The sequence below is a fragment of the Petromyzon marinus genome, chromosome 36 (assembly GCF_048934315.1).
Source record: "Petromyzon marinus isolate PM22_M1 ecotype Great Lakes invasive population chromosome 36, UKy_Petmar_22M1.pri1.0, whole genome shotgun sequence".
Taxonomy (NCBI): domain Eukaryota; kingdom Metazoa; phylum Chordata; class Hyperoartia; order Petromyzontiformes; family Petromyzontidae; genus Petromyzon; species Petromyzon marinus.
Genome location: NC_133702.1, coordinates 2,345,404 through 2,400,887, shown reverse-complemented (window position 1 = coordinate 2,400,887; position 55,484 = coordinate 2,345,404). Strand labels below are relative to the sequence as shown.

Genomic DNA, 55,484 nt, shown 5'->3' with positions numbered 1-55,484 from the left:
AGCCCCAATGTAATATCCGTGGATGGTGGAGATGTCATTTTCAACAGATGTTCAAAAATGCATCCTGTTCACAAGCAGTGATGTATTATCAGTCTCACGAAAACATTGACTTCTAAAGCACAGTCAAGCATTTCTCTTGTTTAAAGCAGTTTGCTCATTATTTCTGCCCAGTAATCTATTTGTGGATGGTGTAACTCTTATTTTACATCAAGGCTCACGTATCCAAACTTTTTACTCATCCGCATACACTACGGTCCCCTGTGAGTCGGTTATGCGCCGTTGTACTCAAGTTAAATCTGTAAAATAATCTACTCATTTCAATATTTAATTGTACGCTACTGTATGAAGTGTCTTAAAAAAATAGGTCTTACTTTAAGTCCGAAGAACGCTTTATACCACAGCCAACGTGGTTTAAGCAGAAAAAAATGACCACTGATTGGGCACCACCGCCTTCTCAGTGCCACAGTGAGAGAGGCAAAACACCAAAAAACGGGATTAACAATGCGCCTCTGTCTCTATGTTCAGCAGTTTACGCGAAACACGTCATTTCGAGTTCGTAATTGCAGCGCTTAATTAGTGGACAATGACCAAATTGATCATCGCTTCCCCGGGTTTCTCCACGGCATTGGTCATCCTGTGTGTCACGTGAGGAAGGAATACAACATCACTGGTTGACACCGAAGAGGTGCTGCACGCTAAAGTGTGAATGTTCCGTTAAAAGTGAATTATTTCCAAAATTTCACAATAGCTGAACTGCCATGTGTACATATGTAATGACAGGGTGACACCTGTCGGCGTGAAGGGGTAATTGCGGTTATGGGGGAATTGCGTAATGCCTTATTATAAGGGGGGCGTATCCGGGGTAAAGGCGGAGTTAGTCCAGAGGCTCCGGGAACCTGCTCGAAGGTTCTGGAAGTGGGCGTGGCCAGAGGCGGAGCTTGGCCGCGTCGGGGCGCATATAAGGGGGGGCAAAACCTGAGGTTCGGGTGCTGTTGCAGGCCTTGGCTGCGTCGCTGTTCGTCGTCATCTCTTCGACCACGTGGCTGATATTCTGCAAGAGCCTCTCCGTCGCTGCGCTAGTCGGACGGCTAGCGGAGCGTATGCCGGAGATGGACTATGTGTTAGGATCGCCTGTGTTGCTGCGTTACACAATGTATCGCCCCGTGCACTCTTAATAAACAAGAAGCCTTCTACTCGACGTGTCTCGGAAGACGCCCACTACATATACTTGTTGCTATATATATTTTTTACCTTCAAGTCTTACCAGAAGAATTTTAATGAAGACAAAATCCCCAGGGGAAGGGAGGGAGTACGGTCAGATGGGATTGGTTCAGGGAACGCGAGGGGTAAAGCATAATAACGGCGTAACACTAATAAGCTTTATTGTTTAATATTTTTATTATTTTATTGTTTCCCTTCTACGTGACTTTACCGAAATAACCAAGAATATGAATACTAACAAGCTGGTTAGGGTGCCGCACAGGGGGTGAAGGTTATAAATGGAAGGGACATAGTCGAGGCGTTGATGCTTTTGAGGATTTATAAGTGATTCGGCTCGTTGTCAGAATGGAGGAATGTTAAAATATGAAAATATGGAGACATCATTTAACCCAGATCGGGATCATATCAGTGGTTAACCACCCTTCCCGAATGGTAACTGTTTTAACTGGAAGAAATTGAGATCTGGTAATGAAATCAAATCTGTAGATAACTCATGCTGGCCAGAACACACTTCCAGCTTGGTTAAATGGGCAATCGCCTGTGGGAAGAAAACAAATTGACAATGAAGTGATGTGCTCTGCGAATACGCGATTTGAGTATAAAAGCATAGAGTTTAACTAGGAAAGTTATAACGCTTCGGAACACTGAAAGGCAAAATGTTTTGCAATTCGAGAATATGTAAATATATACGCAGCATTCCATCAAAGTAAGTCATTACTCTTTGTCAAGCCACACTTTTTACAATAACCAGTGACATGTTTCTGGCGCAGGGAGACAGTTGTGACACTTGTTTAGACTCGTACGTGTCCTCTTTCTGTAAACTGAAAAAATATGCAGTCTTACGTCTTATCACTTGTTCACACGTGTCATTTCTCCTTTGTCCTCGAAATGAGTGATGATTAACTCGTACGTAAAGGTGAACGCCGATGGCACAACAGAAACTTTTAAAGCTCATTCCAGTAATTAATTTTTACCGTATTAAAGTTATATGAAGCATCGTGTTTGCTGCAATGCCATGTTATCAAACTCGATTCCAAATGCAAATACCCCCACAAAGACGCTCCTGAACAATTACACACCTGTGAATGTATGTACTACTCTCACCTACAATTCCAGTTGCTTCATTGTAGTGCATTGTAGTTGAAGTAGACTTGTTTCGACACTTGTTTAATTTTAAGAACAGCAACGCCTAACCAGTTTTGTTATTTTGGTTAGAGCACTTTTCCAACTCATTCTGGCCAAGGCTACATAACTTACTCTTTGGTTCTTTCGGTAAAATCACGTAGGTAGAAATAAAATAAATCACGTTACGATCGCAACACAAACAATCGTCATCAGGTGAGACAGTTACAGCAGGAAAAACTGAAGCTGCAGCAGCTGAAGCTTCAGCAGCTGCTAAAACTGAAGCTTCAGCAGCTGAAGCTGCTCAAACTGCTGAAGCTGCTGAAGCTTCAGCAGCTGATGCTGCTAAAACTGCTGAAGCTTCAGCAGCTGAAGCTGATCAAACTGCTGAAGCTGCTAAAACTGCTGAAGCTGCTGAAGCTGCTAAAACTGCTGAAGCTGCTGAAGCTTCAGCAGCTGAAGCTGCTAAAACTGCTGAAGCTGCTAAAACTGAAGCTTCAGCAGCTGAAGCTGCTAAAACTGCTGAAGCTTCAGCAGCTGAAGCTGCTAAAACTGCTGAAGCTTCAGCTGCTGACGCTTCAGCAGCTGAAGCTGCTAAAACTGCTGACGCTTCAGCAGCTGAAGCAGTTTTTTCTGCTGTAACTGTCTCACTTGATGATTGCTTGTGTTGCGATCGAAACGTTGTGATTTCTTTTATTTCCACCTACGTGACTTTACCGAAAGAACCAAAGAGTATGGATTCCTGCAGTCACGAAAGCTACATAACTTGCTTGCAACAACACTCTTCCTGAAGCCTCAGTTATCTAAGTGTGACTCCTATGAGACGCGACCTAAATATGTCTTCTGTGATGCCTCCGGCTGTGGTCTTGACGCAAAAGTTAAAATATCACTGGCTGAGCCTCCATCACAGTGTGCAAAAGGTCAACAAACAATAATGTGGCGCTCAAGAGGAAAATAAACATGCCGTTTCATACATTTCACACACGCGCGCGCATAAACACATATACAGTGGAAAATATCCACAATTTGCGCTCGTTTGTAAGGGGTACGTGTTGTTAGTGAATATCTATCATAACCTATTGGTGAGTGGAGGATGCATCATCCATACCTGTTAACCCCTTATTAGTTAGTGCCCTATCTTATTACAGACCAATTCAGGCCTTATTGGTCTCCCCGTGCCCTTATAAATCTCCCAGTTCATCCTAATACATCTCATCACAAGGGAGAAACACTAACAAATAGACAAACAATTTCTTGCTTGTATTGAAACGGCTGTATGCCATATGGACCCGAAAAGAAATTTCCCTGTACAAGAATACGGGTACACCATATGGATTGACATCTATGTGTTTGTGAGCATCTATCATGGCCTATTGGGGAGTGGAGGATGCATCGTCGCAGTGATGCACCACTCCATTGTTCCTGTCGCAATTATCTCGCTCAACCGCCTCGAAAAGGGCGCCACAGTGGCGAGATGTTAACTACCTCGCCGGTATACAGGAGTTCGTGGGTTCGATTCCGACTCTGACGCCTGCTGTATACTCTTTGGTTCTATTTGGTAGTCACGTAGGTAAAAAATAAAACAAAAAATCACGACGTTTCGGCCACAACACAAGTGGCCTTCATCAGGTGAAGGGACCGTACTGTCCAGAGGACAGCGTTGGAGTGAAATGCAATGAGCCACGTGGACCAACACCACCTGACCAGTGAATTAAAACATGTACATCTGGCCCTCAAGAGGAACGGATACTCTGACCGCACCATCCGCCAAGCTGTTTCTCCCTCCATACAGAAACAACCACTTGATACTCCGATCAAAACCATCACACTACCATATATAGCAGGCGTTACTAAAAAGATCTCCAAAATTCTAAACACAAGATCCTGGTCCGGTTCAATACAGTACACAAAATCCGTGACCTGATCCCATCCGTGAAGGATGTCATTCCTGCCTTATAGTACCCCGGGGTACTATAAGGCAGGAATGCTGCACCTGTGGTGATTGCTATATCGGGGAGATGAAACGACATGTCTCTGACCGAATTCGCGAGCACAAATCAGACTTGAAACACGGCAGAACGCATTCTTCTGCCGTAGCTTATCACTGTTACAACGCTGTGGGTGATCACAATATAGTTTTCTCCGATACCAAGGTTCTCTGCAAACCCACGGGTTTTCATCAGAGATTTGTCCACGAGGAAATTCAGATTTACAAACACAGACACAATTTCAACCGAGATGGTTTCAAATTAAGCAATCATTGGAAAGATGTTCTAAATCATACCAAACATTAAACTAATTTTCAATGGTACAGTATATTTATTCAAGTAGTGGTATCCTAAACTTTCTCAGCAGCTTATTTCTCCCCCCCCCCCCGCGTGCCGGTCCTCTACAGCATTTTAATTCCTTTGTCAAGGCGTTTTTTATTTCCTCCCACACAGCTTAAAGGATGCGACCTGAGCTTGGCTGTCTTCACTCCAACGCTGTCCTCTGGACAGTACGGTCCCTTCACCTGATGAAGGCCACTTGTGTTGTGGCCAAAACGTCGTGATTTTTTGTTGTTTTATTTTTTACCTACGTGACTTTACCGAATACAACCAAAGCGTATGGATCCTTGCCGTCACGAAAGCTTCAAATCTAGCCTGCTGTATATTTGGAGCTTGCATGCACGCCCCATGGTCGCGTGGATTTTTCTCCAGGTCCTCTGGTTTCCCCCTACACATTTAGAATGAACATGTGTTTATAGTATTTGGTTGTTAAAAAGTTCCACATAAGCCACTTGACTGTGCTATCAATTGCGGCCAGGTTGCTTCTGAAAAATAGCTATATAGCTCAGTGGGCCTTACCTGGTGAAATACAAAATGTTTCGTAGTTTCGTGGCCAGTACCATAACCAGATTTCACGCAGCAGGATACAAACTCAAATTCGAGCTATGTAAAATCTAGAGAACAAAATCACCACAGGATATCTATAAATGGTGTATGAAATCAATACATCAGGAAACCAACCAGTACTGCAGATCAACTCAGTCCTGTGCCACACCTGTTACAACGCAAAAAACTCAAAGGGCACCGTCTGACCAACACAATGACCACTACGCACGCATGGTGCAGGTTCATACCAGGTCACTTTAAAGTGGTTCGGTATGGCCTACGAGTATCTCGTGTGACGATCTGACTTTTGAGAGCCTTGGTTCAATGAGCGTCTTCTTTCGGCATGTCTGGATTGTACGGACAAACTAAACTTCAATATCGAGGTTGTGAGCCGAGACGCAGCTGCTTCGTCGATGCGTTCGAGGTTTCCTGTGACACACCGCTTCACTGAGTCTCACCGGATGATGTGGCCCGGCGATTCACTCTCTCGTTTCCACTCGCCGTTCACTACTTGCGACTCTCTTCCTCTCGGCCTTCCTGCCCACGCCCTCGCTCCTCTCCATCGACAGATACAAAATGCCTCGTCCCGGATAAAAAAAAAATGTTTTACCTCCCCCCACAATTTACACACTTCTGCTCTCCTTCGCCAACTCCACTGGCTTCCCTATCTCCGTCTGTTTAAATGTCTCACCCGAGTTTAGAAATCCCTCCATGTATGTTGAACTTTTTTCGCACCGTACGTAGGCAACCGTGCTAATGTGAGGTGCAAGTTTTAGATTTACTCCAATACACCCATGCTTGGATGGGCAAAAGGCTAGTTTACTTATAACTTTCAAAGTCAAACATTTATTCTGACACACCATACATGATAATTGTTTTTTTACCATTTTATCTGGCAACAAAACTGACACCTTTTTTTTTACAAGGAGTCATGTTTACATTGACCACAATGTAAACATTCCGACTGCAGGTATTGTGGTCAATGTAAACATGACTCCTTGTAAAAAAAGGTGTCAGTTTTGTTGCCAGATAAAAGGGTAAAAAAACAATTATCATATTTTGTTACTGGCACACGAGGTTTCCAATGGTGTAAATGCTTACCCCGAGCTCTTATACTCTGATGGTGCATTGTCTTTGAGTTGTGCGCCTTTTGGCGTCTTCTGGTCCAACACCATGTGAGACGAGGCTCTAAAGAAAGCTGTCTCGGGTGTGGACCAATCAATTTCAAGGACAGTGCCAATACATTATCAGAGTTGTTGTTTTTTGTTTGCGTTCCAACCGCAGGTATTGTGGTCAATGCAAACATGACTCCTTGTAAAAAAAAAGGTGTCAGTTTTGTTGCCAGATAAAAGGGTAAAAAAACAATTATCATATTTTGTTACTGGCAAATGAGGTTTCCAATGGTGTACACACCATACATGTTTGAAACTAAAATAATGTATTTGTATGAATTAATCGCTGCATTATTACATGTCTAGCATATACACTAAATCCCTTTACACGAAAACATTCATCTATGGAGAACAAGATATGGTCAATTGGTGAAGATGTAATTTAATTAAATGGACAGGCATCGTTAAAATACCTACAAGCTGCAGGAAACCCCTTTGAATACAATGTGTTCACTATGCCTTACAAACTGAAGAGTAATGGGAAACGCGTGCACTAAACTCCAAGTGTAATTAAATCATCAACAAACGCTCACCGTTGTGTTTTACTATACACTAGCGGCCCAGCATATTCTTTGGACCTGCTTATCCCTACAGCCAGCCAGCAAAACTTGTTTTCTACTATAGTACGACCGTAGCATATTTAGCACAAATGGTGGAGCTCGATGAGCACGGACGAATCCGGTTTAACGCTGTGGGATGCAGGCAACGTTATCACGCAGCGAGGAATCCAGACACGAATCCAGCCAGCAAACTTTCTAATATAGTATGACACCTATCTTTTAATACTTTACAGCCAGCCATGTGAAAATTGTATATAACACCAGCGCATTGCAACAAATTGACAAAAATTTTTTACAAAGAAAAGCACAACCTTGGTTCCTTATGTACACGAGACTATTGCCACTCTTTTAATTTTATAAATGCTTGCTACGAGCATCGCACGCCGCGCATTATAATCTTCCAACAGCATGTCATGCGATAATCGTATATTGAAATTCATGAGAAGAAACTGAAGCGAGTAATTCATTTACGTTGCCACGTTCTGCTCTCCGAAACAAAGGTCACTTTTGGCTTCTTACGAGGACACTTTGTGCATCGCCACTGTAATGTCACTGTGCTTCATGATCAAGATGTTCCTGCGAAAAGAAAAAAAATACATTGTTTCAAATGCAGTGCAGCATGTGATTTCCCACAGCATAGCTAGGGGCATACAATACAAGCCCCCGGGTGAAGTATCGACTGCCGAGCCAGTGCCCCTTTAGTGCCACTCACCTTTTTGCAATAGTGAGCCAAAAAGCCACTCTTGCAATGTTGACGATAAAAGTGGCTAAGAATTAGTATCAAAGCCTATGACGAAATGGAAACTAACGACTTCGACATCAATTGCAACAGTTCACCATTATCAGTGTCAAAGCCAAAACCCCTAATGTGGACATCATAACTAGAAAATAATAATAAAGCTGCTTACTTTAATATGGATTAATCGGAGCTTTATTTTAAAGAGATAATACATCTCAATCAGCTACTAACCTGGTTATATGACACGCATTAAAATAAACAATTGTCGCAGCATACCTTGATCTCCACATTTTTGTTTACATGTAACAATATATCATTTCAACTTGTGATGCGTACAATATTCGTTCACCCCACTTTCTCAATTGGTAACAAAATGACGTACATAAAACGACGCAATGGAATATACCTAAGACTTGTCATAAAATATTGTATATTTATATCATATGCACTAGAATATGTTATGCACTGATAATTGTTTTTTTACCCTTTTATCTGGCAACAAAACTGACACCTTTTTTTTACAAGGAGTCATGTTTACATTGACCACAATACCTGCGGTCGGAACGCAAACAAAAAACAACAACTCTGATAATGTATGCACTGTCCTTGAAATTGATTGGTCCACACCCGAGACAGCTTTCTTTAGAGCCTCGTCTCACATGGTGTTGGACCAGAAGACGCCAAAAGGCGCACAACTCAAAGACAATGCACAATCAGAGTTCTCAGTAACAAGACAATGCACAATCAGAGTTCTCATACTCTGATTGTGCATTGTCTGCGAGTTGTGTGCCTTTTGGCGTCTTCTTGTCCAACGCCATGTGAGACGAGGCTCTAAAGAAAGCTGTCTCGGGTGTGGACCAATCAATTTCAAGGAGTGCCAATATATTATCAGAGTTGTTTTGTTGTTTGCGTTCCGACCGCAGGTATTGTGGTCAATGTAAACATGACTCCTTGTAAAAAAGGTGTCAGTTTTGTTGCCAGATAAAAGGGTAAAAAAAACAATTATCATATTTTGTTACTGGCAAATGAGGTTTCCAATGATGTTATGCACTGTAAGCCAAACGTGTTTTATGGTACAATATGTTCTTGGTGAGTAACAGGAGGGATAATAGGGGATGGGAGATGCCTGGTTAAGATTGGGGGATGCAATTTTCTGTACCAACTGATGGAAAATACTGTATTATGATACAGTACAAGTTAAAGGATACAGTAGACCAACACAGAATACAGTATTTCGTGTTTCGGTTCATAGAGTAAAACGCACTCAGCACAGACACTGATGCATTTAATACTTAATCACATGCATAAAGGGTTTTTGTTAACTAGCATTTTATTAGCTTTGTGGTTATCCAGAATTTTCAGCTTACCTGAGCAGGGCTCCGCTTATTAGGTCAGCTATCTGGGTTTTTATGGTATATACATTAGCCTCTATTCTAACCCTTGTCTCAAGACTACTCAAAATTACTGACTATATTTTGATGAGCAATACAAGTTTATACGGCATTTTTTTACATCTGATCCATCATCATAGAGCCAAGAGTTATGATAGTAAAAAAAAACATTCAAGACTTTAATTTGAAAAGGACACCGTTTGTAGAGTGGGTTGGCAGGTTTGTCAATTACCATAATAATATAGAACTATGTATGACTTTTATGAGACAAAAGGTTGCAGAAAATCGTTTAACAAAGGTGCGTAAATAACACGTAAAACATAAATGAGTGGCCATTAGACAAAACTGTGCAAAAGCAAACTTTCTAATAAAACATCTAATGTTAAATGTGATTAGTCAATACAATACTTGGACTTCCAATTGTGCTTTAAGCGTGTTAAGTAAATAGCAATAATACTCTTATAATACATGGCTGTTATCAGTAATCCACTATGCGCTGTAAAGTGCAGTGCTGACCCATTGTCCGACTCCAGACAAACCACGGGTACATCCATGGGGTCGGGTGACAGCTGAGTGGCCTGAGCCGCCAACACAGACACCACGCCAGCGTGCTTCTCTGTGAGGGTGCCTCGACCTGCAGGAATGCACAAGAGACAAAGATTCCCCACATAGCCTTTAATAGACTGTTGGGGCAAGTGCTGTTAGCCAGCACCAATGAGGGCCGGCACGGCACACGAGGGTGTAGGTGGCCAACACTACGCCCGGCCGCCTTTGTTTCCCCAGTGGCACCAGGTACTCATTATAGGCTGAGTCGACCCAGGGGAGGCCCCGGACCAGTTCAGATAATAATCACTGGTGTTGGCCGTGAGCAGGATTCGAAGCCGGGTTGCCAAGTTCGTAGCACGGCGCGCTAACCACGGCACTGCCGCACCGCGCACACACACAGCACCGTCACAGTAATGCGCAGGAAAACAAGAGTGACATCACATATCACGACCAGCAACTCGCATTCGAAAACTCGCGTCATGAATGCATTTTTTCTACACTTGGGCATTTCCACCAAGTTAGGCATCACATTCAAACCATTTCTAATATATCTGAAACAATTTTATGGATATAAATTTGACCATAAACGAGAAAATATTTTTTATCGGTGTGTTATGAAACTGCATGCACAACCACCATCCAAGCATGAGTGAAATGATTAGTTTGCGTACATCCAAAACCACTGTATCTTATGAGTATTTATCCCGCATCAAGAAATACACATTCATGTAATCTAAATTAATTCTAGATTTGAAGCTTTCATGACTGCAAGGATTCATACTCTTTGTTTTTTTCGGTAAAGTCACGTAGGTAAAATAAAATAAATGAAAACAACTAAATTAAATCACGACGTTTCGGAGGCAACACAAGCTTCCGCCTTCAGGTGGAAATGGTCACAGTATCCTCCCGGATACTACCAAAGATTTGTCCATGAAGCCATCCAGATATACAAACACAGACACAACTTCAACCAAGAGGATGGTTTTAAATTGTGCAATCATTGGAAAGATGTTATCAACCAAGTCAAACTTTAGCTGCCTTATAATTGTACAGCCATTTCCATTTCTTCCAGTTGGCTGCGCTCGATCACCGCTCGCTATCACCGCTCGCTATCGCCTCTCCGTCCCACTCACCCCCCTGCAGCATAACAAAAGGCGGCTTAACTTAGCACCCCCCCCGCCACAGCCCTTCCTGACTCCTCCCCCCACCCCCTTAACCTGTATATAATCTCGGGTATCTTAGAGCTCTCTTCACTTGATACAGCAATTTTGCTGTGACGGTTTCCACCTGAAGACGTAAGCTTGTGTTGCTTCCGAAACGTCGTGATTTTATTTAGTTGTTTTCATTTATTTTATTTTAATCTAAATTAGTCATTGTTGGTTGACTTACAATGCCCAAGTTGAAAGGTCCCATTATGATTATATTAATGATTCTCCTGAAATGCATGTGTACAATTGTGAAACTGCCCACATGCCAACCAAACGACCACATTTTAGGCACGGTAGTGCATGCCTGTAAACCAGAACTTTGGAGAACAGGTTGATCGTAGTGATCCTACTTCCAGCTTAACAGCTACAAGGTATCCTACTCAATAACGTAACTTTCTCATAGACGTATGTGGCTATTTTAGTGGTACCCATAATAAATAATCAATCGGCCAAACTTGTCATTGCACAACCCTCTCTAAAGTCAATTGTGAAACTCAATGAAGAATTTCTCAAAACCCATTTTTCTCAATTATTTAAAGTCTCCTAGTCTATTCTGCTCTTACTGCCCTTAAATTACCCGACCTATTGTTAAAACGAGCACATTGTACAAATGAGTGTAAGATCATGGTCACCAGCATTATTCATGTTAAGCGGCGACTATCATTTACACATGAATTGTATTGTGCAAGTGTCTGTGCAACTCATTATCCAGTGTTGCAAGTTTCTGGTTGACTTACTTCCTAGATTTAGGCCATGGCTGTCTGTACACAGCACACCCATCACACCGGGACTCTTCATCCTGCCAAAGAACAAACACCACACACATTCGACCACAGTGAGGGAAAAAAGTATTTGATCCTCTGCTGATTTTGTACGTTTACCCACTGACAAATAAATGATCAGTATATTATTTTAATGTTAGGTTTATTTGAACGGTGAGAGACATAATAACAAAATCCAGAAAAACGCATGTCAAAAGTTAGAAATTGATGTGCATTTTAATGAGGGAAATAAGTATTTGACCCCCTCTCAATCAGAAAGATTTCTGGCTCCCAGGTGTCTTTTATACAGGTAACGAGCTGCGATTAGGAGCACACTCTTAATCTCAGATTGTTACCTGTATAAAAGACACCTGTCCACAGAAGCAACGAATGAATCAGATTCCAAACTCGCCACCATGGCCAAAACCAAAGAGCTCTCCAAGGATGTCAGGGGCAAGATTGTAGACCTACACAAGGCTGGAATGGGCTACAAGACCATTGACAAGCAGCTTGGTGAGAAGGTGACAACAGTTGGTGCGATTATTCGCAAATGGAAGAAACACAAAATAACTGTCAATCTCCCTCGGCCTGGGGCTCCATGCAAGATCTCACCTCGTGGAGTTGCAATGATCATGAGAACGGTGAGGAATCAGCCCAGAACTACACGGGAGGATCTTGTCAATTATCTCAAGGCAGCTGGGACCATAGTCACCAAGAAAACAATTGGTAACACACTACGCCGTGAAGGACTGAAATCCTGCAGCGCCCGCAAGGTCCCCCTGCTCAAGAAAGCACATACACATGCCCGTCTGAAGTTTGCCAATGAACATCTGAATGATTCAGAGGACAACTGGGTGAAAGTGTTGTGGTCAGATGAGACCAAAATGGAGTTCTTTGGCATCAACTCAACTCGCCGTGTTTGGAGGAGGAATGCTGCCTATGACCCCAAGAACACCATCCCCACCGTCAAACATGGAGGTGGAAACATTATGCTATGGGGGTGTTTTTCTACTAAGGGGTCAGGACAACTTCACCGCATCAAAGGGACGATGGACGGGGCCATGTATCGGCAAATCTTGGGTGAGAACCTCCTTCCCTCAGCCAGGGCATTGAAAATGGGTCGTGGATGGGTATTCCAGCATGACAATGACCCAAAACACACGGCCAAGGCAACAAAGGTGTGACTCCAGAAGAAGCACATTAAGGTCCTGGAGTGGCCTAGCCAGTCTCCAGACTTTAATCCCATAGAAAATCTGTGGAGGGAGCTGAAGGTTCGAGTTGCCAAACGTCAGCCTCGAAACCTTAATGACTTGGAGAAGATCTGCAAAGAGGAGTGGGACAAAATCCCTCCTGAGATGTGTTCAAACCTGGTGGCCAACTACAAGAAACGTCTGACCTCTGTGTTTTGCAATAAGGGTTTTGCCACCAAGTACTAAGTCATGTTTTGCAGAGGGGTCAAATACTTATTTCCCTCATTAAAATGCCAATCAATTTATAACATTTTTGACATGCGTTTTTCTGGATTTTTTTTGTTATTGTCTCTCACTGTTCAAATAAACTTACCATTACAATTATAGACTGATAATTTGTCAGTGGGCAAACGTACAAAATCAGCAGGGGATCAAATACTTGTTTTCCCTCACTGTATATCCACATCCATTCAGTTTGAGACATTTCTGCCATCTTCAAATGCCAATACCAGCCATGATGTTAGCTCAATGCTGGATGAAGGCAATCCCAAAACCAGTCGCCATACCTTGCCACGACTTACTCCCAAGTTCTGTAATGTTACGATCCGCCGAGCACCAGCACACAACGTTGATCTATCTCATCGCTCCATCTCCCCAGTGGACGCCTCTCGGGCGCGTCCCCCTCGTTCTGCATTAACCACACGGCACTTGTGTGGCGAACATGCAAACAAACATGCCCTGGTAAATGTGGGCATTGTCTTTGAAACTGGCCTACACCAGAGGACAGCCTTCTTCACGGGCTTGTCTCACCGGTGAACGCCAAAAGGAAAGCAGTACACAAAGATCCCCCGTGTAGCCTTAACAGACTGTAGGGGCAAGTGCTGTTAGCGAGCACCTATGAAGGCCGGAACGGTACACGAAGGGGTGGGTGGTCAGCACCACGCCCGACCGCCTTTGTCTCCCTAGTGATGTTTACACACCGCACCAGGTACTCATTTGAGGCTGAGTCGACCTAGGGGAGGGCCCAGGACCGGTTCAGAGAATCTTCAATGGTGTTTGGCCGTGAGCGGGAATAGAACCCGGGTCGCCGGGTTCATAGCGCAGCGCGCTAACCGCTCCACCACCGCTCCCCACCAGACAATGCCACGCGCATCAGAGCATTTATAGGCTCGGGGTGAGCAACTACAACATCGGGACAGATTTTTGCTCGTTTCAAAGCTATTTAAAGGTGCTCTCGGGACGATGTCACCAGCCTTCGTCGAGTGTATTCAGACTCACGTGTCGTCCAAGTGCTTCTCCAAGACAGACTCCATCGTCTTAACGAGCCGAGTGTATAGTAAATCGCGACTGTTGTTGCGGATAAATAATTGTGATCAAAGATAGGGAAGCAATCGACTTGCCGCGCGCGCCCACAGCAATATGCAATCACGTGAGAATCGATTCCACTGCATCGATTTTCACATGTAGATTCTTAGGATCGTGAGGCCGAAGGCTAGGAGGCGTTTCCGGCCCCGGGGGAATCGAGTCGGCTCAAGAGCAATGAAATGGAATCGAGATTTTTAAATCGGCACCAATCGATCCGGGAAGCAAGGTAATCGGCAACTCGCTATGGAGGCCCATTGGGGTCGCGTGGCGAGTGAAATCGCGTTTTAAAATAACACGTGTGAATGAGACCTGATAAAGACCTCACACCTGATGACGATCGATTGTATATTGCGATCGAAACGTCGTGTGTTCAGATGATTTAGATGGTTTTGCTGCCATGCATTTCCACACGATGAGCCACTTCGCTGAGCTATAATTTGTGGCCAGGTCGCCGCGTCTGAAAAATAAGCTAATAGCTCAGTGAGCTTTACCTGATGAGATTAAAAACAATTGTTTAGTTTTACTTGCATATTTTTTAAAGGTGATTTGTTTACTTTTCCTATAAATTTCACTCCTATCGCGTTGTATTATTTGTTGCTGTAACGTTCTGACCTGCTCCCTACTGGACAAGAGCTTTATAGCTCATCGGATTCCTCCAGTATAAATAAAGATTCAGATTTCTGAGATATGCTCTGTCAAATTGTGATGTTATCTTCACATGGCGACGATCACCGCCGCATTCAGTTGACCTACAGCTGGCCGTGCCGGCCACGTGGCACGGGCCCTGCCACGTGACAAGGGCCCGTGCCACGTGACAAGGGCCCGGCCACGTGACAAGGGCCCAGCCACGTGACGAGAAGCAAACGGACCTCGGCTCTGCCGTTTATTTGCTACAGTTCGTATTTTGGCAGCTATAAACTATAATATAAACGTTTACATTTTGAATTTGAAGGTTTTGCGGATTTGAGATTATTTTAGTCAATTTTAAGCAACGTTTAAGATATGTTCTTTAGGAATTGTCTTTGAAAGTACCTGCACAGTTATTTAATTTTTGAAATAAAAAATGTTTGAGTATTATTATTTCGTGTTCAAATCGTAATGCAGTACTGTATATACATATAATTTATGGATTTTTTTAAATCAAATATAGGATTCAAATGTAGTGTTATGCTTTGAATTTGAACTGTTAGAATGTTTTGATATTCTCAAAAGTGTTTTTATATAAATGCGTTAAAGTTAATCCGATTGTTTTATTTTCAGCTAACTTTTAAGTTACGAGTACACTCCGAAATTATTTTGGAAATTAATTTCCAAATTCAAAACACTCCCAATGTGTCCACTGTCAAATTTGGCCAAAGCCAGAGCAATTACAATTCTTGCAATTGTATGCATCGTTAACACGGGTACGTTACACGTATACACAACGTAATGCTTAAATACACAACGCATGAAGTAGGTCGCATAAAGCAAAGTATTCCATTAGCACCTACAGTATTTCAATCCGAGTCATTTATGGGAGTTTTTAAACTTTGTTTATGTAGCTGGCCACTGAACCTGTTATCGTATTGAACAGTGTTAAAATCCTGATACAGGTCACATCACATCCATCCAGAGTTGCTAGAATAAACACCAATTTGTGTGTCAACTGTGCTCTTCCTGTAGAAAACCCATCGTGTGGAATTTTCATCACATGCTCAGTGCCACCAACATGGATGAGACTTTCCATGTTTGTATTATCAGGGAGACACTGAAAATAGACATTTGACTAGTGTGGGTTGCATAGACTTGAGAACATAACAGTGGAATACAACCAATTATATTTTGATTGAAAGCTTTCGTGACTGCAGTGATTCATATTCTTGGTTCTTTCGGTAAAGTCACGTTGAAGGGAAACAATAAAATAAGGGTTTTATCTATATTTTATTGTTTCCCTTCAACGTGACTTTACCGAAAGAACCAAGAATACAACCAATTATGTAAAAAATTGATTCTTACAGCTCATCGGATTCCTCCAGTGTACATATTCTGATTCTGATGTTGCTTCACGGCCCTCACCTGCCAACCATGTGGCCCTGCAGCCTGAACCAGGGCCGTAATGTCCAATAAGCAGTTGCCAACTGTGGGCCCACAAAAACTAAAGGGCCTACGAAAAAAAACGTGACCATGTTTGTATGATAAAACATGTAACCAAGATATATTCTTGAATAAATATATTTATATAGCAAGGATAGGCACAGTGTATATAGAAAGAGGCAGTCATGTCAATTATGTTTTCATAAGGTGAGAGAAATTAACGCAGGAGATGGGCTTTTCGCGATTTTTTTTCCGTGCAAAATTAGCGACATCTTCAAATGGTGTTTTTCTGACAATCTCATCCTTAATAGAGACTAGCGCAAAGGGATACAAGCGTCTGATGGTGATCGGAGATAAGCGAGTTACAGCGGCGATAGTAACATGGGCAGTAGCACTAACTGTTGTAAGTTACCACTGATGGCCTACAAGAACCTTAATCCGACCCTGGCCTGGACACATCGTTTATTGTGAATGGTGGTCACCCACACAAGCACGAGTGGACCTCGGCTCAAACCTGCTTAGCTTCAGAGATATGATGGCATTTGGGTACATTCCAGGCCATTTGGTTATTGACAATGACTAAACGCGATATATTTGACTGTACTTAGAGGAAGGTAGTACAGTAGAACTTACAAAATACACGTTTGTTTGGGTTAGATCGCGTAAATATATGAACGTTTCGTTAAAACCACCACCAACTGACAGCCAGGTTTGGCTGTCGCCTGTTGAAGCTGTCGCCTTATGATGCTAGTTGTAATTACTGGCGAAACGTCGTACTCAATGTGGCTTCGCTCTCCAACACACTGGTGTGCTGTACTAGTGTAGTGGTTCACACGACAGAGGCAGATACTTTTTGGAGGCAACACGTTTATTACAATACGCCCTAACCACGATGGGGTATAGCTGCCCCTTCACCAGCTACCCTAGGGAGGTATCTCCTCCGGGCTAGCTAACCCTCGCTCACACGGGGTGGCTATCTCGGACCGGACCCTGGCTCGGGTCCAGGTCCGGTAGTCGGGCAGGTCTTCTCCAGGTGACGGCTTCGGTCTTCAGTCTTGTCACAGCAGCAGCCCCTGGACCCGTTCAGGGGTCTGGTTCATGTTGCCAGTCCCGGGGCTTCCTCCGCCCCTGGCCACGCCTCCCTTCTCGAGCCTTCGAGAGGGACCTGGTCCTGGTCCCGTGGCCCCCCCGGCCCCCTCCTTGCCGTCACCTCTGGTCACCAGGCCTCCGGGTTCACCTGGAGTGCCATGGCCCCCGGCGAACCCCTGAGCTGTCCCTGGCAGGTTTAACGACACATTTACGTTATCAAACCCAAAAAAAAACCTGTATTATGGATGATATCTGTCGCGAAAGCCTACGTGTTAAACTGACAGTATAACTTCTTGAATCTGCAGTGACGTGGGGACACACGTCGCAGAAGCTATATTGCCGAAGGGTTGCCCCGCAAATTCCCCTCCACTTACCCGCGGGCAAAATCATAGATAATACGATTAAATTGCTGATGAACTCCACTCATCGTCGAAACATTTGTGGACAAAGTACGATAGGAAAATCTGCAGATAATAGGAAATGTAGGGCCCCGGATAATGAGTGCAGGCCCTATAACTCCTGTCGACAATAGGAGTTGCGGATAACAGGGTTGCAGATAAAAGGAGTTGTACTGTTTTTTAAATTGCTTCCCATAAAGCATTGCAAACTCATTCCATACATTCTTCATTTGTATCCTCCCTTACCCAAGGTTTTGCTCAAGCATACGTCACAACTATAACTTTCCAAAAGCCATTCGTCGTGCCTGCGATTGTTTCAGTGAACATCTCATCCATGTCAACCCAACACATCATGGCATTTGTAAACTATAGACAAGCAGTCAACTTTTTCAAAGTTACGCTTTGGTTGAATCCACCAAATATGGAGGGAAGCTATGAAATGTACGGTGCATTTAAAATGACACATTTACCTATTAAGTTGGCAGTGTCAACTAAAGAGACATACATCATTACCTGGTATATATTTGAAAACGCAATCTATCTACATTGCGATGATGTGTCTTTGATCTATAGCATTGTTAACGGCGATATATTATTAGAAAATATCAATGCCCTGGACATAACTGGTTTCACATTTACCATAGAAACACGTGAGTACATTTGTCTATGACTTTATTCTTTATATTCTTGTTCTAACATAGCTTTATGCGTGTCTGTGGCTGCAGACAATGAATCTAAAATTATCGTTTTTGTCTCTGAATAGAGGTTTATTTGCTTAATGAGCCCATATTCAACAACATTTCTACTTAATATATTAATGGGTCCAATCATACAGTTGATGGCTCTTGGTGTGTTTCGTGGTTTTCATTTTAGAGATAAACGACTAAGCTCGGTTTTTATTTAATCACGTTTCCTGACCCAGGGTACACTCCAACAATAAACAGGGTTTGGCTGCTTAAAATATGTTAATTATTGCAAACAATGATTTTAACCGTCTTCAACTGATGTCCATTCAATTAAGGCAATTTAAAAGGACGTACTACTTTTATAATAATCACCAGAGCTTGACACGTGTGTTAGGTGTGGGACTGATATGGCAACACTGAGTCATCCCTCATATCCGTGGGTTTTTTGTCTAGCCCAGTTTCCTCCCACATGCCAAATCATGATATTGGCGAAGCATTCCAATGCAGGATCTTCCAGAGAAGTGTTGAGTCTCCGTGAGGCTAATTTGCTTGGTAAATCATTGGCATGACTGTTGAATGGTACATTGCACGAAACTGTTTACCATGTATTTTTGGTATGTTTTTTTCTGGAGATAATATTACTAATGGCAGTGTTGAAATTGTCAGTTCATGCTGAACCTGAATCATAGCCTTATACATTTTTCAGTACTCATGAAGTTCTCATTACATTTTGTTGTAAAGAGTGTCGTCTATAAATCATTGTTTTCTGTCTCTTTTTTTCATCATCAGATTTTAATTATGGCTTTGATATATTGCTCACCACCCTACCACCTAAGAAAAGTCACCTGAAATATGAGAAAGCCATTTCAGAAAGCCTTAAGGATTTCTCAATAAATTTTTGGATTAATTATTCTGAGAAGACATCCGCCATGCGCATTCTATGCTACAACACAAAAGAAGGAGATGAGCTACTGTCAGTTGTACTCCTCCGACGGGGAATTGAGTTCAGTGTTATGGGGTATGTTATAAACTTGTTATCCATTAGTTGTCATTTGGTTTAGCAGTATTATGCCAACAAGAAAAAGTTAAACATTCTAAAATAAAATATTGGTTATTAGTTCACCATTGTTTTTTTTTTAACAAGTGTACCTAAATGCTGCCATCTCCTCTGAGTTATGGCAAGGAAATGATGGTGCTGAGTGTCACCACCTCGTATGTGCGAAGGTTTCTCTGGGTACTCTGGTTTCCTCCCACATCCAAAACACTTGCTAACAGATACTGACCTAATGCAGGACCCTCGTGTATAGTCTGCTCAAAGTGTCTCTCTGCTCAAACACGCAAAAGGAAAATATTTATCTTCATCAATAACCCTGCACCCATGGTGGAAATTCTATATTTCCATGGCAGGGGCCATTTAGTGCTTAGTACAGTTGCTGCTGGCACTCCACAACGTGGTAATCATTGTATCGATCTAAAGCAGGATTTGAACTGGCTACCTTCCAACTGTGAGCAAAACCCTAGCACAACCCGGCCTATGCAACAATATTAACCCGTATGTGTGCGTGTATTTTATTCAGAAAAGTGTTCTACTCCAACAACTGGCTCGATTTACCATTAACCACCTGGCATTCGGTGATGCTGACTGTGAGTAGCACAACGAGTTTGTGTGAAATATACATCAATGGATGGTTCATGGACTCTGTAAGCACCGATGCCCATGGCCCAGTCACCATCCCGCCGAAGGGAACCGTTATTATTTGGCAGCTGCCAGAGGAGTTTAACGGTGAGGCCTGTGGTTGAGTAGACTGGTGCTTCCAATAGTTTTGGGTGACATTGAATGTTGATAGTTTTTTTTAAGTTTCACAAATCGTATGTGATCGGCCAATTCTTTCCTCCAGAGGACTGCTTTACAGATCTGTGCCACAACCACGGAAATTAAAAACGTCGTGTGCACTATTTTCTGGATTTGAGTGTTATATCCTCAATATTTATGGACTTTTATCCAGGCAATAGGGGAGCAGTGGCACAGTGATTGTTGCAGTCTGCTTTAATCCTGACGACCTGAGTATACCTGATCGTCTGAGTTCGATTCACATTATCGACTGATATCATTAATGAGTGATTTATGAACCGGTCATGAGCCTCCCTACAAACTATACTCATCATTGAAGTATGGCCTAGAAACCTCCATGGCTGACGTGGCATGGGGAGACCTTCAACCAAAAGTTCAATGACAAATGGCTGTAAATAATTTTTTTTGTTAATTCCATCCCAGATTTTACAGTTTCCCTCAACAGACACAAATATTCACGATTGATTTGGCCAAACATCCCGAGCAGGACTGTCCTGAAAGTGGGTCAATAGACCCTGTTTACACGGGTGTCCCTGGGTAAACAAATAGTTTAATGTGTTAAAGAAACTGATGCATAAATCGGTAGCGAATCAACTTTATAACCATACATTATTCATTGCACGTAATACCGCCGTTTATATTTTTCCTGTGACCCAAGGCGAATCTCTCATCTATCAGTGCAGACACTTTGTATCCTTAAGTAAGCAATTCGTGATTCCTTGTATTTTTTTCTCTCTCAGGACAGTCTTTTCTTAAACGTTGGTCACAGCATTTGCATACAGTGACCTACTCTGGCAGATCATATCACAGTCTTTGTATTGTCCATTTAACCAGCAGCAGCACAGTACTGTATTGCTGATCAGAGAAAGGAAGCATATTAACGAAACCCTTCAAACGACTGCCTGAAGTGGCAAATGTGCTAACATGCATTCTATAATCTTGATTTGAAGCTTTCGCGACTGCAGGAATCCATACTCTCTGGTCACGTAGGTAGAGAAAAATAAAATTAAAGAAAACACGACGGACGCTTGTGTTGCGACCGAAACGTCGTGTTTTTTATATATTTTATATTTTTTTATGTCTACGTGACTTTACCGAAAGAACCAGAGAATATGTATTCTATAAATAAGAATGGTTTGTGATGTTTTACATATAATGCATGATGTGTGTGTGCGTGCATGTGTTCCTTTTAATCGTATATTATGGTGTTATTATTGCAGGACGATTTAATGATGAAATTAAGAATGTCGGTCGCCTAAGAAACGTAAACATTTGGAATTACATCCTTCCGTATTCATATATAGCAAATTTGTGCCATGGAAAGGTGAGATCGCGAGTTTTGGGAAATGTCTTTCAGTGGACAGATAAGCACAGCAAGACAACAGACGTAGTGATACTCGATAACAAGCTAGGTAAGAAAGTACGAGGCACATAACGGCGTTTCCGATGGTAATGATTATTACATTAATCTGGGCTCGCAAATATAAACACCTTAAAAATATATATGCTACAGTATGTACAATGATGTCACTATAGCATGTGTCAATATAAAAGGGCATACACGGATGATTCACACATTTTCAAAAGGTAAGTGTACACTCGCAGGGAGGTTAGACGTGAATTGATTTAAAAATATAATATTACAAAATCAGGAATACTTAATGTGCATTGCCATCCAAGTCCGATTGTTAATTTGTAAGACCGAACATTTTTCGTCAGTGGGTGTCTCATGCGCAGTATTTCGAAGGTCGAAAATTCTAATCGAGCCCGCCTGGCTTAACAAAATAAATTGTACTGTGGGAAGTAGTTCTTTGACCTGCCATAGGAATATGGGGTTTCCAACACTAGCTCAAGCCTATCAATGGAAATGACCACCCAATGATGATTTAAGTGTGAAAAGTTCAACACTTGGCCCATACGCTTTATTATAAATCAAGTCACCAGCGCCAAGGCAAAATCAATTCACACGAAGGGCTTTGGCACGTGCTGTTACACAATAGGGACGGCGTTAAATGCACAGACACAAACAGCAGGAGCTCGGACAAAAGGAGAGGTAGTTGGGAAGGCGCATCCCCCAGGGTATGAGAAGTGATGAAAGGCCGGAAGGGAAAGGCAGCATCTTTGTAATGGAGGAAGTAGGAGTGAGAGATGTTTAGCAGTTGATTCATGTTCAGTAATTGATTCAAAAACGTTATGTGATTCACAGTAAGGCTGTGTAGGATATTGCAAATGACAGATAAATTGTCAAGTTCAAGGAAACCGAGGGCCCTTGTAAAGATAGCTTAAAAGACGCTACGAATATTAAAAGCGTTCATTCAAGCTCTGTCGCCCCGACAGTTCTGTTCTTTCACCTGAAGAAGGCTACTTGTGTTGTGGCCGAAACGTCGTGAGAATGTTATAGTTTTATTTTATTCTCATTCTACGTGACTTTACTGAAAGAATCAAAGAAGATGAATCCTTGCAGACACGAAAGCTTTAAATCTAAATTCATAGTTAAGACTGCTTCAGAATAACTCTAGCATCAGTATTTCTAACATGTACATTTCCATATAAATGTATTGTTAGCATAGTTGGCTATGTACACTGCGAAAGAAAGAAGTTCAATATTCACAAACACTGTATTTCAGAACATGACTGAATAGGAAGGGGGTAAAATGTTTTTTTTATATATTTCAAATTTTTAGCAAGGTGAAAACCTGCTGACATGCATTAACCCTTTTGTAACAGAGACCTTGGCCCATTTGTAAAATTTCACATTAATTTTTATAATCCATTTACTGGGCATGATTCAAACGTGGAATTTTGAACATCATTGTTCTACCTAGTGGCCTACCCTCATGAATTATGAAATAAACGTGTGAATAGAATTTTAGTTTGTAGAAAAATGCAAACTGGTAGAATGTGTGCGTTATATAGATGATGAATGAATTATTGACGTTACAATTGTCTGAATTTTTTTTTGCAGATTCCTATGAATACGTTACTGCTCTGTCAACCAGCAATAACTTACACTTGTGTGCGAATGATAATGTTTTACTCTGGAAAAAATCGCGGTGTGATGTAAACGCCACAGAGTGGGAATTCACTAATTCTTTTAGAATGCGGAATATACAAAAAGACAAGTGCCTAACGGTAGTCAATACAGAACAACACTCACTTATGTCAATATTTTTGTTCACTCAGGAAAGCCTTACGATGTCTCAAGACAGTTGTTTAGGATAGTTGTAATTTTGAATATTTTATTAATTCCACATGTATGAGTGGATCTTTATACAGATGGCTGAGTAACTTACTTTCTGTGTTCCTGCTGGCTGCCTCATAGGCCTACTGGTGGCAGGCTCCTACACAAGATGACTGTACGAACTTCGGTGTCTGCCCTCAATACGCTGATCATTTAAGGGTAAGGGCTTATTTAAATCAGCCAGGTAACTCACGATGCACACCGGTAGGGCAATGTCCACGAATCCCCGACTGTCCGCTCGGCTTGCTCGCCTATATCTTTTCCCCCAACCTTCTAGAGCCCCCTCGAACTTTCTATCTGCCCCCAACCTTGAAGCCAATCTTCTTCATTGCCCCCTGACTAACGCTCCTCGATAGTTTCCTCATTCACCTGGCTGCAAACTCGAGTCCCGATCCTCCTCCTGGGTCCGTGCCGTCACCGTCAGAGACTCTCACCCAGATCTGGAAGAACGCTGGCGAACAAAGTGGGACAACGCTGACGTCCAGAATTAACCCCTCATTCGAGACCCAGACATTGCACGCACCTCCTGCCTTTTACTTTCCTCGAAGTCATCGGTGTAACCGTCAACCGCATGAGAACATCAACTGGCCGATGCGCACATCTCCCTCATGAATGGAAATCTAAAGACAAGCCACAGTGCGACTGTTACTATGCAACCCGAACTGTAGATCATATCGTAATCCACTGCAGTCTGCGCTCCTTTATGGCTAGCAGACCTCGACATTGCCATTTATCTTCCGAACTTGTTGTCGTCGCCATACGCAATAACGGAGTAGAATGTACCTCATCTTGGCGGGCTGTCGTTCTACAATTTCCCTTAGCCAATCAGCTTGAATCGCCCTGTGCTCGACCAATGAGCGCTGGCGATCAGCCACTGGCACGAGCAGGAGGGCTTTGCTCAGCTTGGCAGAGCCGGCCTATCGGGGCTTATAGGTGCATATATGTTGAACGACAAAGCCGTTGGGCTGTGTTGTTTGAAATTGCAATCAATAATGAGGTACGTCTCAAAAAACCTCTACATAGGTAATAAGTTAGATACCTACAGCGTGCGGTTTTGTATACAGACTATATTTCACGTACATATTCCTACAGTTATGAATATGGTCATGCATAAAAACGTGTTTTTTTGCAGGGGTAATTTCATTGTATTTGATAAGGGACATTGTGTTTATTATTAAACCAAAAATAAAATGGCAGATTTACGTGCATATTGATGATGTAAAGTGTTCTCTTGAGTCTCTAACACGAGTTTTATTTTTTCTTTCTCAGCTGGAATCAGCCTTTATGGGATTACAACTCGACCAAGACTGTTGGCCATTGAACTATGGATCCTTTGTTCTGAGTCCCAAGGGAAAGCTTATGAATGTGGACAGTGGACAATGTGTGGGTTACAAAGGTCCTTCGAAAGAAGCTAAGTTAATCAATTGTACAGAAGCAGAAATCTTTAAAGAGATTGAAGGTAATTCAGCTCGTTGGAAACATGCATATTTGCAAACTACTGGATTTGTTTAATCCTAATAAAGGTCCTATATCCAGCGAATATTTCCCTCATGTCAGGACTTTTTCCTAATATCGGAAGAGCGTTCCAGATGGCCACAGAAGTGCATCTGAAAGCGCGCAATGCAGTGACCGTCTTTGTCATATATGTGTGTGCCTTGCTGTCATTTAACACGGTCCAGACACAAGCAGAAACCCCGGGATGGCAGGATGGAAGTTCTGGAATGAAACTTGGTACCTCCTGCAGCATTCCCACCCCATGTCATGGAGAGAAGCGCACAAAGCTTGCCAGGCATTCCGAAACGCGTCTCTGCTGACCGTACACAGCGTCGACGAGAAGGTAAGCTGACCTGTGATTCGAGGGTTCGTCTGAGACAGGGCTCGGTTCCAGAGCCGCATGCCCGGCTCTTTAAGGAACTGCATTGCGGCTCTTGAAATATGGAGGTTTTTTTATACCAAATTCGAAACAAATGGCTTTGCTTGTTATTTTGGTTGCCGACCCCCTGGTGTGAGAGGATTAAGCGCGGTATAAGATATGAACGTAAGATAAACCATGTGGTTTTGAGTGTCGTACTTTTGTGTTCCTCTTTGCCAGTTACTTTGGTGTCACGGCCACTTTTAAAAACAAATGCTTTGAGTAATTGGACAACACCCCGAATTTCAATGGTCAGTGCCATGGCAGGGCTTGACTCGAAATCAAGTGTGCAGATTGAAAACATGGTTGGTGATCAGGAATAAAATGGGTATCACTTTAAGGGAAGTCAAGAGTGCTTGTCCTTTTGAGAGACTGGCATTTACCACGGGAATGTGAAATGTCTACATCATGTGCTAATGTACACATAACAGAGCTAGCAGAGCTAAGGCTACTCCAAGTTTGTGGCTTAATTGGCTCAGGTTATCGATTTTTTCATACATTAGCTTGTATTTGGATTTGATAAACCATTCCGGGTCTTAATTGATTGTTCACGCTTACGGTGGCTTTCAGACCGCATCCATTATTTTCGTCTCCCCCCTCCTCTTTTCCGAACATAGATGGACTCGTCTATCTGAATAACTCCCAAATCGCTCTCCGTGGTGCTCACGTAAAAAAAAAACGCAACTTTTTTCAAATGTTCTTGCTGTGGTTTTCACACCTGATGATGATTGCTTGTGTTGCAGTCGAAACGTCGTGAGAATTTTATTGTTTTATATTTTTATTATTTTATTGTTTCCCTTCTACGTGACTTTACCGAAAGAACCAAGAATATTAGCTTGTATTCTTTAATAGCTAGTTTAAATCTGATTGGTTGTCCCTGTGAGGTCGTGACACCTATTTAACAAGTAGGGTAAGGTAACACTGCACTTCTGACTCCCTGGATTGTTATTCTGATGTCCTGTCCTGATGATGTTTGATGAAGTTTCCATGAGATGCAGAAATGTCTCAAATTGCTGCATTTAGTTGTGAGGCGTCTTATCCTTCAACTCACTGGTGTGCTGAAACAGCAATAATTTGAACGTTAAAAGCTTGTATGTACTCGTAATCACATAGCTCTGTCGGAAGATTGAGGGTCTGAACGACACACATTTGTTTAGATCAATACTTGGGCCTAATTCCACAAAATATGAATACCGTGAAAATGTCAGTTATCAATCTTGTATTTGCAGTTTGCAAACAGATAGATTGTTGCATTGAAGGATTGTGAGATGCTAACGGCTGGGGGAGGGCTTCATCCAGCAGTGGGTAGATCATGGCTGCTGATGATTTAGGGGTGTCATAGGTGAACAAAAAAAACATGGGAAGTGTCCTTCGATGGATAGACTACAGAATATTTAACATATTCAAACTAAACTATTTTTATTTTACCAGGTTAGGCCCACTGAGCTGTATAGCTCTTTTTTAGAAGCGACCTGGCCACAAACGATAGCTCAACGAAGTGGCTCATCACTTGGAAATGTCTAGCAGCCAAATACTCTCATTTTCTAGACATTGCAATACGTGCCTCATATGCAGCATACAAAATTATTATTCGTGTTGTATTAATGTAACACGAATGTTACATTAATGTGACATTGATGTACAAGGGCAATTGCTTGCTGTGGACAACTCACCCTCTCTCTGCTGCCTTGTCTGATGTCCCAAGCTGTGGTTGGACCTTGTTGCCAATGGAGAGTACTGGATCGGCCTCACGGATACAAATAAAGAGTCAGTGTTTGTGTGGCACGATGGAGCCGCCTTGAAACCTGCAATGCGTAGGTAAGTGGAACTCTACGCAGGAAACAGCATTTCAATTAATATTCCATCAATTGTGTTTCTAAAATAATTTTGAGATTGAAAGATGGTTGAATATGCAATGATAGTAAGCTTTGCACGTGTCTAAGGGCTTCAGTAGAAAGTATTTACCCTGGAAAGCCTCACTAAGGTTTATGTTTCAGCAATGGATGCTTTGTCAATTCTATTCATTAGTGTTTTGTGTGTTGGAGAAAGCCATAGTATTTGGATAAAACCCGTGCATACGATGGATAACACTCAAAGCTCTGCACAGGCTATTTTCATCAATTTGCTCTACTGCCATCTCCTGTCCCCCAAACAATCTCGCAGATTTTGGGAATTTGAGTGATCCACCAACTGTCTCCGCCAAAGTGCTGTACTACAGACATGTGCCACCATACAACGAACAGTGGACCTCTTTCCGGAACTATGAGGACTTTAACCTTAGGTTAAAAGCAATTGTGCACTCAATAAGGCCTTTAGAGAAGATGTTGAGACATATAGAATATGATGGGGCGCTGCGATGTCGAAATGTTAACTACCTCGCTTGCTATACAGGAGCTTGTGGTTTCAATACCCGACCCTGTGACGCCTGCTGTATATTTGGAGCTTGCATGTTCTCCCCGTGGTCGCGTGGATTTTTCTGCGGGTCCTCCGGTTTTTCCCTCCACATCTAGAATCAACACGCGTCTAGAATATTTGGCTCCCATAACTGTCCACCTGATAAGCCACTTCTGTTGACCTATAATTTGTGGCCAGGTCGTTTCTTAAAATATCTATATATAGCTCAGCGGGCCTTACCTGATCAAGTAAAACAAAAATAGTGTGGGCGTTCCTACTGTTTTGTCTTGTCCATTGCCCTGTTTTCCCCAGCGTCTTGAATGATGACAGATCAAGGGGAGGACTGCTTGACTGTGTTTACCTCTCCTCAAGCAGCGACTTCTGGAAGGACGACGAGTGTACTAAGAGCAAGGGTTACATTTGTAAAACCACTCCATGTACGTTTAAGAGCAACTAGCTGATGTTGTAGTTTGTTGAAATCACCCTGTAGCTTAGCAATCACGTCATCCGGAGAGTGGCCAGCAGTAATCAGTATCGTGTCATCTGCAAAAAAGATTTACCCTGGAATGATCCAGGTCAGTGCCCAAGTCATTGACATAAAAAGAGAACAAAAGGGGGCCGAGGATGGAACCCTGTGGAACCCCTTTTGTTATCTTAACACTGTTTGACCTCCAACCATCTAAATATGTTTGGCTCAAAACTGGCGCTGGCAAAAATAATACTTAAAAACACGATAATAACAAACTACTACTGCTGCTACTTCTCCCAATAATAATCAATTACTCTAAATATAAAACTAGTGAAGCAATGCACAGACTCAATGGCAACGTAAAATATTATCACAGTCTAGTATCAATAATGGTGAACGATTGTCCTTTAAAAACATCTTATTTACTTGAAAGCACAACTCAAGCGCACCTCCATATGTATACTGACCACTTGTACCATGTGCCGCCCATTTAACGAATTTGATGCGTGTCCACTCTTGATTACCACAGCAACGTCGCTGTTCGAGATTCACAAATTGAAAGGATTAAGTGAAAACGAGGCGGTCACGTGCTCTGCTGCCGATACCTTGTTAAACGCCATGGAAACTTGCCTCCGACGTGAAAATTGCACTGGTGTCGTGGAACTGCCCAGAAAATACTGCTTGGCAGAAACGAGCGGCGTCATTGGAGCCAACTCTAAATCCACGCTGTACGTCAAAGCGCGTGAGTAGCGCGCCGGACTTGCCTTCCGTGTGCCATTGGGAGGATCGTCAATGGAAGGGTCGCAAGTTCGAATCCAGTCGGGATTTGACTCGGGTCCACTGTCCCTCCACAGAGTTAATAAAACGGGTGCCGCTTTGTTGGAAAGCTCCCAGTTCTAGATTTGAAGCTTTCGTGACTGCAAGGATCCATACTCTCTGGTTCTATTCGGTAAAGTCACGTAGGTAAAAAATAAAGCAACAAAAATCACGACGTTTCGGCCACAACACAAGTGGCCTTCATCAGGTGAAGGGGAGCGTACTGTCAAATGTAGGTGTGAAGTGAAATACGCTTCTATGGAAGTTTGGTATATCACTATTTGGATAAATACCATTGAAAATTAGTTTAATGTTTGGTATGTTAATGTTTGGTAAGCTCCCAGTTGTCATCCTGTGGAGCACTGGCTCCCTTCATTGGGATGTCAAATGTACAACACTGGCTGGCAGGGCATTTGACTTAGATGAACTATGAAGAGAGTGACTTAGTAATGGCTCGTCCCTTTCATAATTAGAGTTCATTCGAGGCAATTCAGTTCAGTGAGTTTCTGCAAACGATTTTCTCTTTTGAATTATTGATAACCTGATATCATGGACTGTCTGAAACACAGCAACCACAGTTTGTCTACAAGTGCATAGCTACCTTTTTCAAACATCGGTTGCAGGCAGTTAACAAGTTATGCCCCCTTTGACTGGCACATTGTGAACGTTGGGGATGCAAACAGCACTGATCACGGTACAGTACTCTAATTCCCACCTCCCAATTTCCCCAAACGAGTCCGGAAAAGTCACGTGGTAATTTTAGAGATTTTTTGTGCATGGTCTACTGTTTATCACGTCGTACCAGAATGTGCCAAATGTCAAAGCGCCCCGTCAAGACGTCCCCGTGCTCAAATCACCATGGGCAGTATTCATGCGGCGTTGGGGGAGGTTCACTTTTGGGTGGTGACAGTTTTACTTGGCCACCATTAATCAGAATAATTATTTATACTCGAGGAATCAGATGAGCTATAAAGCTCCTTTTCACAGATTTCCAGTCGGGGCGGGTAAGAACGTTACAAAAACAAACAATACAAAAACATGATTGTAGTGCAAGTACAAGCAGGGTAAAACAATCACCCAACCACATACAAAATAATATGGCTGCATCAAGAATAATGTTTATATGGTGAACCGACAATTAAATTCACCATCTCCAAATGTAAAAAAAAAAATTGTAAAGAAGTCCAAGCACACGTGTGAACGGTAAGGAAAATGCAACACAATGGACGGTAAGAACGTTACAACAAACAATACAAACGCATGCGAGATGGTAGCAGGTAAACAAATTTCGTGTCCTCTTCTGCAGATTGCAAAATGGGCTTGAGTGGATTTTTTTGTGACTCCGGACAGCCGGTTGTAGAGACCCCCATCACTGTCATCGTGTGCGAGTGTTTGCCTTACTTCATATCGCCTGAGCTGAAGGGTAAGTACCGTACATTGCCACATTTCCACAATATTATATTTTTTTATGATACTACACACAATTTCACGATTTGGGCGTTTTCCCTTAACTTGGTATTTCACGTCGCTTACTTCACAATTTTGTCCTCTACGAATGTAAATGTCTTAAAAAGTTATTCAGCTGCAGTTTCCGCAACATAAGCCCGCCATACAACTTTATACATTTTTACACGCTCCATAAAGCTTACAATGCACTTGTCAGATATTGATGACGTCATATATTTATCCGGAAAAGTTTTACGGATAAATAATATACATGAATAATATACATTAACAATATACATAAATAATTCACAACAATATACGTAAATTATATACGTGAACTGTGTATAAATAATATAGATAAATAATACACATGAATTCTGCGCATGAGCAAAAATATATAAATAATTTACATCAATTAAATACATAAATTAAATACATGAACAATATACATAAATAACAAAGAGTAATGGCTACTCAGGTTTAGAACTTTGAACTGTTAATGTGAACTTCATTGCTATTTTGCAAGCATTGTATCACGTGACGGAAGATCAACGACTCCCTTGTAGCATTTTCATATTACGGCAGCCCAAGAAAATTGACGTGCTGTCTATTGTAACACAAGCTACATGCGGCACGTGTTACTTAACCATGAAGTCCCTTACTAGAATTAACATGCCGTTTTGTTCACAACCTTTTATTGTTTGCAGTTTGTGGCAGGACTGCTAAAGAATGCACGCGTGGATGTACGTTAGCCACTTGCGACAACTGTAGACCTGTCTGCAATGGTGAGCACGCTTTGAATGATTAACGTTTACAGTGGCGTGTGCGCAATGCGATTTAATCGGAGTGAATATATTAAATGTGTTACGCTCAATACATTTACAATACTCGACGTGCCTTTGTTGATCCACTTCCGGATGAGGACAGCTGTCCGTGCGGTTGTCGGTCGTGGGAGTTGTTTGGCGATAACTTCTCTCACTCTGGACAGCACGGGCGGGTGAATGGTGGGCACCCAAGATCAGTTCAGATGTCACTTGCCACTGACGGTAGCCGTGGCTGGGAATCGAACTCAGGGCGCCGGGTTTCGTAGCGCAGTGGGAAAACCACTGCACCGCCGCTCCGCCTACATGATGCTTGATGGATACACGGAGCACAAATGTTAGACATGCAATGATTAGGCATACATTGACACATTCGTTTATAAATTAAGCTCTCGAAAAATGCACTGAAACCTGCACAGAGGAATAATGGCGTTATTATATATTCAGATTACAATACATTAAATAGTGATTGTACGAATTAATTATTTATAATGTATGCAAGTTCTAAGCATATTACATTTAGGCTAACTCGTAAAAACTGTATAAATGAGCCAGAAAAAATATTAACACAGGCATGAAAATGAGAAAAAGATTGTTTATTTATATAATTGGAAAGCTAAATTCCGACAATTCATCAAATCGCTGGATGGTGATTTGTTACAATGCCTAACATTAATCATTCATAAGTCTTGGGTATGGTGGAGCAATGCCGAATTGGAGTAACTTGCAGGAAAGACAGGTGGGTGGGTTGTGCTGAGAGAGGTAGTCCACATCTCACCCCGGTGGCGAGATGTTAACTACCTCGTCTGGTATGCAGGAGGTCGTGGATTCGGTCCCCACCAGGCTTATACGTGAATAATTCCGTGATAATACTGACGACGTGATTCGTAGCTAATACCTGCCGTGCAACGTGACGTTTCAGATGCTGGGATGAAGAGCACACCTCTGATGCGGCTCATTTGGCACAGAATTGTGAACAGTGAATTCTATGCCTCCAAAAACGGATCACACCCCAAGGAGAGCTCCAGCATCTTTGTGGACGTCCGTGCACCTTGACCTTCTGACAATGCGCCAGCCTCGCCTGCTGTAATCATATCCACCCCGCACCAGATCCCTTGCCGTTATGCTCGCGTCGTTCGTCATCGGGTTGGTCACTTTAAAATCTCAACCTTGTTTCACGACATTCATATTTACCGTGACATATATACATATATACATATGTATATACATATATATACATACAGTAGTAGCATTGGGGAGCTGTGGCATAGTGGTGAGCACACGTTGCTACGAAGTTGCAAACCTGATTTTGATTTCCGAGGAATGACTGCGTCACCATTGGGTTATATCTCACGTGATCCTCAGCCTCCCTTCGGCAATCCGCACTGACCAGCATGGTGAAGTATGGACCAAAAAAAATCCCCTATAACCGACAGCTTGGGGAGGTCTTCATCCAGCAGTTAATTGAGAAATGGCTGGATTTTGTTGCGTGTATGTACGTATGGACTCAATTAAAAAGTCGCTGTCTTCTGGACATAGTGGCCCCTGCCATGGGATCGTAGAATTTACACCACTGGCTTAGGGCCACCAAATGGAGATTTACACGACCCCACACTTGTTTGAGTAAGGAAAGGCTTTTTTTTATTTGTGTAAATATTGTAGAGAGAATGTTGCCGTCCCTTGTTTCGCATTTTCCTTACCGGTCACACATGTGCTTTTGCGTTGTATTTCTTTACCCCCCCAAAATTTGACTTTTAAGCCAGAATGCTACATATGGATGCGGTGCACGTGAATCTAATCGTCAGTTCACCATATAAACATTATTCTTGATGCAGCAATATCATTTGTGTGTGTTTGGGTGCTTTTTTACCTTTCTTGTTCTTTGCACTACAATCATGTGAAATCTTGACTTAAAGCTTTCGTGATTGCAAGAATTAATATTCATCTTCTTTGGTTCTTTCGGTAAAGTCACGTAGAATGAGAATAAAATAATAAATTAATACAAATAAAATAACACAATAAAATTCTCACGACGTTTCGGCCACAACACATTCTACGTGACTTTACCGAAAGAACCAAAGAAGATGAATCCTTGCAGTCACGAAAGCTTTAAATCGAAATAGAATTAATATTCTTTGGGTCTTTCACTAAAGTCACATTCATTTTTTGTTCTACGTGACTTTACCGAAAGACCCAAAGAATACAATCATGTTTTTGTACTGTTGTGACGTTCTTACCCGCCCCTAGTGGACATCTGTGGAAAAGAGCTTTATAGCTCATCGGATTCCTCCAATACAAATAAATATTCTGATTCTGATTCTGATTATCCAGTTTATGTAGTAAATCAGAATCTATATGCAAATTATTACCCTGCCACAGTTTGGCCGACAGTAATCCTTTCCTACTCACCACAATGAGTACAATCTGATTGTAACAAAAACGTGTACATCAATTCTAACCACGTGGCAATAGGCTATGACAGCATTGGTTACTTTTTACATATTAGACGCTGGTGATTAAAATCCCCATCAGCCATGATCAATCCACTGCTGGTGAAGGAGCCCTAAGCCGCGGTTCTGCACCGTACCTAGCACGCGCACAAGATCCACCTAGCACCTTAAATGTTTTTGTTGGGTAGAGCTCGTAAATATAAATGTCTTTACTTCACCACCACTATCCCGCTCCCTCCCCCCCCCCCCACAAAAAATCCCTTTATTATGGATAATATTGGTCGCGAAATCTACGTGTTAAACTCGCCTCCCACGTGATGCACAGACGAGCCGATTTTTACTGCTCCATCTCCCTGATTGACGTTCTGTCGGTCACGTCCACCCCTTGCTGGCTGCCTTTTGTGGGCATCGTTAAAATGATAATCGATATTAATGTTCCAGCGCGTTACTGTACTTTCCTAGTGCAATTTACAAAAAAAGCATTGCAATTTACTCAAAAGGCTAGTTCGTTTAATTCTATATTGATTATTACAGAGCGCCGTACTTTCCATAAGGGGGCAGTCGTAAGCTTGTTGGGGATACCTGCCCTGTATGATTGTGGTGAAAGGAATGAAAGATTATCCATAACACATACTCCATAAGGAATTAAATACTGTCACGTGAAGTTTATATACGTTAGAATAGTGTACGTGCATTTGCATCCTACATGCATACATTGTATATCTTAGCATCCTCGAATTAAATATCCCTGTACGCTAGATTTACACAAAATAAATCAATCGCATGGCACGTATGCTCCTGATTACAATGTTTTTCGAAGGATATTTAACAATGCAGCGATTGGGCACCGTTACTAAAAACATGTTTTGTTCATCTTCCTACGACTATAGAAATTCTATACACCGTATGTGGTTACGTAAAGTACTGTGGATTATATGCCAAGGTATATATCAAATTGCGATAGACCGAGCCATTTTCAAACAACATGCTCCCTAATATTTAATGGCAGCGTGAATATATATAAGAATAGGTGTTACCCTTTCTGGCAATAAAACGGGTGTTTAGGATGTTCAAACGCCAAATCGAAACATTTTGCAAGGAATCAAGTCTGCATTAAGGGGCCGTCCATATATGACGTCACGCGATTCTGGACGATTTTTTTACCCCCTCCCCGCGTCACACGGCGTCACAACAAGTCAGACCCCCCCAAATATGACGTCACAAAGCTTTGGCTCCCCCCCCCAAAACCATATTTCCATTTTGAAATTAAATATGCTTCAAATCGATGTAAAGCTTTCGTGACTGCAGGGATTCATATTCTTGGTTCTTTCGGTAAAGTCACGTAGAAGCGAAACAATAAAATAATAAAAATATAAAACATTATTTTATTGTTTCTCTTCTACGTGACTTTACCGAAAGAACCAAGAATTTGCTTCAAATCGCTTTCAACTATTGTCATTGTAGTGAGTATTTAATGTGGCGTTGCACTCTGATGTTGTGGGAGTGTTCTAATAATTTGTGTTATAACAATTCTATATTTATTTAAAGTTGCGCATTTTGATGTGACGCCAATTTTCTCAAACCCACCCCCCCCTCGTCACAAAAATCTGACCCCCCCCCCCCAGGTGCGTGACGTCATTTATGGACGGCCCCTAACCACACGGCGTACTTGTGAACTTGCAAACAAACATGCTCTGGCAATATTTAGCCTCGTCTTTAGGGCCTCGTCTCAAACAGTCTTAGAGCAGAGAACGCCAAAAGACAGGAAGTGCAATGACAATGCACGCATCAGGGGCACTGATACCTCGGGGTGAGCAGTTGGTGAGCAGCTGGTGAGCAGCTGGTGAGCAGCTGCAACATGTGACCTTTTTTTGAGATACCGGCAGAACAATTTTCCTCCCCCCCTCCCCATGTGTTTTTTTAACCGCAGCGTTTCGCCATTCCATCCCGTCTCGCCTTGTTTTGCACAGAGGCAATAACGTTTGACCAAGCGTGATTTAAATTAGCTTTGACTCAACCACGGCATACATCTTCGCCCACCGCCCAAGTATCCCGTCTCCCACGCACCCTGTCAGCAGCCAGATTTCATTACCGCACTGTAATGGTGGCCAGGCCCCCCCCCAGCCCCCCCCCCAAAAAAAAACCTGTGAATTCAAAACAGTGCAGAGGGGGACGCCGAGACACGGTGCTCCGTGACCAGATAAGCCCCTTCAATTTGACGTGTGAAAGACGACCTGAGGTTAATGAAAGGCAGCACCTCGACACAGAAATGTACTTTGTTTTCATTCTCAGAGAAGCGGGTACAACTAATTAAGAAAAAACGGGGAAAACGTCAAACTTGCCAGACACACCACAACACAAGATTTGGATGGGTGGCTCAGAATGGCTGTGTCGGAACATCGAGCCAAATACAGCTGAAAGCCCACGTTCAATCCCCATTACTGGGTGGTCTTCATCTGAGGGGGGGGGGGGGGGGTCTATTAATCTCTCTGTCAAGCCACTGAGCCACCATTGCTAAGAGACTCCGGAATGCGTTCAGACAGCCACCCGTGATTAAATCTGGCTTCTTTAAATGGAGTGAAGTTGATGGCCTCAGCCAAATCACCATGAACTGCACAAAAAAATCCATCATACACTTGTGCTTAATTTATCTGGGGTGTTCAGTTAAGCTCAGCTGTTGGGGGCCAAAATTAGAGCCGAGATATCCAATTAACGAATGCATGACTTGACTATTGGATTTGATCACTCGACTAAACCGGAAAAATAAAATAATTGAGTGGAAAAGTCGCACCTCTGTTAACACGTGTGCCGTTGGACTGGAGGCGATGGACGAGGCGTCGTGACACCATCATCGGCATAATCCGCTGCGTTAGACTGTGCGTGGATTTGCATGATCACATCCGTTCTTTCCGCTTGTCCTGGCGAGAGTCGCGGCGGCAGCGTGTTGAGTAGTGGCGCTCCACACCTCCCTTTCCACGGCCACAGACTCCAGCACTACATTACTCTACACTATACACTACTATACACTACTATATATTACTACACTACACTATACACTACTACACTATACACTACACTATACACGACTATACACAGCTACACTACTACACTACACTATACACTACTCCACACTACTACACTATACACAACACTACTATACACAGCTACACTATACACTACTACACTACGCTATACACTATACACTACTACACACTACTATACTATACACAACACTACTATACACAGCTACACTATACACTACTACACTACGCTATACACTACTATATACTACTACACTATACACTACTAGACACTACTATACTATACACAACACTACTATACACAGCTACACTATACACTACCACACTACGCTATACACTACTATATACTACTACACTATACACTACTAGACACTACTATACTATACACAACACTACTATACACAGACTCTAGCTCTTCCTGGGGAATTCCCAGCGTGTCCTGGGCCAGCCCCGGGGTCTTCGCCCAGTGTCCATTCTGCTCTTCCTCAATTCTGTTATTTTTAATTTCACCCCACTCCCAGATATAATTACTCACAATCTTTACAGCTGTATCCCTCCAACAATGACTGCATTTCATTTGTTGAACAAATTTGATGTACGGTCACATGCCTTTTGTTTTGCTCAAATTTTAACTTAAATTCTCTTTGTATTTATTTATTGTCTCCGGTTCATTGCCATTGCATGCGAGATCGTTAACAATTCAGCGTTATACTCCTCCAATACAATTTCCAGAAGATAAATGTTATCGTCATTGCGAACGGCATTGATGAGAACATGTCTCCCTGACTGACGTCTCTTCTTCTTTATATCGTTTTACTCATACAATCTTACTACAGTTGTCACATATTTATGTAAATAGTTTTGATAATTGATATATATATATTTATATTCTTGGTTCTTTCGGTAAAGTCACGTAGAAGGGAAACAATAAAATAATACGTGACTTTACCGAAAGAACCAAGAATATGAATCCCTGCAGTCACGAAAGCTTTTAATCAAAATGATATATATTTGTTTAGGCCTCGGTTTTTTTAACAGCTCGGACAACTAGATCGAGTCCATTGATTAAAATGCCTTTTAATAGACTATAAAAGGCAGACAAATGTAATTGATATTCATTCATAGAGTATTTTGTAGACTATCTTTGAGAGTATTTATTTGATCAAGAGGAGAAAACACTTTTTTTTAAACCAGATTGATTGGTTGGCCTCCAGCTATAGTATATAATGTTTAATGTAAAATGTCTCCGACAGCAAAATTGAGATGTTTTTGTAGACAAAAACTGCCCCCCCCCCCCAGAAAATCTAGTTTTCCTATAGTAACCCAATTTAAAATCTGTCACAAGACCATTTATTGCTGCTAAAAATTACCTTTTTTAAATATATACAGTAGCTGTCAGATAATTCACTTGTAAGCGAACAGTCAATACATAATTTAATGATGGATTAACCAAACTAAAAAAGTGATTATCCTGTTGAATGTACAAAGTTTTTTTTTTTTAACACAACCGGCGTGGCACAATTGCCATTAAGTGGTGGTGACATCACCACAGAACTTGTACAAGACAATGTGCCCTTTGAGGCCACGTGAACTGTTGAATGCTCGGCTTGTTCAAGGTCACTGGCAGCACCACCTGTGGTATTGACTGTGCCAACTGAATGTGTTTTAACTGCCCGGCGCGCTGCTCATTGTTGTGAGCATCGTTCATCTGCCCAGTAGCGTCCTTCACGAGCCTCCTCCACATACAAAACACAAGATCCCCTCTTTGGCATTATAGGCTGTAGAGGTAGGGATTGTTAGCGACAACCTATTAAGACTAGCGTGGCACTGATTCATGCACATGTGACGAACGTTGATACGAGAAACAAGACATGTTTAGCTACCACTATGCATGGCTGTGAATTGAACCCAGGTGATTTGCATAATAGTGCAGTGCATTAACTTTAATAGCAATGACTTCCACACTCACAAAATCCATCATTATAGCCATACAGACCGTTCGGGGCAAGTGCCCTTGGCAAGCATTTATTAAGGCTGCAATAGGGTGCTGTATCGGCAGTATTATGCCTGACCAACTTTTGCCTTCCCAGTGCCGATATTTACACAATGCACCGGGTACTCGTATGAGGCTGAATCAAGCTCGGAGAGACCCAGGACAGTATCAGGAACCACCTGCCACATGACCGAGAATTGAACTCGTGGATGCCCAGGTTCGTAACCACTGAACCTTCGCTTTTACGCACACGAAAGAGGGGGAGGGGGGTCCGAAAATAAATCTATTTTTTGCTGAAGGGCCCTCAATAGACCAGCACCACAACCACACACGCACACGCAGTCATGACTGATGGCTCCAGGGTATAATACATGCTGTACATTCCTAATAATGCCAGCGTGAGTCAGACAGTACCGTTGCATATCAAAATCCATCGTGTGGCTCTATAATGGGCTGGCTGCAATGGATCGGCAGAGTCTCGGAAAAGACAACTTAATATTTGAACCTCCTAAGTAGTTCATCATATACAACGCCCGGTAGGTGATTCAGCAGAGTTTGCCGAGTGCGATGCAACTTGTCACGCTCGCTGCCATGAAGCAGATTGTGCCCTCAATCCGACTGACGTCTTCTCTTGAGGAAGGCGCACACTGCCGGGAATGCGCTTGAGAGACCTTCTCAAGGCGTTCAGTCGCTAAACACGGAGTGCGAAAGGCAAGAACACCACCAGCATGAGACCTCCAAGTTGGTCACTGTGTTCTAAATAATTTTAATGATTGATGGATATTATCGTCTCTACTCGCGACGGCTGTTTTGTTTGCGAAGTTTGAAAATAAAATGCATGTAATGAAATATTTCATTATATATTTGTATAATACATATATCATAATATATAATACATTATATATAAATCATATATAAATATTTATATAAATACATCGTAAGAATTTGTATCATTATATTATAATACTATGAAAATTAACATAACTAATTAAATCATGCGGTTATAATAATTTATATAATTATATTATCAAGCAATATACAGTATAATAATTTATACGTAATAATTTATTATACAAAAAATATATAATAATTTTATTATGAATAATTATTTTCTTCATTGCACCTATCGTGCGTGGAATTCCACTGCTCATAAAAATTTTTCGCGAAACTGGGCAGTCTTCCTGGTCAGGTATTTCTTTCATTTCATGTACTTCATTTCATGTACTTCATTTCATGTACTTCATTTCCATTGTTAGTTGGAATGAAAACAAAATTAAGAACACTTGAGATGGTCAACTATACAGTATTTCTATTTATATTCAAGCCTTTATCTATCCAATCCAATGTTCAATATATAGTTGATATCATTGTGTATAGCCTTTACAAATAAGCATGCAAAGTTGGGCTCAAGATATGTACAGGAGCAAAACAAAAGCCCTGTACATCAAGTTTGCTGAATAAAATTTGGTGTGGGAACACAATTAGTGAAGGTAGAGCGAGCTAAAAATGATGAAATAATGAGGCCATATCAACATTCCTATACGAGAAAAGTAAATAGTTTCCAAACAACGAATATTGCCTGCAATGACGTCTACACGAAAAGCATGGAGATTGGCAAACAATAGGGAATCAAAGCTAAACAAAAAGTTACACAAAGATGCGTAGAGAGATGAACACTGGGAATTACTTACACTGACAGCCAGAAAGAGGAACGCACAGTTCAAGTGTAAGTTGGAGACATCGTACTGAGTGCCAAGTAAAACTAAACTATGAAACTAAACTATTTTTTTTTATTTTACCAGGTAAGACCCACTGAGCTATGTAGCTCTTTTTCAGAAACGACCTGGCCACCACAAATGATAGCTTTACAAAGTGCCTTATCACGTGGAAATGTAAACTCTAAATGTCAAGGGAAGAAACGGAGGATTCGGAGAAAAATCCACGTGTCCGTGGGGAGAGAGAGACATGCAAACTCCACGTATACCAGAAGAGGTAGTTAAGATCTCGCCACAATGGCTTGAGCTGGAGCCATGACTCGAAGGCCGATGGACAAGCCGGGTGACGGAATGGCAGCCAAAGCAAAGGACGTGTCCAAGGGGAGAAGGCCGTCGAGGAGATGGAACAATGAGATCAGCTCGTATGCGGAGCGACATTGCGGCATTGTGTGACCATGAGAGATGCACTTGAAATCACTTTAAAATCTAAAGTGAAAACTAATTTCTTTAGAACCTCTTTTTTGTGTTTAGATTGTTGTCCTTCCCCCGCGCCTCCGATTAGCGCAGTTGGCTACGTGCGGTGCAAAGGAAGTTGAACACACGTACGTGCATACACCATACACAACACGTACGTACGTACAGATGCAACAGCATGGGGATGCCCTTCGTCGAGCTGTAGATACAGCATGGCTGGCGTGGAGCAAGAAAAGCTTAGACTATTAACCGAGTAATACATGCAATCACATCCCGAGAAGTTCACAGTACCCCATAATAAGTACACAGTATATTGCTGCGAGTGCCCTTATCACCCAACAAGCTGAACGTGTCTCCCCGTGTAATAGGGAGGAACTTGCCTATATCCAAATCACCCTCAATATGCCCGATCTCGAAAGCTAAGTAGGTTCGGGCTTGGTTAGTGCTCGGATGAGTGACCACCAGGGCTTGCCAGGTTCAGTAGGCATGGGGCAGTAGGGCTGCCAAAAGGTGGCAGCGCTGAGAGTTTCCCACTCATACGCGTGGGTTTTCTCTGGATGCTCCCACATGCTAAAAAGTTATTAATGTTGTTGATCAAGCCTTTTGCAATGCCAGTTTCGTATGAGTCTTACGTTATGCAAGACTGATTGAGAATATCTTGGGGAATTAACTCGGCATGCGCTGGCCACTGGTGGTGCACGCCTGTAATCCAGCACTGCTTATGGTTGTCCAGGGTATGGCAGTACAGCAAGTCGATTGATTTCCATCTGGCGGGGGAGTTTAGTGTCGTGTTAGTCCCCTTGCGCTTGGAGGTTTTCTCCGGGCTCTCCAGTTTCGACCCACGCGTATGAACACACACATTAATGGGGGTTGACCAAACATCACCAAATATAGGACCACAGAGCTTGGGATATTGTTTGTTCCAGTTCTGGCTGCTTGCCAGTGATCTCCCGGCGTCTCTGTGCACAATCTGTGCTCGGTACAAATTCTACAGCGTTGACATGCAATTTGCATGAACGAGGCTGTATACATTTATTTATATTATTACTACTACGTCCATTTGTTGCCCGCAGCTATGATGAAATTCCATGAATCCATAGGACAACCACTGTTGACATTTTATGTGTAGTGGTCGACTTGACGCGGACAATTTTCTTGTTTTCTCCGACACCACTTTTATTACAACTCTTCACATTACGTCTGTGACTCTTCACGTTACGTCTGTGTCTTCGTCATTCCGCTTAGCTGCAGCTCGCTCGCCGCGCTCCGCCCGTCTCGCTCACGCCACTTCATCCCCTATCCCTCACTGTCACTCTGCGTCGTCCCTGTCTCTCTTCATCACTCGCTGTCTCTGTCTCTCTCCGTCACTCGCTGTCTCTGTCTCTCTCCGTCACTTGCTGTCTTTGTCTCTCTCCGTCGCTCGATGTCTCTGTCTCTCTCCGTCGCTCGCTGTCTCTGTCTCTCTCCGTCGCTCGCTGTCTCTGTCTCTCTCCATCGCTCGCTGTCTCTGTCTCTCTCCATCGCTCGCTGTCTCTGTCTCTCTCCATCGCTCAATGTCTTTGTCTCTCTCTTCATCACTCGCTGTCTCTGTCTCTCTCCGTCGCTCGATGTCTCCGTCTCTCTCCGTCGCTTGATGTCTCCCGCTGTATCTCTGTCTCTCTCCCGCTGTATCTCTGTCTCTCTCCCGCTGCCTCTGTCTCTCTCTGTCTCTGTCCCACTCCGTCTCTGCCTGTCTCTGCTTGTCTGTGCTTCTCTTTGCTTGTCTCTGCTTCTCTCTGCTTGTTTCTGCTTGTCTCTGCTTCTCTCTGTCTCTCTCTGCTTCTCTCTACTCTACTGCTAGCCTGTTCTGTCTCCTATGTCTTCGCTCCGGTTCTCCCCGACCTGCTTCGTTCCAGTCCCAGCGACAACTCAACTCGTTCTTCCCGTCTCCCGATTATATCCCCGTTCTCATTACCAACCAATTAATTAGGCCGCGTGCCCCCGACGCCCCGCGCCCCCGTGCACCTGTTACTTGCCCCCTTTATTCCCAGACATTCCGGCGCCACTTCGCCCTTGACAACAACCCCAGCCAATCACAGCCATACATCGCTCTCCAGATTCATTGGCCCGTCATCACTGCACAGTTTCCCGCCGCCACACCTGGCCGGCCCTACGTAACCCCACTGTCCATAACTCGCGCGTCTTTACCATTCCCCCCTGTATGCGCGTGTTAATCCACTACATATGGACACCCAAAGTACGGGGAGCTGAGTAAAACCCTCGCCGGCATGGAAAGTCGGCCACACTAAAGTTAACATCGCTCGGTAAAATTTAAGTGAATACCCATAAATAGATGATAAATATAATTAGTACCACGCTGTTACATGAAATAGAAAATTAAACACAAACAGTACGAAGGTTATCTCTATCGTAAAGTATTGCTTGCTGGAAGCAATGACTATCGTCCAAATAGAACAAACCTATTCATGTACAGGAAATGTATTTGTATTCTGCTCTCAAATTTTCCAGGCAATCGTACTGTAACACACTAACATCGCTGTTATAAATATTACGGCGCACATATATGTTATGATGTCATATTGCCAGGTATAATGAGGCTTGTATATCATACGTAGAGGATACGTTTTGTCAAGCTTGATAATTATGCGTTCCGTTCTCTGGATTTTTCCTGCGTGCTGCGGAACACGAAGTCCAGCTGGGATTGAGGCAAACTACATTTCACTGCCGAAACATCTAGAGAGGGAACATCAAATGGAAGTGTTTGTGTTACCATTTCATGGCAACTGCGGGGTCCCGTGTATGTTATTGCTTTTGGATCTTGATGCAGAGGACTAGGACATTACTCTCAAAAAGGCGCTTGGGTATTCTGTCCACCGACATTGATACGAGAGCGTTTTTATTTTCCGTTTTTTTCGTCGAACGTACGTGGATTTTGGTTAAATCTCTCTTGGTGTCAAAAGGGATATATATATGTGTTCAGTATAATAACCAACACGAACGACTGTATATTACTTATATAATCCAAACAATAAATTTGACTGTTTCAAAACCAAGTTTGATGCCATGGGCATTTGAATTATTTCCTCTCTCCCCATTTATGCTGTGATTGATGCTTCCAAGGGTTTAATTTTTTTTTATGAACACAGCAAATAGACTTCAAACTTGGTGATACGGTGCATTTGAGTGGGACAGGCTGCTTGTGAGCAATTCAAATATGAACCCAAGTGACTGAGTAGCACCGAATGGAATTATCTTCCCAGTGGCGGCTTGTCACTGGCCACCGATGGGGCCATGCGCCGCTCGTAAAACAATAAAAAAATAAAGAAAAGCCTCAACAATGCTTACCTGCTAATTATATTGATGATGAACTGCACATGCCCACCTCTCCCACACCTCCTCTCGGGCCCTCCCTGCTTTCCCCAACCCACAGACTCCCATGCCCTCCCAAGATGGCAGCAGACTTCATGGGCCACTCATTTTGTGTGTGATGTCATAGATCATATTCAAATTTAAGATGTATGCACGTCGAACTTATTTCGCATCGTACGCAGCCAACCGTGCTAATCCGAGGTGCCAAATACTTATCATCGCTGGGTGGCGGCTATTGCCCACATTTGTACCGCGGGATGTTGTTCAGCATGATGCCCGACGTTTTGCTCCATGTGCTGGGAGCTGCCCAACATGTGGTACAACCGGAACACGCACGAGAGGGCTACACAGCGCAACCGCAAATATGCCGACGCAGCAGAATGGCCTCTTTCATCATTTCGAATGAGCACGCTTTTCTTTTAAAACACAGAGCCCTGAAGAATGTACTCCTCCGTAAATGTGCTAATTAGTTCTATTCGCGGCACCACCTTCTAGGAGGGAAAGAGCCTACAGGAACTGCGAGTAGTCCCAGAATAGATGAAGGCAGTCCCTGAGTTCCTGAGCACTGACCTGACATGTGCCCATGGCACCGAGACGGCGCCCGATCTTGCACTTTTATTTATTATTATTTTTCCTCGCTCACATATTTATTCCCTCCATTCGGTGAACGCTGCTCCGTGTTGAGCAGCACGGCTCAAGTTTAACCCCTCTGACCATCAATCACCCGCCGGACGGCAAAAGCAATTTTCCACGCGAACCCAAGAGATAAATAAAATTAAAAAGCCAAAGAAATACATTAACATCTTGGCACAGCACACTACCATGCCACACTTCACAGCTGCGCACTATTGACAGCAAATGGGCAGAGATTCATTAATAAATAAATTGGCATCTGACCCAATTTAAAAAGAGCGTATCACTTCCACCGTCTCCTTTGCTGCATCACTCACTCCGAGCTTTTGGATATTGGCAACCGGGGCGCTTTCTGACATTCGCCTTCCACCGTACGCCCGTGTGGTCACCGCTTGTTAGTCATCAATCAGAAGAGCGTTGGGGTTCGGTGCGAGAGGCGCACGGTGGGTGGGTGGATGGGGAACCTTTCTCTTGACGCCGATCTCATCTCCGTTATTGAAGGCAAAAAAAAGCTTTCCCAAGCTGCCCCGGGTCATCCTGTGAGCTTGTCAGTGTCATTTGCCGTCTGTGATCGCTGCTGATAATAAGGTGTGGTGGTCTAGGTCCTTTTGGCTGTGCCGACGAAGCAACTGAGCACTGGGGGAAGCACGTGCCTTGTTGTTGTTATTGTTGTTGCTGCTGCAAATGGGTGGCATGGAGTGTGTGCGGCGCAGCGTTGGTTTGACAAAGCCGATGACTGGCTCAGAGACTAACGCAACTTAGAAGCATAAAGGTACATTGCATACATATGCAGATATGTCCTCGAGTACATAAACCATTTGAAAAAAAAATAAACTATTATATTTTATTTTGCCAGCTAAGGCCCACTGAGCTATGGAGCTCTTTTTCAGAAGCGACCTGGCCGCAATTGATCGCTCATTGAAGTGGCTCATCATGCGGAAATGTATAGCGACCGAATACTCTAAACGCATGTTTCTCAATGTGAAAGGAGAAACCAGAGGACCCGGAGAAAAATCCACACGTGTGGATGCAAACTCCAAAAATAGACAGCAGCAGCAGCAGGCGTCAAGGTCGGGATGAAACCCATGGCCTGCTGTATACCAGGTGAGGTGGTCAACGTCTCGACACCGTAGCGAGACAGACAGAGGAACAGATAGATTACAGAACATCTCCGTCGAGTGCTCACCGAGCTGCATTGGCTTCCGATTGATGATCGATTACATTGTGAGCTCGTAATCATTACACACAACGTGCTTGCCATACATGAGCCACAATACCTTGCTGATCTCATCAAGGGAGCATAAACCATCACGCATCCACGCAGAGGCGTCTGGCTAACCATCGAACAAAGAGGGTCACTCCATCGCACACTTTCAGATGCGCTGCTGCGGCCGTCTGGAACGCTCTTCCTTCCGATATTTGGAAGCCACTGGAGCTATGCACTTTAAAATCTCGACTGAAAACGTATTTCTTTAGAACTGATTTTTCTGTTTAGTTTGTTGTCCTTTCCCACTTTCAATTAGCATGGCTCTCTGCGTAAGGTGCGAAAAAAGTTCAAAATACATACACATCTGTCGCACGCAACTCTCAAGTTTTTACACAGAAGCGAATGGCTGCTTCGCTACTCATAAATGTGTGAGTACGTGACTCTTACATGTGTTACTGTTCTGCACCGATCGAATTTCCTATTTTGATTTCCAGGCAAATTAACAACATCCAATTCGTGATAATCCAATCACTCCAGGGGGTTGCCATTTTATTAGCCTTCCCACAGCATATTCCACTATTGCTGGGGTGTTGTCTTCTCGCTTAAAATGAATCCATATTCTTGGGTCTTTCGGTAAAGTCATGTAGATAGGTTCTAAGAAATTAACAACATTTTTACTTAAACCTTTCGTGACTGCAGGAATTCATAGTCATGCAAATTTCATCTCTAGCCTTGCCCACTTTGCTTATGACCCTTGGGCGGCACTAATCTCAAACCTCTATATTTATTCCTGCCTCAGCAGCTCTCCCGCTATATTTTTTCAGCTAATGACGATTGCTTGTGTTGCGATCGAAACGTCGTGATTTTTTTTATTGCTTTTTTATTTATTATTATTTTTTTCTTTCGACCTGGCTTTACCGAAAGACCCAAAGAATAAAAATAACAAAAAATAACACAAAAACTAAAAAAAGTTTTTTTTGTTATTTTCTTTGAACTTATCTACGTGACTTTACCGAAAGACCCAGGAATATAAATTCCTGCAGTCACGAAAGCTTTAGGATAATATTTAAAATGAATCCCTTTACCGTCCCTTTTGGGTTCAGGCTCGATGCACACTCGTTGCTACATTAAGCTCCATAATTCTGCAAAAATAAACACGTTAAAGGTATTAACATAAAAAAACTCAACACGTTAATCTAACATAAAAATGTGTAAAAAGCTAAAAAATAAATATATATTGAATAAAGTAACATTTAGGACATCTCGCGATGAAGTAAGGCAATTCCCAGAAACGTTGCCTATTATGTACTTTTGTTCCTTTCAAGGGTAGTGTTACTGTTGAACGTGTTGAAGTGTTGTTTTTCTTCACATATGCACCAATGCCAATGCAGTATCAGAATAAAAAAAGCATTGCTTAACGTCAAAAGCGAGTCAAGTGTAATATACATTTCATTTGAGTTTTAAATGACTATGATTATTTGTTATCTATATTAAATAGCATTTTCTTTGGGTCTTTCAGTAAAGCCACGTAGATAGAAACATAATAAAAAGCAATCATCATCAGGTGAAAATATATATATATTTTTCACCTCATGACGATTGCTTGTGTTGCGATCGAAACGTCGTGATAATTTTATTATTTTTCTATCTACGTGGCTTTACCGAAAGACCCACATAATATGAATACCTGCAGTCACGAAAGCTTTAAGTCAATATTGAAATAGCATTGTTATCTAAATCAATAACAGCTCTCGTTAAAGCCAGCTAGGGCCCATATGCTGTAGAATTGGAAAGAAAGGTGATATTCTGGGGTAAATTTTTTTCAGCAGTATTGAGTATAAAATACAAAAAGGTCATATAATTAGTTTAGCGAGATTCATTATCAACATTGCACCAAGAGAAGTTTTGCAAAATTAACAGGATTGTCGTAGACTGACATTTAATTACATGCCAAGTCATTTAATTTCCACTAAGCTGCTATGGGCGCTTAGAAAATGTTATCTATGAATGTTCTGTAGAGGATGTTGTGTGCCAGAATACGGCATTTCCGAATGCTTTTTTGCAGTGCAATTGAAACCCTAATCAGATTTCTGTGTAATATCGTGGCACACTGCGTGAAAAAACTAACAATGACTACGCGTGACCTTCAGAAGTCTTTACAAACAATGGGACAAATAAAATATGATACTTAACGTCTCTTTTCCAGTTCTGTTATTGACTTTGGGTACCCTTTGATCAACGTTTTTGTGCATTTGTTTAAATGTTGTGCCATACTCTCAAATTAACCGCTTTAGTAGAATACTGTCAGTAAAAGTCCAGCAACAACAACAACGACGACAACATCAACGTGTATAGTAGATTAAACATTCAAGAGAGTGTTGCCCATCTCTCTTGGTGGCCCTGAGCTAGTGGTGGGATTTCCACATTGCCATGGTGAGAGTCAGTCCCTCCATAGCCTATCGAAGAACCCTGGTGGGATTTCCACCATTGGAGCCATGAATGTAGACGAGTGCTCTCATTGCAAGGCCCTACGGGGCCACTGGCGGGGCCCCCTGGTGGCCTTTAGTGGGGCACCTGACGTGCGGCTCCCGAAAATACACAACTTGTGAAAACACCCCCATCATCAACGTGCTGCTGCCACAAACCCAATGTTTTCAAATGGGTGGTGGCACTAGCACTGATGATATCTTATCGGCGAAAGTGCCCTCCCAACCCCTTCCCCCCTCTGATAATTTGTGAAGAACACTGAAGTAGATGATCACAGATCCATGCTCGTTTGAGTTGGGCTACACTTTGACCTGCTCGGAAAAAGGAAAGCATGGCGTGCTCAATAAGAAATTATAATGTTCAGAAAAGTAGCACCGATCACTGTCAACACTGCACCAAGCAAGCAAGGAGGCATAACAAAACAATTACCCCATCTCAGCATCAGCAAGGAGTTATTTAAACCAGGCTCTGGCAGGCAATGTCAAACAAGCATCCGTGATAAGAGGGTGCTTTGTACATTAACTCGAGACGTGTGCTTCAATTTGTGATCCGGCAACAGCACTTTGCTGAATTTTCAAGGCTGTTCCAGGAATCCAGGAGCAATTGGCAATTACTATAATGACATATGCAAAATAGGTGCAGAAATATTATTACATTCCTACACCATGTGCCATCTCGTGTGGATTGGCAAGAGGCAACAAAAGTGGATTTTTAAATGTCCCACAGATGAATCACTTTCAGGATGAAAGCTTATGACATGTTGCCTCTATTATCTGATAGATGAGACACGAGTAGAGTGGAGTGGCATTGCAAACCATAAAACACTCAATTATGCAGACGAAAGTCAAACAATGAATTGCATAAGAACTGTGAGAAATAGTTGGCAGTAGCTATCATTGCCATTTTTTATGAACTATAAAAAATAATGGATGCAAAAATACATTTTATTAAGACAAATTTCAATGCCTGGAAACGCTACCATTCAAAAGAAAACAATTATGATTATTTCGCCCGTGGGCATTAAAATATTTGCCTCGTAATTTTATACGTAGGCTTTCACGACCAACATTATTATTCATAATTGGTTTCTTCTGGGTTAGGTCGAGTAAAAATGCGTTGTAAACCGACACAGACAATGAATAACAAGCATCACGTGACTCAAACGTTAGCCAGATGTATCGCTGCTTCAGCAGCACCACAATTTCTGTTGGTGTTGGAGGGCGGCCTCACGACGGCGTTTCGCTGGAGGTGACACCCAGCACCATCGGGCTGTTCACAGGAACTCGGATCTCGCGTGAAAGCGCATCCTGATCCGGGTCCTGGAGTGGATGCCAAGACGCCAATGGCACAGTCGTGCACGTGGACCTAATTGAGGAGTTGGTGTCGAATTTACTAGTTGGTTTCTAGTTGATTGGCCGGTTAGGTTAATGTAATAACCATATTAATTACTTTTTGGGTTTTTCGGTGAAGTCACGTAGATAGAACATTTTAAAAAAATCACGACGTTTCCATCGCAACACGAGCAATCGTCTTCAGGTGAAAAAATACAGCAGGAGAACTGCTGAGGCAGGAGAAATATCACCTCAGCAGTTCTCCTGCTGTATTTTGAAGACGATTGCTTGTGTTGCAATTATTATTATTATTTTCTATCTACGTAACTTTACCGAAAGACCCAAAGAGTATGAATTCCTGCAGTCACGAAAGCTTTAAGTCAAGATTTAACCTTATTAATTGTTATACAGTAGAACCATGAAAACCTACACAATAGTTACTATGACTGTCTATGTTATCCATATCTGTATTAAATAGTTGTTTAAACGTGAGCTTCTGTTGGGAGCAGACACATTCCATTACAGAAACTCTGGACAGAATTCTAATTTTCTTTTTGCTGTGCATTTCATAAACCATAAACATGACACAGCAACGAAACTACTAAAAGTTTTTAAATTAAAACACACACTCAAGCTATCAATGAAAACATGTACATTGGATGACACTGCATCACAATAATTAATGGAATCGCTGGGAAGCAGAGGGGACTTGGATGGTGGTGAATTGTTACAGCTCCAATGACACGATGTAACAGAATTTTTGTTCCTGGGTAGTAAGTGTTATTTCGTAATTGCTTATGCCTAAAAAGTATAGAAAATTGATATTTTGAAATTGACCTATTTTCAATGAGAAAACGAGAGAATTTGTGTCTTTTCGTTCACATAAAGTAAAAAAACAACATATGAATCAAAAGTAACATGTATTTATACTAAAGTGATACAAAAATGATTTAGAAACGAGTAGTTTTTCGAGATTTACAATTATACTGTAAATCACTTGCATGAATCAACCCCTAAATGTAGTCTCCCATCATGTTTTCGTTATACTCTCCTTGGTAGCGGCGTTCAAAGTCCCGTGTATCCTGGTGGAAGCGCTCGCCTTGCTCCTCCGAGTACACTCCCATGTTCTCCTTGAATTCATCAAGATGAGCATCAAGGATATGAACTTTGAGGGACATCCTACAGCCCATTGTGTTGTAGTTCTTCACCAGAGTCTCAAACAGCTCCACATAGTTTTCGACCTTGTGATTGCCCTGGAAGCCACGAACCACTGTGACAAAGCTATCCCAAGCTGCTTTCTCCTTACTAGTGAGCTTCTTGGGGAATTCATTGCACTCCAGGATCTTCTTTATCTGTGGTCCGACGAAGACACCGGCTTTGACCTTTGCCTCAGACAGCTTAGAGAGGAAGTCTTGAAGGTATTTGAAGGCTGTCGACTCCTTATCTACAGCTCTGACAAATTGTTTCATAAAAGCTTCAAATCTAGAATGTTTCATAAGGCCCAATTTGATGTGCAGTGGTGGCATCAGCACCTTCTGGGGGTCCACCAGTGGCTCCCACTTGACGTTGTTCCTCCCCACGCTGTGGCCAGTCCGGCCTGTGGTAGTGCCCCTTGGTGTCCCGGCTGTCCCAAAGGCAAAGATAGCAGGGAAACTTGGTGAAACCGCCTTGGAGACCCATCAGGAATGCCACTTTTTGAAGTCTCTGATGACCTCTCAGCCGTATTCATCATACTTAAAGGTGTCCAGCAAGGTCTTGATGCTTTTGTAATCATCTTGGAGGTCCACCGAATGAGCCAGGGGAAGATATGGGTACTTGTTACTATTATGGAGCAGCATGGCTTTAAGGCTCCTGGATGAGCTGTCAATGAAGAGGCGTCACTCATACTGGTTACAGGCGATTCCGATTGCCTCTAAAATACTGGTCATATTGTGGCAGAAGCAGAGCCTATCTTGACGGGTGAAGAAGCTGCAAAAAGGTTGGTGACGCTTCCTCTGATCTGCAACTTGCACACTTTTATTCAAAAAGTTCCACTACTTGAGCCTAGACGTCAAAAGCTCGGCATTGGACTTGGTGTATACCAAGATCTCTGATCAAGTCATTGAGGTCTTTTAGGTTTGGGTAGTATGTGTTTCTCTCCTAGCTCCACCTCTGAAATTGTCATCTGGATCTACAACGTCTTCCTCGCTCTCTGACTTGCTGCTCTCTTCTAAAGACGGCTGCTCTCTCTCCGGAGGAGTGGGTATGGGGAGCTCATGGCATTATGGCACCGGGGCGATGGATGAAGGAAGGTCAAGATACGCGATAGCAGGTGCATTCTTGCCAGTCCGACGTTTGGAAGGGTCCACCATGCAGAAATAGCAGTTGCTTGAGTGGTCAGTGGGTTCCCGCCAAATTCCCGGCAAAATTATTGGGATAGTGAAAACACGCCAATTATAATTCCCGTGTTTTTGACAAAAATGTATGTGGCCTCTCACAGCATTTGTGTCCACACTGCGTGAGCTACAGTATTTACTTTCAGTGATCCAGCAGTTTACACCAAGTGACTGTATTCAGAATTGTATTTAATGCTTGATAATAATATTGGGTGGTGCAGTGGTTTCCGCACTGTGCTATAAACTGACCTCAGTTCGATTCCCATCAACGACGAGAGACACTGGCTCCCACCCCTCCACCAACCCACACTGACCAGAACGGTGAAGTATAGCGATACAACCCCAATGATCTCAGCAGTGTATTGACAATTTTGTGTCCTAATCATCACATTCATCAAGACGACTTTAATTTCATTCCACTGTACATCATTCACTTTGCCTTTATCTCTGCTAAATTATAAAGGTGCAGCCCTGCAAAGATTTGCTCACAAAACTGCTGTCAGAAAGAGCTCCACTGAAGGGGGCTCTAGAGAGCGCCTCCAGGCGGTACTTTACCAGTAGCGGAACGAGCATGGGGGCGGGCAGGAGGTGCCTCACCACCCGTGGACAAAGCTACGAGATGGGTCCCCCTTTGACAACCACCGTGAGATTTGTTTTCAACAGTGCTGGGGCCCCGCCTGACCGATTGCCGCACCCACTGAGCTGATGGTGTAGTATATATTAATAAAAAAATATAAAAAAATATTATAACATGAATAATAATGAATAAAACAAGCTTGTGTTGTTGCGATCGAAACGTCGTGGTATTTTTTTATTAACTTTTCTTGTAATTTTTTTCTATCTACGTGACTCTACCGAAAGAACCAAAGAATAAATATATCCGTTGTTTCAACTGACCATTCCACCACGGCATCATCACATGCATCTCTGCTCAGTGTGGAATTTCACTTTTAGATTTTACATTTTTTATGTATTATTAAACAACAACTTGCAACAAGACGTGTTGAAGCTGTGCTCACAAGCATTGCCCCTCTGTGTGCTGCGAAAAAAGGCCATTTGCCGAAACGTCGCCCATTATATATGTATTTTTATTTTTTCTGGCCACGGTGTTATTGACGAATGTTTTCTGGTTTCATATTCAGGCCAACGCATCGTACGAACAAGTGGCGTGGTCAGCCCCACGGCAGCAGCAAGACTGGGAAGTAAAACGTCTCATCACCGACCATCGCATATCCGCATTGCTCGATGATTAACTGCCCCTACCCAGTGCAGTATTTTTGGATTCTGTAACTGTTGTTTTCCATATACGTTCACAAATGTAACTTCTTTGCTATACAAAAAGTAATATATTTTTTCAGTCAAGCACGTTCCCCCGCGTGAAGTCACTGGAGCCTTGTTCTCGTGCAGTAACATAATAGTGCACACTGCATAACTGTAATTTCATACAGATATTAACACGTATCTGCTTATACCTCAATCCCCAGAGAGTCAGGTATGCGACATTGTACTGTGCATATATGGTGCCAGGAAGATGTGCACATCTTGAGCATATTGGCACAAGAAAGGAAAGTGTCAACATGACAGAATGTGCAGTGGACTCCATAGATCGTGATGATGATGATGACTGTGCATATATATTCTATATACTGAATAAACAAAATGAATCAGAAGCTGTTTTAGAGTCCCATTTTATGCGGAGCAGAATTAAGGATAGCCCAGGATGTTTCTGGAATTTTACACCAAGGCCAATGATTGATTTCAATTATCTGGGATTCAAACTCATTGTGTGAACTACTCAGCACGGCAGTTCCAAAGCAATATGTTGCACGGGCTCAAATTCAGATGCAACTGCTGTAGTGGCACTTTACACTCCTGCATTAAGTGAGCATTCTTGCAGCCATAATGGCCGATCAGGAGGAGGAAATTGCTTTTTGCATTTAAGCGGCACACAAAAAAGGAATCATTGATTCCATCATATTTTTTTTGTTGGTGGGGAGAAAAAAAATAACAACGTGCGGATGCAAATGAAATGTGTTTTTTCGAGCAGCAATTTAATGTGTGGAAACAGCAGGGTAAAAATAGGCAATTTCCTTTTCACATTATAATGGCAGAGTGTACAGTGCGTCTAATGTCCGAAGGTAAATGCCACACCTTGCCATTTGACTTCCCCATGCATAATCACCGGTGTTATTACAAGTCAAGTTATTCCCCTTTCCGTATGCATGCACAATCTCGAGCGTGTCAATAAGAGAAACTGCTTCAATTCTGGTGAAATTGATGGGAAAGCTTTGGTGCAATTTTTAATAAAAAAAATATAATTAGCTGTCAAAAGCATTGCATTATACAGTATTAGAAAGGATTGCCTTCACCTAGGCATTGATGAGGGAGGTGGGGGTGGAGGGGAGATGTTGGAAAATGTAATAAGCAGCGATGTCGAATTTTAACCTGGGGTTAAAAATGAGGCTTGTGACCCACGTTATACGGGCCATCTCTGGCTGGTGACGCTGTGTACAACAATCATATACTTGTAGCGAGAACTCAATAATGGATATGTGCTGGAGGCATTTCAGTTGTGCGCGTGACCCGCATACAGAAACAACTCCCTCCCATTCTCAACCTCCCTTAAATGCCGTGGCCATCGTGAGCTTTCAGCCTCAGAACTAAAGATCATAACTCCCTTACAAAATAGATGCGTTGTCTACATGGAGTCCCTCCTCTACTTACGAACGAATTAGGTTCCATAGATCTGTTCGTAAGTCGATTTGTTTGTAAGTCCAACTTTACTCCTGTCGATTCCAAACAAGTTGTACGACGTGTACAATGAATATGGGGAATGACTTTAAAAGTTGTATTATCTCCTGTAATGTACATGTCACTGGTTCTTCACGTTCTGCAGACGCAGATGCCACCACCGCCATCCATTGCGTGGCGGTTGAACTTACGACCCTCGGTCCGAACAGGCAACTGGACATACGACAGGTTTGTTCGTATCTCTGAAATTTCGTAAGTCGAATATTCGTAAGTAGAGGAGTCCCCGTAAAGGATACCAAGCTACATTCATTAT

At 42.5% G+C, this 55,484-nt stretch overlaps 2 protein-coding genes and 1 long non-coding RNA gene across 11 annotated transcripts; 1 reads left to right on the top strand and 2 right to left on the bottom strand.

The window, feature by feature from the left end:
- Nucleotides 1-7,147: 7,147 nt before the first annotated feature.
- Nucleotides 7,148-14,246, bottom strand: LAMTOR5 (late endosomal/lysosomal adaptor, MAPK and MTOR activator 5). Its single transcript, XM_032966714.2, has 4 exons — nt 14,062-14,246; nt 11,570-11,631; nt 9,595-9,712; nt 7,148-7,524 (listed from the first exon to the last, which is right to left on the bottom strand). Exons 1-4 carry the CDS (start codon nt 14,094-14,096, stop codon nt 7,464-7,466), a joined length of 276 nt encoding a protein of 91 aa, XP_032822605.1. The 5' UTR covers nt 14,097-14,246; the 3' UTR covers nt 7,148-7,463.
- A 489-nt stretch (nt 14,247-14,735) lies between these two features.
- Nucleotides 14,736-33,188, top strand: LOC116949413 (uncharacterized). 9 transcript variants are annotated; one of them, XM_076072026.1, is made up of 16 exons: nt 14,738-15,043; nt 15,409-15,551; nt 17,960-18,358; nt 19,184-19,412; nt 19,972-20,038; nt 21,467-21,658; nt 23,212-23,378; nt 23,569-23,646; nt 24,757-24,946; nt 25,167-25,324; nt 27,105-27,217; nt 28,106-28,230; nt 28,792-29,004; nt 30,385-30,501; nt 31,232-31,309; nt 32,268-33,188. In XM_076072026.1, exons 7-16 carry the CDS (start codon nt 23,346-23,348, stop codon nt 32,399-32,401), a joined length of 1,239 nt encoding a protein of 412 aa, XP_075928141.1. In that variant the 5' UTR covers nt 14,738-15,043; nt 15,409-15,551; nt 17,960-18,358; nt 19,184-19,412; nt 19,972-20,038; nt 21,467-21,658; nt 23,212-23,345; the 3' UTR covers nt 32,402-33,188. The 9 variants fall into 9 exon arrangements, with proteins under 9 accessions (XP_075928137.1, XP_075928141.1, XP_075928135.1 ...); XM_076072020.1 differs by having other exon boundaries at nt 19,972-20,177; XM_032966710.2 differs by lacking the exon at nt 17,960-18,358 and having other exon boundaries at nt 19,972-20,177.
- LOC142930071 (uncharacterized) lies at nt 16,406-27,211 on the bottom strand. The gene is made up of 3 exons (XR_012946025.1): nt 27,073-27,211; nt 23,857-23,938; nt 16,406-17,497 (listed from the first exon to the last, which is right to left on the bottom strand). It is a non-coding gene; the product is annotated as an uncharacterized LOC142930071 (long non-coding RNA).
- Nucleotides 33,189-55,484: the final 22,296 nt, after the last annotated feature.

Excerpts from the sequence above, each read along its gene's own strand:
- LAMTOR5 (XM_032966714.2), bottom strand. The coding sequence starts at position 14,096 with ATGGAGTCTGTCTTGGAGAAGCACTTGGACGACAC. Across the intron at positions 11,632-14,061 it reads GAGAAGCACTTGGACGACAC|GATGAAGAGTCCCGGTGTGA; the intron begins GTGAGTCTGAAT and ends GTTCTTTGGCAG. Across the intron at positions 7,525-9,594 it reads TGTCTGGAGTCGGACAATGG|GAACATCTTGATCATGAAGC; the intron begins GTCAGCACTGCA and ends TTCTTTTCGCAG.
- LOC116949413 (XM_076072020.1), top strand. The coding sequence starts at position 15,479 with ATGTGTCCACTGTCAAATTTGGCCAAAGCCAGAGCAATTACAATTCTT. Across the intron at positions 30,502-31,231 it reads CATATCGCCTGAGCTGAAGG|TTTGTGGCAGGACTGCTAAA; the intron begins GTAAGTACCGTA and ends TATTGTTTGCAG. Across the intron at positions 31,310-32,267 it reads CTGTAGACCTGTCTGCAATG|ATGCTGGGATGAAGAGCACA; the intron begins GTGAGCACGCTT and ends GTGACGTTTCAG.